Source organism: Sceloporus occidentalis, unplaced genomic scaffold, assembly GCF_023333645.1.
Source record: "Sceloporus occidentalis isolate IW3139 unplaced genomic scaffold, rSceOcc1.0.p SCAF_130, whole genome shotgun sequence".
Classification (NCBI taxonomy): domain Eukaryota; kingdom Metazoa; phylum Chordata; class Lepidosauria; order Squamata; family Phrynosomatidae; genus Sceloporus; species Sceloporus occidentalis.
The window spans coordinates 2195731-2267819 of NW_028317110.1; the positions used below are offsets into that span (position 1 = coordinate 2195731).

Below are 72089 nucleotides of genomic sequence, written 5' to 3' on the forward strand. Positions count from 1 at the left end.
AGTCTCTGGAGCTCGGTTGGGTCTCTGAAGCTCGGTTGGGTCTCTGGAGCTCTCTTGAGTCTCTGGAGCTCGGTTGGGTCTCTGGAACACTCTTGAGTCTCTGGAGCTCGGTTGAGTCTCTGGAGCTCCGTTGGGTCTCTGGAGCTCGGTTGAGTCTCTGGAGCTCCGTTGGGTCTCTGGAGTTCGGTTGGGTCTCTGGAGCTCGGCTGAGTCTCTGGAGTTCGGTTGGGTCTCTGGAGCTCGGCTGAGTCTCTGGAGCTCGGCTGAGTCTCTGGAGCTCGGTTGAGTCTCTGGAGCTTTGTTGAGTCTCTGGAGCTCCGTTGAAATTTACTATAAAGAAGTAATTTAGTGGGATTATTAGTCACCCAGAGGGTTAGTAAGTAAGAAGGTGCAGTAAGAAAAATCAGAAATGTAATGGTGTGTTTCCACACATAGAAAATAATTACAATGATAAATACATACAGGCCGGGACATTGTACCATCTGGCACGCTGGGCAAATGGCCTACAGCATTCTATAGTTATCTATACTCTATAGTGCTGCGGTTTGCAGATATACCCGGCTGTACGCTGTATGAGCAAATGGCCGCCTGTCATCCCCAGTTTGGCCCGGAATAAATAAAAAAGAACATCAAGCGCTAAAATACTATATTTATTTTCTCAGACATGCTGTATTTTGGCATATTTCTGCACCAGGCATTATTGAAAATGTTTTTTCCAAATCAACAAGGACAGAAAAGCCATCTTAAAGTTGGGGAGATGAGATATAAGGGATTACAAATACTTTCATCATATAATTCCATGCAATAAAAATGAAAAAAAAACTTTGCAAAAGTTTGCCGCCACAATAGTAATAATATAATAATAGTCTTCTTTTATTTCTGGAGCCAAACAAAGCAAAGTCTTTCTTCTTCCATAATCAGCGATATTCATGTTTTGAAACATTGTTGATTCGGCTCATACTGCCCAAAATGTGAAACGATAAAGATGTCACCTGGTGGGCACTTTGCTGGCTGGCGGGAAAACTGGATTCCAAGCCGATCATAACAAAGACTAACACGCTGTGTGATGTTCTTTCCAGTTACGTTAATGACTCCATAGTCAGGAGGGGACAGTGAATATTGCCTTGTTCCTCTCATTTTACAGGAATCAGGCACTTTTACCTATTTGTGTTCAAAAAGAAGAAGATGTTACCAAATTGGTTGATGAGACAGAAGGATTTTGTGGATTTTACAGCTAAATATATATTTTTTTAATACAATAGCTTAACATCTTGCACAGGTCTAATAAGTCATTAAATGCAGATGGTATTATTGTCAGCCTCAAAGGGCCCATTAGTGCACGGAGAAGCTTTAAGGGTCCCTAAGACCTTTGCGTGCCCCTCTACCAAATGGGCTGTAGGGACTAACATCATGCCCTGATTTCATTACAAATAGCCACTTCCAACAATCAAAGAATAGACCCGTTAAAGGGACAGTTTACCCTAACAACTGACAGCTCCTCTTAAGATGCTGTGTGAGTCGTTTAATATACTTTCTTCAAACATACCTCCTGAACTCCAAATACCTGGAGTGAAAATACATATGGGGGTATTCTAAAGAAATAGGGAGTATACAGTTATCCTATGCATTAAAGTATCTATCTATCTATCATCTATCTATCTATCTATTTATCTACCTATCTATTTATCTATCTAATCTATCTATCATCTATCTATCTATCTATCTATCATCTATATATCTATCTATCTATCTATCTATCATCTATCTATCTCTCTATCTATCTCTCTATCTATCTATCTATCTATCTATCTATCTATCTATCTATCTATTTATCTATCTATCTATCTATCTATCTATCCAGAGCCGGCCTTAGGCGTTGTGGCGCCCTGTGCGGACTACTCCTCTGGCGCCCCCCTCACTGCCCCTTCAAACTACCCCCCATGCCCCTCAAACTACCCCTCCCCTCTGCCCCTTCAAACTACCCCCCCTGTCCATTCAAACTACACCCCCCCTGTCCCTTCAAACTACACCCCCCCCTGCCCCTTCAAACTACACCCCCCCCTCTGCCCCTTCAAACTACACCCTTCAAACTACACCCCCCCCACTTACCTTGTTGCCGGAGTCCTGCGGTGAGAGCGGGAGGCATCCGTCTTCTCTCTCTGCCGCGGTGCCGGCATTTCATGTTGAGAGCCGGAATAGTCCGGCGCTCAACATGAGATGCCGGCACAGCGACGGAGTCACGGAGAGTAAGGGGCGCCGAGCGGTTGCCGAGAACTTCACGAGCAACCGCTCGGCGCCCCTGACCGGGACTTAGATTTAAGCATCATTTTTTTTTTAAACTTTATTTAACATGAATGATGTTAAATAAAGTTTTAAAAAAAACACAAAAAAAAACAAAACGATGCTTTAATCTAAGTCCCAGTCAGGCGCCCCTGCAACCATGGCGCCCTGTGCGGTCGCACAGGTCGCACACCCCTAAGGCCGGCCCTGTATCTATCTATCTATCTATCTATCTATCTAATCTGTCTATCTTTCTATCTATCTATCTATCTATCTATCTATCTATCTATCTATCTATTTATCTAATAAAATAAAGTATAGAACCGAGGAGCTGATCTGATTTCTGCAGCATGGAATAAAGGTGCCTCAATAAATATCTGTATAAACAAAATGTAAAAAATGTAGCTCTTAGCAGTGACATGGTTCCCTGGCTTTGGGGTTTGTCAAGCCCCGACAGGCCAGTGCAAGAATTTCTTGAAGAATTGTTGTCTTAGGTAAATCATATGTAATTAGAAAAAATATTTCTATGCTGCTCCATTTTTTCTTTATCTAATTAGACAGAAGTTCATAAATGTCAATTCTTTAACCAATCATACTCACCAGTTAACTGTTATATCCCCATTCTGTTTTGTATTTTTATTATATGAGCCCCCTCCTGTCTATCTACTTTATACCAGCATGTATGTGTTCTTCCATGGTGGTTGTGGATTGAATGGACTGTGGTGCTGCACCACCAAAAAATCCTATTGTCAGCACAGATCACGGACCCCTAACACTACGTATATATTATATAGAGAGTAGACACAAGTTCATTGATAACAGCTTCTGTGCCTAAAGTAAAAAAAAGTCTGACATTGTCTGCATTTGACAGGTGGGGAGATGCTTCTCCTGAACACCTTTGGTCTTCTGCTGCTACTCCTGGTCCTCCCGCTATCTGAAAGCAACAAAGGTAAGTGTGATACATTGTGTGTATCATCTGAAAGTGGGCTGAACACGCGAGTATAAGGTGGGATGATTGCCCTGTATATTACACATGCCAATACGTGCTAATTATTTTAGACAGTCATGACAGCAGGACACACGTGACGACAGCTCGCTGTCCCAACTTATGTTACTTTATGTTGAGTATTTCGTGTCCCTCTTTGCACGATGTGCGATGGAGAGGTGAGCTGTGCTTAGGGTCATCCTTTTCGTCCAATCTCAATTATATACTGTTATAATATGGGGCTAAAAAAACTCAGGCGCGGATTTGTTTCACATAAATAACCAAGTGATGTGGGCACAATGATGGTAATAAATAATTAAAATATTATTAACAGCAAAAGTCATTAGTGCTGGCATCAAAGTATCCACGTGTGCAACATGAAATCATTGGGGGTCCCCCTAGCACCTGCACAACATGGGGTTTCGCTGGCCTATGTGACCCCCGAGGATGTGATGGCGAACCGTGTGTTAGATCAGCTTGTCAGCATTCTGCATTTACAGAGGATTGAGGCTTGGAACAGATGCCCTTCCATCAAAGATCCCTCTCCCAGTAAAATGGAATTAAGTCATGGAAAGTCGCTTTAGGATCCTGTTATAGAATCATTTTACATAAGAAGAGTGTTTATCCCTTTAATGACAAAGCCCGTACATGTACAGGCTCAAAATGCATTGTTTTCAATGGGTTTAGGGACCGCCCATTGTCCTCGAGGGGTTAAATGTTTCATTTTTATATTGGATGTCTGCGGTACACCTCTCTTTATACAAGATGATAGTTTTACCCCGGAAAGGACACAAGCTCTACTAATTTTCCTTCTGAGACCAGATTGATTGGCAGTTACCTATGAATAGGGGCATGTCCCCTGGGACACAGCTTGTAACCCTTCTTCTGCTTTAGTTTTGACCATTTGAGAATAGTTTCTCCCATAAAGCTGTCTATAACTAACCTATTCAAGGTATTCCATACCCCATTGCTAATTGCACCAGTAGAAAGATCTTATAATCTATGCCTGCCGGGAACTTTACACGAGCCACTCCTTCACTCTACAATCTACGGTCACAGTGTAAACATTGACTGTAAAGGAAGTCGAGTATCACCGCTTCCAAAAGACTATAAAGAAGTTGCACAAATACTCAACACATTAACTGCACTCTCTAGTAAGCAAACAAACCTTAGGGGATCTGTCGTTTTAATCGCATGCAAAACACAGCAGCTTTTATGAATCCTTTCAGCGTCTGTGAAACTTATGACAAATACATGTTCCCTACAAAAATTCTGAATGAGATTTTACATTGAAGACTTATTTCTGATAATGGTTTTGGCATTCATCTGTTAAATTAAACAGTAAGGTGGAACAGTACCTTTAATCTACAGTTATAAAACAGACATTATATATTATATTAAGCATTATTGCCAGTAATGTAGTCTTGTGAAGTCCCAGAGGTCTAGTCTCCTGGTGATCAGGCTTCCAGGTCATTGCTCAATGGGCCAGTTAGAAGGAGAGATCTCGGACCCCCCTGCCGGATGTCACAGGGTGCAGGGGCATGATGGCATATCCTGGACTCCACAGTGAAGACTAGTCAGGCCTAGGGCAGCGTCCGACGTAAATACACATTGATTATTGCTAGCCAGTGATAAGAAATAGAGAAGGTAGGGTGTCCACAGACAAATCAGGACAATATTGGCTTCAATTAGGCATCCAAGCGTTCAGTATTCACACTCATAATAATACAACTGAGTAGGGCCGTAACTTCCATGGGGCAAGATAGGCAAGGCGATTGGTGCCCTTGAGCAGCCCAGCAGCAATACCCCTGTACCCCATCTGTTTCCAGAGCAAATGTGATGGCAGCAGGAGGTGGGCCCCCAGATTCTTCTTCATCAGCCAAGAGCCATAGCTATCTACTGAGTCTTCATCCAGCCTACACAATTCAAACGTAATCGTCATACATAAGTTCATGTGCCTGCTACTCCCGGTGTAGAATCAGGACACAGATAAGGCATTTTTAGAGAATACTACGAAAAAAGACTTTCCATAATGTCTTCTAGCTCCATATCATGAGCATATTAAGTGGACATGTAACCTAAAATAATCTGAAAATCAGAGATAACATGGTAGACACGTAGAATGTGGTATAGTCCCACATAGAATATGGCATAGACACATAGAATATGGTATAGACACGTATAATATGGTATAGTCGCACATAGAATACGACATAGACACATAGCATATGGTATAGACACGTAGAATATGGTATAGTCACACATAGAATATGGTATAGTCGCACATAGAATATGGTATAGTCGCACATAGAATATGGTATAGACACGTAGAATATGGTATAGTCGCACATAGAATATGGTATAGACACGTAGAATATGGTATAGACACGTAGAATATGGTATAGTCGCACATAGAATATGGTATAGACACGTAGAATATGGTATAGTCGCACATAGAATATGGTATAGACACGTAGAATATGGTATAATCGCACATAGTCATGGCAATACTGTCAAGATTACCGCTGATCCCTATGGGTTAAACTCCCACCAGCCACAAGGAAATATAATATATTGCTTTACGAAACTAAATAAATTAAATTGTAATCCAGGAGGGGGGGTGGGGTAAAGGAAGTCTGACTACACTTATTTGCCATGGGGCGTACAAAGCACTTAGAAAATAAGTTTTGAATGCTTCTTCAATGGAAGGAGAATGGATATAGTCATGCACTTGCAATCTACGCAGTTAGTATACCGGAGGCATAAATAGTATAATTAGTTAGAAGTTGGGGAAACTTTAATTAATTTAACCTCTTTGTTTCCATGGAAGCCTGTCACATGTGCTAGTGCTATCTGTAGTATGTAAACTTTAAAGGAAGACGCAACCCCCCTCTCCAAATGTTCATAGCGAAATAATTAAACATATAAGACTATTTTTATTGTCATGTATGGTATTCTGTAATGTGTTTAAGTAATAACATGCCTTGTAATCTACCGTCTTCCATCGTGTTCACCCCAATCCAATTTTGTGTGCCTGGTAGTTGAGTTTGATTCTACAGCAAAGACTTCATCAAAGAAATGATGCATAGCAGAAATATTAAAATATTAAGCCGTTTACTTACCAGTTGTGTATTACCAGTTATTATGTATATATTTATGTCACATGCAGTAAATTTAATGACGGATCACTGAAACCTCTTTTATTAAGTGGATAAATGTGATGAGACAGGATACAGATGAGAGTCTGCCATTCATTCAAGATCTTTGATAAATAAAATATCCTGAGACAATAATCAATGCACACAACGATTGTGATTTGAACTTTTTTGGTTCCAAGAGCATCCAGGCTTGCCTTTTCTTTGCCAAAGCGTTCTTTGGGACCAGGAAGAAAGATTGATGCACGCAAAAAAGAAAATTCACCTTACTCTTTCCTCCTCCGTATAAATGTCTTCCCTCTTAGAGCTCCTTGGCAACTCCTAAATCCGTTACACTAATTATTATTTATTAGAAAAGATCCCTACCCTCTAGCTCCAAGAAGTCTCTTCTTCAAATGGAGAAGAATCAGCATAATACAATAATGTGTCTGTTCCACAAAACATCTGCCCAGCATCCCTCCACCTCCAACCCATATCTGCCTCTCTTTGCGCATTGTTACCCCACAGGCCCTGACTGGCCAACTTGTCTATTTGGGTATTTGCTTGTTGTGCCACCGGCTGACAGCGCCACATACTCACCCGGTCTGCCGCTTCAGGTGCTGCAGCCATGGCCAGCAAAAAGCCCCAGTTCTGCCCCATCACCGCCGGACCGGCCCTGTTAATTCACGTCTGCCCCCTAATCACGTGACCTTGACAACCACCTGCCACAATATACGACACCCCTAAGAAATATAGGGGGTGCTATTTAAATATATTACTGGAGCTTTGAAAACATTAATGTGTTTCCAGAAAAAATAAATTTGGAAACATAAAGAATCACAAAATATAGTGTATAAGTACCATATTTGTTTAAAAAACATCTACATTTAAGATACATCAGCCCCAGAGAATACAAAATATAATGTTGCTGATATGACCTGTGTACGTATAAATATATGCTTTTACAACTGAACCTCCATTACATTATTTACACTGATTTTCTGCTACAATCTGGTAAATATATTATAATTCATAAGAAATTTCATTTATTTGTAAGATTTCAGGGTTAAAGTTTAGAAATGTGCAAATATCCTAATTATCACGTAATAATAGCGAGTATTTTTGTGTTTTCCAGTTAATAGATGTGTGGCTTCCAGGTCACAGACTTGCACGGCCTGTATCCGAGTGGACAAGGACTGCTCCTATTGCACAGATGAGGTGAGAATGTTTAGGGCAATAGGGCTTCCTGTTTTCATATAGGGATCTCTATGGCATCTCCTGTTTCTTGACATAAATAGTTGGTCCACTAGACAAGACAGCAACATCTATCAATGTGGTTCTGTCACCTATGAAATCATGCTATGAGTCAAAAAATATACAAACTGGCTGCATGTGTTAAAATAAAAAAAGAAACAAACTTTAAAAATTTCCATCAAAACTATGACTGCCCATTCAGGTGAATAGTTAAATATAACTAGAAGAGTTGGGATAGTTAGATGTAGCTGATTTCATTCTCTACTCCTCTTCTAGAACTTCCGTGATGCTCGTTGTGACCTGCGTGAGAATCTCCTAGAATATGGTTGCAGTGAAAAGGGGATTGTGTACATGAAGAGTGAGATTTTGACCAAGCAGGTGAGATTTGGAGCTTTACTATATCATCTTATGTAAGAATACAAGTTCCCCGTCTATACCATTCAACTACATGAACACCCTTATCATCGCCTGTTATGTATCCAAGATCCCAAACATGGTTTAATCTGTTGTATAGTTCTATCTCAATATCATATAACAACCCTGAAAAACAGCGGATAATTCCCAAGTTATTACTATACTCTTCTGTCCACAGAATGTGCTAATTAACACCAGCATGAAGAAGACCCAAGTCTCTCCCCAGTTAATGTCCATGCGCCTTCGTGCAGGGGAGGAAGCCTCATTTGACTTGCATGTGTTTGAGCCACTGGACACACCTGTAGATCTGTATATCTTGATGGATTTCTCATACTCCATGTCTGATGATTTGGACAACCTTAAGCGTATGGGACAAGATCTGGGTGAGTATGGGGTGAACTTCATTTCCTGGTCTTTCACAGTAAGATGGCTAGATGGTGGTAGCCAAGGATAACGGTAACAGTATTCACAAATATTTTATATTAAAACATTACATAATATATGGTAGGTGACAAAGGTAGAAGATAATATAGTTCAGAGGATGTTTATACAAAATGGAAAAAGAAATCTGAATTTGAGGCGCTATTGTCTGATTAAATTAAATATGCAATGCAACCTAACTTATGGGCTGGGGGTACAAAAGATCGATGGCGGCTCCCATATGGGCAGTTGGACATCAGTGGTCTCTCTTGTCCACACCTCACTTTAACTTTCACTGACCTTGTGGACCATTTCTGTAACCTTATCATATGTTCTTTTCACAGCTGATTTGGTTAGCACCCTTTCCAGTAATTATACCATTGGCTTTGGAAAGTTTGTGGACAAAGTGTCAGTTCCACAGACCGATATGAGGCCAGAGAAGTAAGTATTAAGGGGAGAAAGCATTAATGTTACAAAAGATGCAGCGAAGCTGGAGAGGTTGTGCATATTGGGAAGTTGTGTTTTAGAGAAGTTTTTGTACCCACATGTTCACCAGCAGATGCGTAATTATTCTTGCCATAAGGTTTTAGAAAGATTTATTTGGGTTCAGAAAAAAATCTTGTGCTTTATGGTTAATGTTGGGCCACCAATGTGACTGTTGTGTGCTAGAAGAATGAACAAAGAACATTATATGCTGATAGTCTGGACCTGATGAGATGGAGCACCACATCAATGCTATGGGTATTGTCTATTTTGCAAGAAAGAAGGTTGTGTGCTGCATCGGCTTATGGAATTTCGGCTGACATTCAACAAGATAGAAGAAGTGTGCGTGTGTTGCTGTTGCAGTTGAGTTTTGAGAGTGTGATTGGGTTATTTGAGGACAGATGCAATAGAAAGCTGACTAAACACAAACTCAATCTCATTCCTTAGGCTCAAACAACCCTGGCCCGACAGCACTCCTCCTTTCTCTTTCAAAAATGTCATCCCACTGACAAGTAAAATTACTCAGTTCCGTGAGGAGCTGAGAAAGGAGAAAATATCTGGAAATCTTGATGCTCCTGAAGGGGGATTTGATGCCATCCTACAGACTGCTGTATGCACGGTAAGACATTCTGAGTAATAATAAAGAAAAAACATTGGCATTATGCATACATAAAATGTATGGTCAGAAGCATATTTAATAAAGTATTGTTTATGTATGTAATCTATAGATATGATGATGATTTTTATTATTATTATGCACCATTTCGCTTATTCTCAGCATAATTATACAGAATGATTACTACGTTGATGCAATTAACTAAATAAGCTTGGTTTCAGTTGTATTAAGAGGAGAATGTCAACTTAATTCTGAAATGAATTGGTTCTTTCTCTAGAATCACATTGGCTGGAGAAGGGGAAGCACCCATCTCTTGGTATTCTCCACGGAATCCGCATTTCACTACGAGGCAGATGGCATGAACGTCCTGGATGGAATCTTAGCAAGAAATGACGAACAGTGCCATTTAGACATGACTGGCTTGTACACCCACGATACCGTCCAGGATTACCCATCGGTCCCCACCCTTGTCAGATTGCTTGCTAAAAATAATATTATCCCAATTTTTGCTGTGACCAACTATTCCTACAGCTACTATGAGGTGAGTATAAAGGTCCATTTGTAATGCCATTGTCAAGCCTGCCGCATCATTAATATAATCTACGGTTACAAAATCAAGAAGCTGACCACCTGGAAACTCTGTAGAGCAGACGAGGTTCTATTTTACTGATGGTAGTCTACCCCTGAGCCATATCTACTAAAGGGTCAGAGGTACAAACATCATTGATCCCCTAACCCCTGTGGCGTACAACTGTGTTGGATCTGGTAGAACCAAATAGTGTCCCACACTGTCATCAATATGCTGAGTAGCTATAGGCCCATGCCTGTATAATTATCACTCAGGATCCCATAGGAAAGAGAGCCTTTGAATATCAAGGAGATATGGGATTGTAAAGAGGTTAATACATGCTATAATGCATTAAAATAATCCTTCGCCATTTTTAAAAATCCTGCCCATAGTAAAACGTAATAATTTTGGAAACCCCCCGCTCTATAGAATTTTTTCATGTTGTAACAATATTTATATTGGCACCACGTGTAGGCACCTTCCCATGACCCTTTCTTTATTTCGTTTTTACAGAAGCTGAGTAAATATTTTACGCTTGCTGAGATTGGTGAACTGCAAGAAGATTCTTCCAACATTGTAGACCTTCTGCGGGAAGCTTTCAAAGTAAGAAGCAGATAGGTAGAGGGTGACTCTATGATTTACTCGTTATTAAACTGCTGGCCATTTGTCAAGTCAAGAATGATTTATTTATGTATTACGCCTATGTGTTACCACATATCAGTGGACCAGTGACAAGGGAAATATCTAAGATGGGTTTCTTCCGATGCATCCAGTTTAAATCTGACAAAATGACTTATTAAAGCTTTAAAGCGTATGTCACTCAACATCAGTGGTAGCCAACAGGCAACTTTCCAATTGTTTTGCAACTATAACCTCCATGATCTTCTCCCCTGGACACACTGTTTTTTAGTGTGTTGATAAAGTGCTATTTTATATGTAGTTCCACAGCTACCTGTACTATCTGTGTGCATTCTAAGCAGTGCTTTGTGGTTAATACTAGGGTATCGCAAGTGTGGTATTAGGTTAGTGTTTACCAAGCTGAGTCTGTAGTATCAGAGTTGTTTGTCTACTTGCAGTTAACATCACACTTGTGCATAAATAAATGATATCAATAGGCTTATCCTTTGTTGCGTATTTTAAAGCCAATTGGGTCACGTTGCACATACTTTTGGTCTCTTGAAACATTTATTTAAACGTGTCGAGCTGTACTGACAAACTTCACTTCGCCTGTAGCAAATCCGCTCAAGAATGGATATCCGCCATGACAACACCCCACGTTCCATGAATATTACAGTGTCGTCCAATACCGCTAAACTCACCGAGACGGGATCTTTCCAGGTTACTCGGGGGGAAGTGGTAAGTTTCATGAAGATGAGGCAGCATGTGTGAATAATGGTTATAAGCAGGAATGTGGAAATAACTAAGTATCTAAAGTTCGGATAACCCACTCGGCGATGGGTTTTGGACATAAAATGTTAGTGTGCTGGTGATTTGGAAAGGAGGCTGAATGGTCACATTTTCTCCATCCAGGGCACATTTCAGGTGAAGGTGAAAGCAGTAGAACAGGTTGGTGGGCAGCATGTGTGTAACCTTCCACCACAGGACAAGGCAGGCAAAGTCCTCATCAAACCATCCTCCTTTACAGATGGCCTACAGATCGATGCTTCTGTCATGTGTGATGTTTGTCCCTGCGAGCTGGTGAGTATAGGACAAAAATGCAGAGGTCAACATACATGTCAATGTTTATACTTGGAAAACTATACATATTTGTATATACCAGCATATAGCTGTGATGTATGTAACATTGACAGTCGTGTGTACACGATAAACCCTTAAAATCCTATTTCTTTTTATGAACGCATCCTATGCCATAACCTGGTTCTACGCCTTATTATATTAAACTCCAGATTTCACTTTTTATAAAATGTTATCTCCAGTGACAATATCCTCACTGAATGCTTCATTCTTCTGCAGCAAAAGGAGTTAGATTCTCCCAAATGCAGTTACAATGGACACTTTGTGTGTGGACGCTGTGAGTGCAAAGAACGCTGGTAAGATCAAATGTAAAATATGCTCAGTTTGTTTTTTTGTTTTCACCCATCCCAAACACAGGAAAGCATTATATATCCTGAAATGTGTCCCTATGTCCCACTTATACAGGGAAGAGGGGGGTAGTCTACATGTGGTTCTCTGGCTCTTGTTAAGTAACACAGGAGCTGTAGTTCAACAACAACTTTATAGCTCGCTAATGCCATTCCTTGGTGTTCCAGGCACAAGATACTAAAAAGAAATAGGTTATATAATGCAAAGTGTCACAGTTTTAAAGATAGTTTATATGAATATCTGGAGACTCCAGGAGAAGAGCCGGTTCTCCAGGTCGACATCCTATTCAAGGAGCTGAATCTGTGGGACTTCGGCTCCTTGGTAAGCAATATAGCCATGAAAAATTAGATACAACTCTCTCCCAGGAATGCTTTCTACAACATATGTAGTGTTTCTGTGGGAAATTGTGCCCATTCAAACAAAAGAGCATTTGTGGGGTCAGGCACTGATGTTGAACGAAAAGATCTGTCTCGCAATTGGCATTCCAATTCATCCTAACGGTGTTCAGTGGGGTAAAGGTCAGGACTTTGTGCAGATCACTCAAGTTCCTCAACGCCAAACTCGTCAAACCATGTCTTTATGGAACTTGCTTTGTGCACAAGGGCACAGTCATGCTGGAACACAAAAGGGCCTTCCCCAAACTGGTGCCACAAAGTTCATTGCCTACAATTGTCTACAATGTCTTTGTATTCTGTAGCATTAACATCACCCTTCACTGGAACTAAGGGGCAAAACACTGAAGGACAGCCCCAGACCATTATCCCTCCTCCACTAAACTTTACAGTAGGCACCATACATTCCGGTGGGTAACATTCTCCTGGCATCAGCCAAAACCAGGACAGATGCTTTTTATGCCCTATGTGCTCCAGCACTAAGTGGCCCCACTCTGCGAGTGTGTGATCTACTGCTTCCACTTCACAATAATATCACATTCAGTGGACATGGGCAGATCTAGCAGGGTAGAAATGTAATGAATTGACTTGTGGCAAAGGCACTTTTACAGTTACTGATCTCTTCAGTACTACCCATTTTACTGCCAATGTTTATCTATGGAGATAGTATGATGTACCATGGTATAAATGCTTGATTTTATACATAAACTCAATAATAAGAGGGGTGTCCATAAATCTTGGTCATATAGTGTATATATACAGTATACGCACACAGACACAATCTTGGGAGAAGGATACGTCTCCTGAGGGGCTTTTTGTAGATTATTTAGACCACAGTGCAGCTGACTTGACCATTGGTTACCGACTTAGTCCACAAGACACACTAACATTGCAGCATTTAGTAGCTACCATATTCTGTCAAAGATTCTGTCACACTTAATGGAGTGTTATATATTGTATCATACAACGTGTCCATGGGCCCTTGTGTATTATATTTTACAGGCGCGGAGAAACCTGTAACTGCTCAGCTGAGGAAAACAGAGACAGCGGAGCGTGCATTGCCCCGGGGAGTCAGGAGGTCTGCTCTGGACGTGGAGAGTGTATCTGTGGTGTATGCCAGTGTATTTCAGAGTCCCAGCAACACCAGTATGAGGGGGAATTCTGCCAGTACAATAACTTCCAGTGCCCACGGACTGGTGGCTTTATGTGCAATGGTAAATTGACAATTATTTATGGAAAACTCTGAAGAACATTTTATAAAGTGGGTTTGCCATCTTAGTTAAATAATTCCAACAGAAAGTTGGCTTAATAGTATTTTCTAAAAAATAGTTAATAATATATTAAGATATTTTAATAAGAGATGCACATTTACATTATCTGTCTCAAGTGCTTATATATCATATTTCCAGTCTACCTCCCATTCTAATCTATCGATTTTTTTTGGACATTTAAAATATTTGTATTTTATTAAGTGACATAGAAGTGAGCTTGAGAGCGCCGCATTTCGTATGGCTATAATACTAGACTTGTTTTATAGGGTGCAGGGTTTTACACAAACGTGGAGCAGACACTAACAGAAAGCAGAGTGATAGATCAGATTCAGGAGAATTCCTTTTTATTAAGATCACTACAGGAGATGAATTTGATCTAAATTTCCTGAATCTGGTGAATGTTAACAGTGGCTATAGAACAATTAGTGAAATATCCGTCACATGTCCTGTAAGAGGTTTTCCCATGGATAAGCATTCTCCTCTTAGAATAATAGAGTTCCCATTCAAAGAAAATCTCTGTTTTTACCACTTAATAAATCTCCTTTTGCCCTCACATTATTCTATTTTTATTTTTGCAGACAGAGGGCGTTGTTACATGGGAGCATGTGTGTGTGAACCTGGCTGGGAAGGGCCAGGGTGCGAGTGCCCGACCAGCAATCAGACATGCCTGGATAGGAATGGGGTAAGAATGGGGGAAGGGAGACTGGTGTCAAGGACACATTCATTCATGCGCTCACTTTTTGATAGCATGAGGCTAGCCAAGGGTGAAGGGATTAGAACATTTAAATTCTTGCTTCTTTCTCACAGGGTCTTTGTAACAATCGTGGGAAGTGTGTGTGTGGGCGCTGCCAGTGTGATACAGAGTCCCAGTATACAGATGCCACTTGTGAATTTTCCTATTCAATGGTAAGTTACCTTGATCCAAGCTTAATACAAATACTCATAAATCACTGTGGCATGAAAAAAACATGTTAGTATTAATACAATTTAATGCAAGTATCTCAGACAGACAATCAAAAACATGCAAGAATATGTGAAGGAACACCATATATAAATAATGCACATATACGTATTTTTAGGTAGCGCTAATTTCCTCTTCTTATCATGTTTTATACAAACAGCGCCTGCTTGGGGTGTGCGAGGATATCCGGACATGTGTGCAGTGCCAGGCTTGGAGCACTGGCGAGAAGAAGGGCAAAAAATGTGAAGACTGTGACATTAAAATAAAGATGGTGGATGAGCTCAAGAAAGGTAAATGGCGATGGCAATAACCACCTTCTTGTACAAAGTTAGATTGTGAAGATCATGGCAATCATTTCAATGTTCCCAGTTGATTTTTGTTCTACTTTACAAGAATTGAATTGTCCTTTTCGTTAATGGCTTTAATAAAACCAAACCCACACAGGCGCATTTCAAAATGTGAAAATATCCAACCATATTTGTCATGGGAGTATACAGATTTACAGTAATTGCTATGAATAAACAATGTCCCATTTCTGGAGGAGACCAGCAGGGTCACTCCAGGTTGACAACGCAGATTGCTTTAGGGGAACCTGACAAGACATATAGGTGAAGGACATGACTCTCTGCCATGCTAAATCTGCTAGAAATGTATGTGCTCCTCAACATACATAAGGCCTTAGTATGTGTGGGAAATCAATAAGATGATGGGAACCTAAGATCTATCTATCTATCTATCTATCTATCTATCTATCCATCTAGCTTATATAGCTCATAAACAGAGTAAACCCCACACAGGGTGACCTGCTGCAATTTTCTTTTGATTTATTTCTCTTTTGTCTGGCAGTGAATGAAGGCACAGAAAAGTGTACATTCCGAGATGAAGAGGATGATTGCACCTATCATTATTCAGTGGATGCACAAGCAACAACACAGGCAAACTACACTGTACTGGTGCAGAACAAAAAAGGTTAGTGCCATAATTTCACACCCAAAACCATCTCTTAGCTAACAAGCAGAGCCACCATACAATTACCAGTGTATGGGGCCCTCACAAGCAAGTGGGCTTCCCTCTCCAATATGCACAGCCCCCTCATAGCCAACTGCATGTGACAAAGCCCTTGTAGGTTTTGGGGCCTTGTGGCCTATTTTCCTTGATTGGGCGAAGTAGCCTCTTTCCTAACTTTGGGTCCTAGTGGCTCTGTGGCAAGCTTTATGGCCTGGTGACCCCATTGTGAGCATGGGGTAGAGTAGTGGGAAGCACATGGGGCAGGGTGGCAGAAGGAGCATGGGGTTGGACAAGGCAAGGGGACCCTGTCTTTAAGTTTGTACTGGGCCCAAAGATTTATGATGGCGACCTTGCTAGGAAGCCTACCCTCTCCTTATCACTGAATTGTCTTATTTGTTTTAATTCTTTATTGCCATTACCCTAAATTCCCCACCACATAGCCTATGCCCCTTTCTGTTTCATCCACAACCTCAGTATTACCATATAACCAAAGCATCCTCGTTAAAATAAAACATAATTGTAATTATGGGCATACAGGGGTCAATAGTAAATAACTAATTCTTAACATAACTAAATTCATTTAAATTCATTCATTTATAAATTCATTTATATCATCTACCTAAAGACTTTGCTTTTGTTAGTCAATGTAATTGTATTTTTACAGGTTGAATTATATATATTTAAGTTCTTATTAAGTACTTTAATATACATTCTTTCTTGATGAGGCTGCACAAGACACTGGAAGGTCCCTTTAATGGTTAGAAATTATGCAGATCCTGAGAACAGGATGTTAAGATCACTGCTTAACAATTTAGACGTTTTGTTTTTGAACTGAGCCCATAGCAATATTTAAAAAATACCAAATGGTTGGTAATCCTTGGCCAACCATATCAGGTAAAAACACCTCTGATAAAAGTGTTTTGGATTTCGTCCATTCAGTCATCCTGTCATCCTATTCTCCTCATGGACAAGATTCCTCACCTATGTGTTGTTGCCCCTTCAGTTGGCTGTATGCCTTCACTTCTTGAAATTTCAGAATTGTTCTTACCATGGTGTACTTTCTTCACAGAATGCCCACCAGGTGCCTTTATCTGGCTCATCCCACTACTTATATTCCTGATGCTACTGCTTGGATTGCTGCTTCTGCTCTGCTGGAAATACTGTGAATGTTGCAAGGTAAGGGTTAAAGCCATTTACCCTTTGAGAAGCATCCGTGGGGGCAGTGAGAATAACTATAGATGAGAAAGTTAAGAAACTAAGGGCTGTGTTAATGGGACCCCAAAAGAAAAACATGAAAACAAGAATGGAGCAATATCTCATCTGTAGGAGAATAGCTTTAGATCTCTGAGTATTGAGGTCTCTATAACCATACATTTGAGAGGGAAGAAGGGGGAGAAGAGGAGGGAAAAACAGGAGAGAAGAGGGGGTTAAACAGGTGAAAGATCCCAGTCATTTATCTTGAGGGTACTGAATACTATATTTCTCTACAGGCTTGTCTGGCTCTCCTCCCCTGCTGTGGTAGAGGTAAGGTAGCAAACATCACATACAAGATGTATAAATCAGGCATAAACTGCTCAACTATTACTCATAACACCAACGCATAATACATATTAAATAATCTAATAACCAACATATATTATTGTTAACTCTTTTACACCAATCGTTCTCTTGCCCAAAACTTTGTATTTATGACCTTGGATAATAATGAATTCCTCCTTACGGCTTTTAAGGACGGACAGTTGGATTCAAGGAAGACCATTACATGCTGCGACAGAGTCTGATGTCATCTGATTACCTAAACACTCCACTAGTGCGGTCCGGACACCTCAAAGGAGGGGACACTGTGAGATGGAAGATCACCAACAATGTGCACCAACCTCCACCTGCTCCAGGAACCCTCAACCCCAAGGAGCTGGGTATGAGAAGAGGGTTGGAGAGATTAATTGTAGTGAAGATATAAGAATCAATAGTGTTTGATATGACTGGAAAATAGATAAAGAGGACAGGTTATGACATGTGGAAATCACAGGATGAACTCACGCTTGTAAGGTACGGTTAGTCATCAATTTATTTTTCCTCTTCCTTAGTTCCATACGGGGTCTCCTTACGGCTGGCACGGCTCTTTACAGACAACTTGTCCAAACCTCAGACCCGTGAATGTGATCAGTTACGTCGGGAAGTGGAGGAAATGGTGAGAACGAGGCACGGTGTTTTGAGTTGGCGCACCTATAAATACCAAAGAATAACCATGGATTTCAGTTGGGCCCACTTGAATGTTTTGTCTGTGGATGTAGACACCAAGAGTTTATTCACTTAAGCAGGAGTTTGATGTCAACTCACTGATTTTACTATGCAACATGAAGGTCAACCCTGGCAAGATTTACTTGAGAATGGGTACCCTGCGTAATGGATAGTCCAGTCAGTCTACTTATTCTTAAGACATTTCCTCAATTTAATATCACATTATGCAACCCATTTTCAGCCCATTTTGCAGGGTTTGCTTTGAAAATAAAGTCAGTGTTTTGAAAAACATACAAAAAAAATTACAGTGCATTAAAAATGATTGTATTTATTGGCAAACATCAAGACTATTGAGTAATATTGAGAACATGTATGTAACTGAAAGGTTCAAAGAAAGAAAGAGACATAAATACATAAAAAGAGTGAAAACATATCATAACGCATAGACACAAGAGGGAGACCAGTGTTTAGGCATATTATGCTGAAAACATTACTGTTAGCAACAAAACCATTAATAGACATGCTCTTTTATTAGAGTTATTAGGTCACCTTAAAAAATGTGATGACCTTGAAGTTGAAGTGTCGAGTAAGCCATGAAAAATATAATATTTTTTCCCAATCAAACCATTGTATATGCAGTAGATGCTCTCACATTTTGTTGTTGTAGGTTTCATGACAGAGATCATGTTGTGGTTCTCAAATTAAGTCCATAAAGTCTGACCTACCACTTCCCGTTGCAGTTTCATGGTACATCTGAGGTATCAGTTCTTGTTCTTATTGTATCCATTGTTCCCTAGTTGAATGATGTGTATAAGGTGATACCCGGAACACACAAAGTGAAGCAGACAACTTTCCGGTAAGTACCTCAATGAACGTACCAATAAATCCCCAAAATATGCAGTCGTGTGACTCTGTTTCTTGTCTCATAACAGGCTGCAGTCCAATGCTGGTAAGAGGTATGTAACATATTAGGACTTTTATGTCTCTTTTCTTGCTGCACTTTCTTTGTCTTCCTCTGTCCAACTCCTAAAACCGTATCCTACCTGCATGTTTTTCTCACTTTCAACTCGTTCCATTAATCCGCTGCTCACACATTCATGTCCGTATCATCTTCCCTACTAATTCTTAGACAGGATCACACAATTGCAGACACGGTCGTGATGGCACCACGAGAGGCAGAGCCTGAGATCATAAAAGTGACAGAGAAACATGTGGCACAAGAAGCATTTCAAGACTTGAAGGTGTCCCCTGGATACTACACCATAACATCAGACAGAGGTGAGGGCACATACCTTCCTGTGAATCTTTCTGTTTCGTTTTAGCTTCCTAACAATCTCATTGAACCTTTTTCTGTACACCAGATGCTCACGGACTGGTGGAGTTCCAAGAAGGTGTGGAAATGGTAGATGTTCGGGTTCCACTTTTTATTAGGGATGAGGATGATGATGAGAAGCAGCTTCTAGTGGAGGCCCTGGATGTACCCACGGGAACAGCTCGACTAGGCAGGAAAAATGTCAACATCACCATTATAAAAGAGCAAGGTGGGTACATAGGGCATCATATATGCATGCAACAACATATGTGCTCAAGAGCCTCACACTTCTCTGCTATAATACATCAGAGTATGTAGAATACTATCAGAGTGCAATGCCTATCTTTTGCCACCTTTCTCATCACCCTTTTTTCTGTCCTACATAAAGAATTCACAAAATTCCCATATCTATAATAATAATAAGCTCTTACTATCTCTATGTAAATGCTCTGTGCTGGTTCTCAGATTTGTATGCAGTTTGTATGCAGTTTTTATTTATGTTACGCTTTGTCACAGCAAAAAGTATTGTGAGTTTTGTGAAGCCAGCCTACACTTACAGCCGTCTGGACCAACTAGCCCGTGTTCCTGTTGCACGTGAGATCCTCCAAAGTGGCAAGACCCAGGTCACGTACCGCACACAGGACCTAACTGCCCGTGAAGGCAAGGTAAGGAAAAGTGACAGTAATTATGACTTATATCTTCATCATCGTATGCTTCTACCAGGTATATATGTACAAACTTATGTTGTAACGTAAAAGTATGTAGTCACTTGATGTCCCTTTGTGTCCCATTCTAAGTAAGTTATCTCCATGACACAAACATATATGGTATAAAATACATTCCTTTTCTTAAATAGTTGTATATACATTACTATCATGTGGATTTTGTAATAAATAATAATAATTCTCTAAAGTGTTTTGTATTATAACTGTAATACTATCTTCCAGGACTACACGTTCTCTGAGGGTGACATCACCTTCCAGCCTGATGACAATCAGGCGGAGATTCTAGTTCCACTCCTTGGACGGTCAGAAGTAGACACCCTGCTTGGAAACCGTCAGGTCAAGCAGTTCCTATTAGAACTAAGCAACCCAAAATACGGGGCAAAGATTGGCAAATACCCACAATGCACCATCACCATCGATGACACACCTGGTGAGCAGCACATTATTGCAGAATATAATCTCCGAGGCGAGCCATATTACATATGCACAATATGAACCATTTATCTTTTTCTTATACCTACCTCAGATGTGCAGAAAGTAGCACAGATTTCATCTGTCCAGTCCCCACGTGGAAAGATTGGAGCACCCATCAACCTGAATGCCCAGGCTATCAGTGCTCGGAAAATCCGTCTCAACTGGATGCCTCCAGCAGGCAAAATATCAGGATACAAGGTAGGAATGCTCCTCTGCATGATATAAAACCAACCATGGTTATCCTTTTTCCGTTCTGTGTAATTATTAACCTTTGTGTAAGAAACATTTAACCATTGTGTAAACATTTCTTATTCTATAATGGCATAACAATTTTCCTCTATCAAGATAATATTTGAATACAACAATAAGCTTTTTGAAGAAACAATAAACCAATCTTCCATACTGAACTAAGTATTATGAGATGTGTCTGTTGCCTGTATAGGTGAGGTATTGGATTCAAGGTGACTCTGAGTCGGACGCCACAGTCCTGGACACAAAGGTGCCTTCTGCTGAGCTGGAAAACCTTTATCCTTACTGTGACTATGAGATGCGGGTGTGTGGCTACAATGCCCTGGAAGAAGGTCCCTATACAGACATTGTAACCTGTCAGACTCTGGAGGAGCGTGAGTTCCACCTTTAGCTTTGGGGCTAATTAACATTCTGTTTGGATAAACAATCTTGTCTTTCTTCAGAGATGATAACATCAGTAGACAGATTTTGCTTTGCTGGCTAAAAATAGGATTATATTCTCTACTAAATTAGAATTCTGTTGTTGAGGACCCTCAACTCCATCTTCATCATTTTGCATCTTTATAGTTTGTCTTAAAGTGCATATATCCCTTGTAAGCCTTTGTAAACGAACTTCAAAAATAAGTTAATAGAACAGTTTATTCTTTATATCCAGTATTTTTTATTTTATACTTTTCATTCACTCTATTTTTTATTTTTCTTTATTTGTGTTTTCTTAACCAACGTGATATCATTTTTGTATTTTTTTCTTTGGTCTTGTTTGAAAACTAACTCTGAACTTCTATGCAGCTCCCAGTGAACCAGGCCGCTTGGCGTTTAATGTCATCTCAAGCACGGTGACACAACTGAGTTGGGCAGAGCCGGCCGAGACCAATGGAGATATTACAGCTTACGAAGTAACCTATGGCCTGGTCAACGAGGACAATAGTAAGAAGCATTTGCAAATCAGTTTATAGTTTTTCTGTTTGCATTTAAATTAAACGCAAGATAAACTACCAATGATTACCGTTTGTAAATTAAACTTCTTCCTCATAAATAGATTATTTGGTCCACAGTTTCTACAGTCTAGTGTCTCTAACATTATTTCACTTTATTACTCTATAAATGTGATTTTCTGCCTTTACATAATTTAATGTCCTCTATAATCAGTGCTCTGTTTATACTGTTTATACTACTTTTCCAGACCATGAAGTATTGTTAAAAATACGCTTTAATGTGTTCTTTTGCAGAACCCATTGGACCAACTAAAAGGGTGCAGATTAACGACCCAAAGAAGCGCATGGTCCTAATTGAGAATTTACGTGAATTCCAGCCATATCGATACACCGTGAGGGCCTGCAACAAGGCTGGATGGGGCCCAGAGAGAGAGGCCACAATGAACCTGGCCACTCAGCCCGCACGCCCAATGTCTAGTAAGTGACTTCTGTAAGAGGAACATTATATTAAGTCTAGGAAGACAATAAACATTGTTTGCTTAGAGACCCTGATGCAATTCTGTGTATCACAGAGCATAATACTATTGTATTGCTAGTGGTATAGTTACTTAATTCACAAATCTGCTTCCGTGAACCCACCTTTACTGCTGTTGTAACAACTATTTCTACTGTCTGATCTCTGCAGTTCCCATTATTCCCGATGTCCCTATCATCGATGCAGAGGGCGGAGAAGAGTATGATAGTTACTTGATGTACAGTACTGATGTCCTACGCTCTCCAGTGGGCAGTAAGCGACCCAGTGTGTCTGATGAGTCAGGTGAGGATCACCCTACTGTGGACGTGAACAACTCTGTAGCTTGCTCTGATGCTTAATGGGTACACTTTATCTGGAGATATAAAGATGTTTATTGTTTGCAAAGCAGAGCGACAGGCTCAGACTGCTGGCTGTTAGCACCACACTGCCATCCAGACTTGGGTTAGCGGAGCTAGCTCTCCCGAACCCACCTTTTCTTCCCATCTCTGTCTCTCTCCTTAAATCTGGTCCCCATCATATCTAAGCTACCCCTGTCCTCTGAAGGCCAGCGCTGGAAGTTCGTCCCGCTTGTGGGCTCAGAGTTGGACCTGCGACGAATCACCTGGAAAGTTCCTGCAGAGATCATACCGCGTCTGTCCGTTAGCAGTGTTCTGTCCACGGATACCGAAAGCACTCTGGACCAGCCTGTTAATGCCAACAGTTCTTTGACACAGAAAGGGACCATCCGTGCCACACCAGAAGGTGACAGCAGGATGGTGGGGGGGTCCACTCTTATACCACCATATAAGTGTAAAGTGCTAACAGCCTGTAGCTTGCATGGACATTGCATGTTTGCTGGCCAGGTGGTGTGATTGTTAAGTTACTGTTACCCATAATTCCTCTATTGCCATTTAAAAACAGGTGGGTTGCCCTTGATTAAACATGGATACTCTGAAACAATGTCTCGATGGATGACACATAAAGACTTTAAAGCAGGGACCTTTGTTAATGTTTCATAAACTGTGAATTTGTTCCTTTTTTTCTTAAATATTTATAGATTAACTATTATTATAATATTTAAAATAACCCAACCTTATTGGCATGTTGAACAATATGTTGTTGTGCTTGTATTTGTTATGAAAAGATATAAGATATCCAGGGTACAGGGATAAGAAGCTACCATGCAACCAAAATACCAAAATTTCTAGGATTTGCATGGAAACATATTGGTCTGCCAATATGAGGTTCCTATAATGAAAACCACATTCTTGAATCCAGAATTGATTTTATAGTTATAATAAAAGAATAGCGACATATACAAATTCTTTTTTTTAATTTTTAACACATACATTAACAGGCATCAACATTAACACCTTCATAAAACATTATCTATATATATTGGCTTGTTGTGGACATATTATATCAAATGCACAACCTGATCGAAAGAAACGAGGCACAACTTAAAGATGTTTTTATTTTAGATACTCAGAAAATATATAATATTGTTCACTTGCGCAATCTAAAGTCGGTGTCCTGGTTTGGTGTGGGGTCTTGCTCCCATTAGTGAGATGGTAGTGGGTTCTATGTCCTAACATTTACATGTGAATGAGAAATCTTTTTCTACCTTTGTGTTTTCATTTGTCATGTTGTGGTCTCCAGCTAGTTTCAACAACAGCCGTAATGGGAACAATTAGCCTCATTTCACTGAATTCAAGCAGGGAATGTGATGAATCAGTAGGAAAATCATCAATAAATAGATTGCTGTGATCACACTAGTCCAGTTTTTATATGCAGGCTTTCCAACTCATTCTTCAACACCTATTATCCTTCTTAAATTATTTTTCCCCATTATCACTATATAATGGTAATAGTATAATATTGTAATGTATATGTTACTTGTTAAGGTCTGTGTTGAAAACATGTGTCCTGAGAACTAAACCTGAACATCTGGGTCAGGAGATATAACTGAGGCCTGATTCATCTTGAGACCAGCGCATGGCCCAGCCTGCCCCCATACCGTATAGATTTACTTGTTTAACGGCAAACGTAATCATAAGTACATTTTCTTTAGAGCAACTTTTAACTGGACGTATGGACTTCACATTCCCTGGCTCTGGAGGCAGTCTGACTCGCACAATGGCATCCGGCTATCAGCAGCTCAGCCCCCATGTATCGCAGGAGACATACAGATTCGGCAGCACCAGCTCCCAGCACACAACCATCTCTTCAATACACGGTAAGATACCGTAATACAAGGAAGGTATTCAGGGATTAGCTTCCCCCTTTACAGAAAGAAAATCCCAGCAACAATATATTATTATTATTATTATTAATAATGTACATTTAATGGACATTCATACCTCCCTACCAGTTAAATACTAGCTCAGACTCATGGTGTTATTGTTGTGTTTGCCATATATTACTGTTCCTTTTCCTCCCTTTCACTTTTTTATTACCTTTTGTTCTTTGCTTCCTCTGCTAGTACCCAACTATTTGTCTCAGAAGGCAGCCTACCTTCAACTTGACTTCTATGTTGTATTTTCTTTGGTAATTTTCTACTTTTGTAGGCCTTGTTTGTTTAAATAAACTTCCTGCAGCCATTCCTTCTGTTCCTATGTACCATGTTTCACTTATCCTTCATGCCCCCCAAAGACATTCTCTTATCCTTAAGATTTTTACATCATGTATCCTTTTCTTTGTAGCCCTCTGTTACTTTTACTGTTTGTCTGCTCTATTTCATGTAATATCCACCCCTTCCTCACAATCTCCTGCTGTCTCTTTTGCCTGCCCTTCCCGCAGAGCGGGTTGACGGGTACCTCCCGCCTGTGCAGGAGTACCCTGGGAGAAGTCTTGCGGGCCTACTGGTGAAGGGATACCATGGCAACTGCACAGCCCGGGACTCAATAGTAATGGCTGACAGTCCCAGAATGACGCACTCGGTGATAGGTACCATGGAAGCATGTCATGTTCATGCTGATTCATCATTCATTCCATGGATGCTTAATCCCTTCTGCGCTGAACCTGCGATCAGTGAAAAGCAATTGCTTGCAAGGGTTTGTGCTGCATTCTACATTGATCATGAGTATACCCAGGCTAGCTATATGTTATAGTGAAAAATAACAATTATGCATAAAGTGAGAACCATAATCGTTGTTGATCAAGGTTTTTTGTATATGGGGCAGGTATTGGAGCTACCTGATTATAGGGAAGCACCATCACTACTACTCTGTCTTCACATCACAATAATGGACAAAGAACACTTTAAGCAAGTCTGTGAGGAAGCATTACAATTATCACACAGGGAAACCGATGCTGAGGGGTCTAAAAACGTATACTCAGTATTCATGTTAATGCAGCACGATAATATTCATTAGTGTCTGGCGCATGGATCGCTGCTTTTACACCCTTAACATCAGAAGAGTCTGCAGGACATGAAAATGGACTTCTTTACCAAGGGTCAGCCAACAGGGAGCCTTCCAAATGTTGTGGGAGTGCAACTCCCATAATGTCATGTGCTGACTAAGCATCATGAGAGTTATTGTTCCGCAACTCCTGAAGTGACACATGTTGGCTTCCCACACGTAGACTGTAGCTAAAACATGAGGTTCTACTCTTTGAAAGAACTTTTTGAAATTCTCAAAGGGAAAACTTTTTGAACGTCATTGGAATTCAAATTACCAGAAATGTAAAAATATAATGTGCTATTTTGCAGCTGGTGGGGGGATATTTTAATTTTTAATGGGGGGATATTTTAATAATTCAGAAGGACATTTCCACAGCAGTTTCAAATATCTAAAGGCATCACGGATTTACATGTCCAGTGGTATATTATTGCACTGGTGTATCAGACGATATACAAAAACTCCTAAAAACTGTATAGAATTGTATGTAAAATTGTTACATAATTATATTTTGGCTACAGTCTCGTGTATGGTGTTTATATGTTTTGCAGGCCCATCTGATAGTAAAAGTGCTAATTTCTGTTCAAGCCTCATAAAAACCTTTTCACCCCACAATTGTTTGCTCAGCTAGTGCCCCCTCTCCCCATAGCCAGAGAGACCGCTGGATTCACTGCCGGTGTCTCTGGACAGGGAGGGCCTAACCTTGAAGCGCTGTTACAACCCGATCCACAAACACTGGACCTGGTCATGCATGTTGGTCCTGAGCTTGCATCCTGCTGCGGCACACAGATGCTCCTATAAGCTTTGCTGGTAATTGTAATGAGCTCGGTCACTGCGGGGATCCTCGTAATTAAAAGAAAGAATTCTAGCAGCTGCTGCGAAATGTTTGTGAAGCAACTCTGTTAATCAGTGATCTGTTTCATGAAGATGGGGCTCAACTTCAAAAAATAGTAATAGGGGATTGGCCTTCCTGCTTGACAAGACGTTAGACACATTGGAGGTGTTCACATTGTAAAAGTCACCTCCTATTTTCATCTGCCCTTTTTAATCTATACCTATACCAATGACGTATGCTTGCAATGCAAAGAGCCCCAGCTAGGCCTGCTTGTACCGATCACCATAGCCCTGTAGCATTACCTTTGCTCTTGTCACACTGCACAGGTGCATCAGGACAGAGTAGACTCGGGCTGCCTCCACTCGCGGTCGGAGGTGGAAGAGGGCGCACTCACTCTGAGGACGTAAGGGATGCACTTAGCAGCCTAGATGTGGCCTTACAAGGTAAGTAACCGCAGATCGACCTAAAAAATGAAGAAAATGTGAGTGGTACGTTTTTAATGCATCGCAACAGCTGTACCCACCTAAATATACTTTCTCTCTGACCAGATGCACGCCTCTCTCCTGGGATCCCCGATACCCCAACTCGTTTAGTGTTCTCCGCGTTGGGACCCACTTCTCTAAAAGTGAGCTGGCAGGAACCTCAGTGTGAAAGAGAGGTTTTGGGGTACAAGGTGCATTACCAGATGCTGAACGGAGGTAAGTGACCCTAAGAAAGTAAAACATTATAGTGATTCTTCATAATGTTTAGAAATGCACAAGAAATAGCTCAGAAGTGCTTTGTACATGCAAGTTCTATCATGCTAACCCATTTAATTCCCTCTCCAGGCGAATCCCGAACCATCGACATCCCTAATCCTCAGGAAAACTCAGTGGTAGTGGAAGATTTGCTACCAAATCACTCATACATGTTCAAAGTCAGGGCCGGAAGTGAGGAGGGATGGGGACCAGAACGTGAAGGTGTCATCACAATTGAGTCACAGGTGGATCCTCAGAGTCCACTCAGCCCTGTCCCAGGTACCTTACACACAAAGCACATGATGAAAAATTGTTATTCAGCTATATACCCTTTCTTTAAAATGATGCCACTCATGTATCAATAATGGGTGTCTATTCCATGGATCTGTTACATTAGTTGAAAGTTGCACCACCTCATCTTTTGAGGATTAATGATCTTCAAGATGACATTAGGGATTTAAAGTGTGTTTTCTTTATCTTGTATTATCAACCTGATAATAGTGAGGGTTTTTCCTTTTAATTCAAAATAATGTGGCATAATGGCAATAAAAAAGGCTGCTGCTCTGCAAATCCCCACTTTGATTGTCTCCCTTTTGACAGGTTCTCCCTTCACCCTGAGTACACCTAGTGCCCCAGGACCCCTCGTTTTTACTGCCCTCACCCCAGACTCCCTGCAGCTTAGTTGGGTACGGCCCAGAAAACCCAATGGAACAATCCTGGGATACATGGTAACCTATGAAATGCTGCATGGAGGTGGTAAGTGTGCACATAGAGTTAAAGCACAACCAATTAATAATGTATGATTTAAAAATATAATAAAAGCAAGGGGCGCTTTAATGAATCTGTGTGCATCTATCTCAGGGGAACCCCGGAACATTTATGTTGAAGGTGATAAACCAGAGACGACCCTAACCGTTCCCTCACTAAATGAAAACCTCCCTTACAAGTTTAAGGTGCAGGCGAAAACTACACAAGGATTTGGGCCCGAGAGAGAAGGCATCATCACTATTGAATCCCAGGATGGGGGTGAGTGGCAGATATATTACAAGTTATTACAACGCTCTCCCTCCACTTCCAGGAACAAATGGAACTAAATCCGTGCAGCATATTATAACAAAAATAAATATTTATTTCCATCCAAGAAGACACTCCAAAGGCACAAAAGCATCACCTAGCGTGTTTCACACTCCCTTTCAAATGTTTTTTTGAGGGACACCTATACACATTTTGCTGACTAGAATGTGGAAAGTGTGACCCTGCCATATGTGGGATATTTAATAGAGTTCCCTATTCCCTTCTGTTTGTGAATACACTGCGGGGCAACACAAAAAAAGGCATTAGAAATATCTGTAAGAGTTGCTAATTCCATTAATACATATAATTACTCAAGCATGATATTTGGCGCTGTGTCACCCATGCTCTCACATCACCTCCGCTGGAGTTTGGATGTTCCCGGGTCTGATGATAAGGTGTATTTAGAGAGAGAGAGAGAGAGAGCAGAATTAGTGGTAACAGCGGATAGAAACATTTCACTTCTAAAGTTTTGCTTCCCTGCTGAGCAGATTCTAGTTTTCCAGTAATAAAACCTTCTTTCATGCTCGTTTCCTCCTATTTCCCTACAGGAAGTTTCTCTCAGTTTAGGGGACAGCAGATCACAGGACGAGAAATGTTCACCCTTCCGACAGAGTACAATCAGAGCACGGTGACCCACTCCACGCTCACCGAGCCCTACTTTACAGGTAAGCTCAAGGGTCATCGGCATCATCTAGCCCTAACAATTTAGCAAAGAGGTTAGCAGGGATACAAGTTCCTGTTCTGCATACGTGTGCGTTCTTCACGTCAGTTTTGAAGCCTCATTGAATCAAGCCTGGCGTTACTTTCTGACTTTTCTATGAAAACATTCCCCGCCGCTCTGTGCAGGCAGTAATTCTTTATGGTTCCTGCGTTGTGCTTTGTCTGTCGCCCCCATGTGGCTGAATATAATATTCTGTGTTCTATACCATTATCATAATAACCCCGGGTGTCTTCTACCTCTTCTAGATGGCATGTCTGTCACCACTAGACGTATGGAAAGCTCAGGAGCTTTAACACAGCAGGTCACCAAAGAGTACGTGACACGGACCATGGTATCTGGTGGTTCCCTTACCCGGCAAGTGGATCGCCAGTTTTATGAGGCTTGAGTGTAAGCGCATGGCTGAGCGTCATTCTAGCCAATCTGGACAATGAGTCATGACACTCCTTTTCATCTGTGTGGATTACTCTATCACCGTTGCCTTCTAATCCTTTCGCTGCTGCACAAGTATGCTATGTGCTTTTGCTCATGCGACCCTGCCTTATGAATCCAAGAAAATCTTGGTATTACAATTTTAGAAAAGGGAACATACTGCTAAGATTGTACTGTTAGTGAAATATCAGTCACTCTACAATCATGCGATATCTTTTTTTTGTTACAGTATGATCAATGAATGTCCTTTAAATGCTTCCCAAGGCATGCTATAAACCAAATTTTATTTAACTATTTTATGTAAATAAACACTTGCCATTTTAATCAATGTGGGGTAGATAAAACATGTTTTGGGAATTTTTTAAGACACATATTCCAAAGGGGGATACATTTAGAAAAAGAAAGTTATGTTTAAATATAAAATGATAATTATCCAGTTATTCGGAGGAGTGCTTTAGGGATCGTTGTTTTGTAAATTTTAACCATCGTACTGGCAAGTAAAGAAAAGGGAGGTGTGGGACAAACGATGTACTTATTGTCAGAAGCCGTAATCTATCATAAACATTTCTTTTGGGAGAGCAATTATAAGTTTGTCTTTTATAAAGTGAACGTCACCAAGTTCACCTTGGAGGCAAATCTTCCTGGAATAATTGAAAGAAGGGTTTCCTTCCAATTAATTGCTGGCAGTTAACTTATCCAAGTCAGCAGAAAGACTTAAATAAACAGCATGCAGGTGTAACCAGCAGACATTTTGCGCAATGTACAAAGGTGCTTTAATTCAAACTACAATGCACTAGACTCTGCTGTAAATCAATTTAAAATACACTGGTCCAAACTCATAAAGGCAAATTTTTACTACTCATGGGGTAGTGATTTACTACGGCGACTCTGCCATATTTACCACTTTACAGCAGAGCTGCTATCATTTTTTCCCCAATATAAATACGGCCTTTGAAGTTCTTAAAAAAAAAAAAAAGATAAACACACTATTTAGATAACGTCTCTCTAGACACACAGACTGGTATGATTTGAATTAAGGGCAGTGTTTGGTTCAACCAAGATACATCTGGACAACATGTGGTTCTTCAAGTTTAATTTTAACCCCCCCAATCATCAGCTGATGATTGTGGGAGTTGTAGTTCAAAAACAGCTGAATGGGCTCAGGGTCCTTATCTCTAACACCAAGGTTAAAAAAAATCACTGGAGAAAAGTTCTGGAATAAGATGTGATTACTTGGTAAGACTACATAAATAGTAATATGGACATTGATGAATGTGTGGTAGATGATGCAAAACAAAGACAGACAAAAAGAAATAAAAATGATTTTTTTCTGGCTGTAAAATCAGGCAAAACGATAATTTGTTGATTAAGAGCAGAACATAGAATTTGACAGCAAATAAGAATCTAGTCTGCCCATTTTTCCTGATGTTGGATGGAGAGGGATACATTTTCAGATGTGGGGATTAAAAAAAACCTTCAAATTTGTTACAAAAGTAGTGATAGCGACTAGATCTGTACAGAAATAGTGTGTTTATTTCATATTAGGAATGGTGGGGCTCGACACACTCCATGCCCACTGCTACAAAGATAATGTTCCAGCTCCTGCTGAAGGTTGGGTGATGTAAAAAGTAGGTGAGCCTCTAAATTTCTCCTGAAAAAACCACAAAGAACAAAATTAATGAATTAGTGCAGAACAGGGACAGGGGATCACTTGTTTAATTCTAAAATGGTCATCAAGGTGTCTTTTGCTTTTTGCTTTGTTTACAAACTATTGTCATCTGTAAAGCTGGTTAACTCTTTGTAATAAAATACAATTTCATAGAAATGTACTGTGTCGTTTATTGCATGTTTCTAATGGAGAACAACGCTATCACACAATGTATCATCAAGTTGTAAGTACATTATCCATGTCCCATGATCATAGAGTAAAAAACAATTATCGTAAATTACAAAGAAATAAACAAATACATGACACTAAAACAGCATTCCACACATGCTTTGTTACTTATGATTAACCATAACTTAAGTTTAAAGGGATACCAGCCGTCCTTTGCACTTTAATGCATATGAAACTTGTGTTCACGGTGTCCCCCTTGCAAATGCATTGGGGGATTCTGCAAAATGCCACCAGGTATTCAACTAAGCTTTTAATCTTTGAAGAATTAAAATTGTTTGTTGACTCAATTTTGGAAATCTAGTTAGTAAATTGAGGGTGAAACCGGTGTTACCTGGATTAATTCTTTCGCCCTCTCTGCGGCAGAAGCCTCCAATAAAGTCACTGTGCAGCCGCCAAACCCACCGCCAGTCATTCTGCTGCCATAAACACCAGGAATCTCCAGAACAATGGCCACCAGTTCATCAAGTTCTGGGCAGCTAACCTCAAAATCATCCCTAGAGAGGTAACACAGACTGGGAGTTAGGCACCAGAAATGGGACTGATGTGGCTGCGTACAGGAGAGAGGGAGAGAGATTCATTTCTCTATCCCCGAGATATACACATTTTAAGTATCTGTGGCATCCTGATGAAGTGTGAGTGCATAAAATATCAGGATTAAATAATCAAAAGTTGCAAAAAAAAAATTTATATGCTCTGCTTACCGCACAATATTTTTATTGTTTCTATTTGTGTTTCATTTTTGGGTGTTTGAGGGAAACAGAGATATTCAGTGCTGTGCTGAGTAATTCACTATAAGATAATTAGTTTGCATTTTCACTTTTTTTCACTCATCTCTTTTTATTGTCAAGCCTTTCCTGATTCTCTGGGTAGGTGACCATGTCATACCTGAGAGAGTTATGGCTCTCAACCATTAGCGTACCAAACTCCCTGTAATCTCCTCTCTTCAAAGCTTCTGCTGCTTTACTTGTTCTCTCTATCTCAGCGATGACATGACGCGCCCGTCTGTAACACTCTTCACTTAGACTTCCCTTCTGTGCTGTGAGAAAAGAAAAACAAATCCACAAAAGTCATAGCCATGTTTTTAACGATGGTCCAAAAAATATAAAAAAACAAAAGCACGTGCTCTCCTTAAATCCCATGCGTACATGTGAACGCCTCAACAATACACAGAGCAGAATTTCCAATAAATCTTCATTAAAATGTATAACAAAGGCTGTTACTGTGCCGGCAGATGTTAAAACAATTCTACCGCTCTAGGGGTGAAAGTTCCAAGTGATGTTGGGCTTCTTTACAGTGCTTTTGTATAGTCTTTTGTGAAAGGAAGGTTAAAAAATGTTTTCTGGGTAACAGCCTGGCAAATGCTTACCTTCCAAATCCCCAAGGTTGGCATCTCTCAATGTGTCTTTTCCAAGAATCTTTGCTGCCTCCTCGCACTGCCTCCTCCGTGCTGGATACTCGCTCCCTGTAAGCTCATGACGTACATTAGAATTGGTTATCAGTACTGCTAATCCAGGATCCATCAGCGGCAGGGGCATAACCTCTAGAGACCTGGACCACAGCATAGGCAGTTGAATACCATTAGATTTTAAAAGGCGTCCCTTTGAATGGTGTTTGCTCTCCTAGAATCCTTGACTTACCTGCAGTCAATCAAAAGTGCATGTCCTTCCTTTCCCAAAACAGAGATAAACTGGTCCATGATTCCACATGGTACTCCGGGAAATGTGTGTTCAGCTTTCTGACATGCAAGTGCTTTCTCTATGGGGTCGCTATTATCTGTAGAAGCAAGGCAGCCCATATATATTATTTTTGTTCACTGTATATGTTTGTAAATACAGATTCTGTCATGTATGAAAACAAAGTATTAACTTTAATTTGATATGCTGTATATCATACACTCACTGGCCACTTTATTAGGTACACTTGTTCAATTGCTTGCTAACACAAATAGCAACTCAACTCAAATGGCAGCAACTCAATGCATTAAGACAACTTGCTGAAGTTCAAACCGAGCATCAGGACAGGGAAGAAGGGGGATTTAAGTGACTTTGAACGTGGCATGGTTGTTTATCTGAGAATTTCAGAAACTGCTGGTCTACTGGGATTTTCACTCACAACCATCTCTACAGATGTTGGGTTTACAGAGAATGGTCTGAAAAAGAGAAAATACCCAGTGAGCAGCAGTTGTGTGGATGAAAATGTCTTGTTGATGTCAAAGGATAACAAAGGTATGCAGAATACCATCTCTGAACGCCAGATCCTGAAGCAGATGGGCTACAGCAGCAGAGGACCACACCGAATGCCACTCCTGTCAGCTAAGAACAGGAAACTGAGGCTACAATTCGCACAGGCTCACCAAAATCGGACAATGGAAGACTGGAAGAACGTTGCCTGGTCTGGTGAGTCTCGATTCCAGCTGCGACATTCAAATGGCAGGGTCAGACTTTGGTGTAAACAACATGAAATCAGGGATCCATCCTGACTTGTATCAACGGTTCAGGCTGGTGGTGGTGGTGGTGGTGTAATGGTGGGGTGGACCTTTTCTTGGCACACTTTGGGCCCCTTAGTACCAATTAATTGTTTCCAGCACCTTGTAGAAAGTATGCCACCAAGAATTAAGGCAATTCTGAAGGCAAAACCGGTACTAGCAAGGTGTACCTAATAAAGTGACCAGTGAGTGTGTGTGATTATATATACATATATATATAAAAACAGTTGCACTCACATATTAAACACAATGGTTGTGACATGTACCTGGACATAGCTGCTGCAAGAAAGTATATGTAGCCACTTCTAGAGAAGCAGAACTTGACAGCCCCCCACCCAAGGGTACGTTGGATGCAATCACAGCATTAAAACCAGGAACAGGTCCAGCTGGTGAGATAACAGCACAAAATACACATTGACAATGGTGCACATGGTCACAGTGTTATAGAAATCAATTCAAATGTATACAAAAATAGGGGAGCGCATAACTTAAAAAGCATAAAAGCATAAATATTCAGATTCCTAGTTTGGTACTAGAATAATATTGACCAATAAGTACACAAAACAGAGCAAGAATTTAGAGCATACCCAGCAAATATAATTTAAAAACACCTATCTAAGGCATAAATATTGGGGATTCCATCACGTGATATAGCCATATATTGCTAAGGCCACCACTATATCAGTGAGTACCCCAATCTAAATGTAAGTGCTACAAAGAGTGTAGAATAAAGTAAAAAAAAAAGGGATGGATATAGATAAAAAAAGTATCAAGACGCGAAGTATTGATCAGTTAGGTTTTATCCAAGGAGAACGTCCTCTCTAACCTCTATAGTGCTGTATCACTCCCTTAACATAGTTTGACCACTTTGGGGACCCTGGATTGAGAGATCTGCCTTCTCTTGGAGCTTCAAACTCCACTCTGTGAGGTTCATCAGCTCCATCAGCCATGGTTATGAAGCAAATCTTCTCATCAACTCGAGGACTGCCGACAATTGCAGTGAAGAGAGGAAGGGCCTATGAAGGAACGAGGAATCACAAATATAATGATGTATTACATATATAGTATACTACATAGTACCCCAAACAGATTGACTTGGTAATAACCTTTGACATTATTCGTGTGCTCACTGTTCCTTACCCAAAAAAAAAAAATGTCCAAATCATCCGCCCCAAAACTGGACATAAACACATAAAAAATTCCCTGCAGAAACCTGCCAAAATGCCTAGACTGCTTAAGTACTGTGCGAGCGCATTTAATAATGATCCTTTTTTGGCATCCACCAAAATTACCCTTTTTGAACCCAAACTCTGCCACCCACCATTTTGGCTTGGCCATGGAGACTTTTAAAGTCATGGACTAACACCTTTATAATAATATATATTCTTTTAAGACAACAAACTTTATTTAAAAAAAAAAATAAAACACATTTTCCATTAGTTTAAGGAGCAAAAATTAGTCACAGGATCCCACATTCAAAAAGTTATATCGGTTTATTCACACGGCTTCATTCAAAAATAGACGGTCACCAAGGGTTACAAGATATGCTGCTGTTCCCTAAATACCGCCGCAGCTCGCCTCTCACGTGACAGGGGGTGCTGATCACGTGACACGCCGTTCGCCGTCACATGACGCACGGCTATGGTGGCCTGCACTATTTATACAAGATACCGCTAGGCTCTCGTATTCTCACCATGGGCAGTACGAATCCCCCATTATAGTCAGTGTGCTCTCCGATTAGATTCACCCTTCCGGGAGCGAAAACTCCGATCTTGGGCTCAGTTCCCCCAAAACACTCTCTAAACACCCGCCGAGCTTCTCCAACGTGAGCAGACATCTTGTCAAGCTGACGTGCACACTTCCGGGTTTGGCTCTGATCCGCCCCATCTCACGGGTCGCTGTAGGTAAAGGATGGCGAAACCCACACTTTATGCATCACCAAGTTATAAAAGTTATACTGTATTACGTCATTAAGAGCTAATTGTATGGGTGTAATACTATAGTCACTATAAAGTCACGCAGCAGACGCTTAGGACACTTTATGCTCCTATGCCGGATAGAGACCATTTACATGCGATTCCTACATCCTTTGAGAAAATCGGGACGTACTAAACAGCATATTGGGGATGATGGGATGATGGGATGATTGGCTGCAATGTTCAGCACTATCAATAGGTGTCAGTATACTTTTTACACTCATGGTAAATCAAAGTATGTTCTTTTTGGTAGTTCTTGATACTAAGTTGCAACGAATACATTGCAAAAAGAAGCTGCAAATGTTTAACTGTTTACTTGCTGAAATATATACAGTTTTATAACGGAATCATGGTAAATTCTACAGAAATAATAGAAACATTTTAAGTAATCAACATATTGATATAATATGGTACATGTATGTGCAAACACCATATTTTACCTGTTTTGATTGGCACAATATGGGAATATATATTATTATTATTTATACATGGGGATTATGGGTGGAATATTATAGTTACACATGCTAAGGAACATATTTGACCCATTTTTGATAAGAATATGGGAGTATTATTATTTTTATATGGGGATTATGGGTGGAATATTATAGTTACACATGCTAAGGAACATATTTGACCCATTTCTGATAAGAATATGGGAATATTATTATTTTTACATGGGGATTATGGGTTGAATATCATGGTTACAGATGCCAAGGAACAAATTTGACCTTTTTCTGAAAGGAATATGGGAGTATTATTATTTTTATATGGGGATTATGGGTGGAATATTATAGTTACACATGCTAAGGAACATATTTGACCCATTTCTGATAAGAATATGGGTGTACTCATTTTTTTACATGGGGATAATGGGTGGAATATTATAGTTACACATGCTAAGGAACACATTTGACCTGTTTCTGAAAAGAATGTGGCTATAAATATTTTTTTACATGGGGATTATGGGTGGAATATCATGGTTACAAATGCCAAAGAACACATTTGACCTGCTTCTTATAAGAATATGGGAATTTTTATTATTTTTACATGGGGATTGTGGGTGGAATATTATAGTTACACATCCTAAGGAACACATTTGACCTGTTTCTGATAAGAATATGGCTATAAATAATTTTTATATATGGGGATTATGGATGGAATAGTATGGTTACACATGTTTAGTACCTTTTATTTAACAAGTTTCTGTTAAGAATATGGCTATAATTATTTTCGACATGGGGATTTTGGGCGCAATATCAAGGTTACACATGCCATGGAACATAATTGACCTGTTTCTGATAAGAATATGGGTAAAATCATTTTTCTACATGGGGATTATGGGTGGAATATTATGGTTACAAATGGCTAGTGATGTATTTCACTTGTTTCTGGTAAGAAAATGGGTATGATTAATTTTTTTCATAGATATTATGGATACTATGATATGATTGCATGTGCCATGTAACATATTTTATCTATTTCTGTTAAGAAAATGGTTATAAATGTTTTTCTACATGGGGATTATGGGTGAAATGTCATGGTTACACACCCTTAGTAACATATTCGACCCATTTCTGATAAGAATGTTGGTATATTTTTTCTACATAGGGATTATGGGAGGAATAGAATGATCAAAGGGACACATTTGACCTGTTTCTGATAGGAATATAGTTATAGATATTTTTTACATGGGGCTTATGGGTGGAATATCATGGTTACACGTGCCCAGTAACATATTTGATGTGTTTCTTTTAAGTAAATAATACCCATATTCTTATCAGAAACAGGTCCAATATGTTCCTTAGTATGTGTAGCCATGATATTCCACCCATAATCCCCATGTAAAAAAATATTATACCCATATTCTCATCAGAAATGGGTGAAATGTCTTCCTCAGCATCTGTAACCATGATATTCCACCCATAATCCCCATGTAAAAAATAATTATACCCATATTCTTATCAGAAACAGGTCAAATATGTTACTTAGCATGTGTAACTATAATATTCCACCCATAATCCCCATGTAAAAATAATAAAATGCCCATATTCTTATCAAAAAAAGGTCAAATATGTTCCTTAGCATGTGTAACTATAATATTCCACCCATATTCCCCATGTAAAAAATATTTATAGCCATATTCTTATCAAAAACAGGTCAAATATGTTCCTTAGTATGTGTAACTATAATATTCCACCCATATTCCCCATGTAAAAAAATATTTATAGCCATATTCTTATCAAAAACAGGTCAAATATGTTTCTTAGCATGTGTAACTATAATATTCCACCCATATTCCCCATGTAAAAAATGAGTATACCAATATTCTTATCAGAAATGTGTCAAATATTATCCCTTAGCATGTGTAACTATAATATTCCACCCATAATCCCCATGTAAAAAAATAATTATACCCATATTCTTATCAGAAATGGGTCAAATATGTTCCTTAGCATGTGTAACTATAATATTCCACCCATAATCCCCATGTAAAAAAATAATTATACCCATATTCTTATCAGAAATGGGTCAAATATGTTCCTTAGCATGTGTAACTATAATATTCCACCCATAATCCCCATGTAAAAAAATAATTGTACCCATATTCTTATCAGGAATGGGTCAAATATGTTCCTTAGCACGTATAACTATAATATTCCACCCATATTCCCCATGTAAAAAAATAATTATACCCATATTCTTATCAGAAATGGGTCAAATGTGTTCCTTGGCATGTGTAACTATAATATTCCACCCATATTCCCCATGTAAAAAAATATTTATAGCCATATTCTTATCAGAAATGGGTCAAATATGTTCCTTAGCATGTGTAACTATAATATTCCACCCATAATCCCCATGTAAAAATAATAATAATATATATTCCCATATTGTGCCAATCAAAACAGGTAAAATATGGTGTTTGCACATACATGTACCATATTATATCAATATGTTGATTACTTAAAAAGTTTCTATTATTTCTGTAGAATTTACCATGATTCCGTTATAAAACTGTATATATTTCAGCAAGTAAATAGTTAAACATTTGCAGCTTCTTTTTGCAATGTATTCGTTGCAATTTAGTATCAAGAACTACCAAAAAGAACATACTTTGATTTACCATGAGTGTAAAAAGTATACTGACACCTATTGATAGTGCTGAACATTGCAGCCAATCATCCCATCATCCCATCATCCCCAATATGCTGTTTAGTACGTCCCCAGAAAATCTCCCGATATGCGAAGGAATTGGTATATAATATTGTGTTTATAACGCCTTCACCGAGGAAACCGTTGAAATACGCAAGATACTGAAAAAAAGAGAGCCTGAGACAAATCACACCGCAACACTGCCGAAAATATTCAAACTGACTGCTATCTGTTCTGTCAATAATTAGGTACAAATGGCAGCATACAAAATGCTGATAACGTGGCACTGCCCGCTGCGGGATTATTGTTAGGACTCTATAGTCGTTGGAGATGTGGAGGAGCAGAGGGTTCACTCCTGTCTATATCTGCCCATACTGGCCAGAAATTACTACCGTTATCTGAAACATCGTAGAGTGTCCCATATCCTATCATAATAACTAGTCACAAAAACCCTTCCCCTACCTATACCTTTACTTAATATTCCCTAGGACCTTTCTACGATAGGGTGTCTAAATTTTCCATGATATAATATTTCAGATATACCCATTTCTACCCATTGAATTGTGTTCAGTGGAAAGGCTATCGTATATTTGGAGGTCCTGATTACATGAACCAATGCCTTTTTTCCTTTGTGAGTGCAACAATTATTGGGGAGGGGTGTACTGTATTGCATTATTTTTTTCTTTTATGTTTTTAATTTTTAAGATATTTTTGCGAGAATTGCTGGACTTGGAATACATTGCCATATCAGGTTCTGTTTTTCATTATTAGATTGCGCCGAGCGCACTTTATCAGTGTTTGGATTTGTTTGTACTACTTGGTATATGTGGGAAGGGAAACCACATTGACAAGGTGCAGCTGGCGTTGTGAATAGGCGCTGGGATAGTCTCTTTTGGTGATTTTGTCAATTATATATAATTCATGCCAAAACAATAGTCAGTTATGCCTTTTGAAAAAAAATTAAACATTAATTTATTCCGCTATACAGAAAGTGGTGGTCAACATTTTGGCTAAGCCTTTTTCTAGATGCCGTCCTAATGACGAAAATAGCGGTGGGTATAAGGAGGAGAATCAACCTTCTTTTTTTCATTCTCCCTCCCCCGACACTACCTTGAGCAAATTACTCTGGTCTTTATCACTTTTTAATTCAGTCCTCTCTCTGTTGATTAAACTGGGAAGAGCTTAGTTTCTTGTCATATTAATTTTCTATTCATTAATAGGCTAGTTTGTTATAAATATTGTTTTCTACTACTGAAAATTGAGTGCTGCTGCCTGGGAGTTTTGTAGGACCATTCCCGTAGGAACCCAAGAAGGACATCGACATGACCGCAAGTGACTCAGCATAAGACTGTTGGTTCCCACAACAACAGGCTTCTTTCATGATCTCATGATGTTAGGATGTCACAAAGAAATAAGATTTTTAGCATGGTATTGCATGCTTTGTTTCATGATATTATATGATATTATACTAGTGTCACTATTGGGTGACTACATTTCCCAGGACTGTCCTGCAATGGGCCTTAATGCCCTGGCCAACCTCAATCCGGGACAATGCATTGTCCCAGAATGAGAACTCAGCAGAGTTTGTATCTTGGGGCAGCACTTTAGGTAAAAAAAAATAGAGCAGACGGGCTCGATTCTTTTTCAAATGGACTTAGGGTGGCAGCAGGAGCCATGAAACCAGCAAGGTGACAGTTTGCGTGGAGGAACCGAGCGAGGCCCAGTCTTCTTCAGCCATGCATAAAATAAAAGGTTAACCCTCTCCTTAATGCCCCAGTGTTGTTCCTGCCATATAGGGTCATGTTACAACAGCTACCTTTTTTTTGTTTTCTTAGGACCCTGGGGGGGTCCTGGTCTCCTGTCACTGTATCTCTGGGCAGGCATTGGTGTTACAGGGATGTGGTTCGGGTCCTGGGGGGACCACTCCACCACCTCCCTAGGCTACTCAAAGATCTTGGGGGAGACTTCAATGTGTCCCTGGGTCACCTCTTAGTCCCATAGCCATTGGGCTCCCTGGGATGTCTCCTGTGACGTTAGCAGGGTATTTAAAATTTGTATTTGGTGCCTTGATGCTAGTAAGAGATTCCTGTCTGGGGCTCAGTAGCCTTTGCTGCCTGTTTTGCCTGGAATACCCAATACTGTCCTCTAGCACGTTGGTCTTGTTCATACTGGTTAGTGGCCGGTTGTTGAATTATTTGTACCTGTTAACCCTTCGCCTGTCCCTCAGTGTAGCCTCCAGCCTCAGGAGGCTAATAGATGGATCTTTGTCTTTGATCACAAAAGTAGTCACGACCACCGTGAGTGTGAAGAACAAATTGAACATTTTATTGTTGTAAAACATAGCCTTATATATCCACAGAATTGCAGTAACATAGATAAACAGATGCACGTATACAACCCAACCTTACTTAGCTATTTAATCTCCCCCGGTAGCAATCGTGTTAATGGGATTAGTTTATACCTGCCTGTGCTATCTTTGTTTGGCAGCCAGACTGGAGCCATCTCTGGGTATCTCCTGGTGAATATCTTTTACGCTATACAATAGGGGGTGCAGTGTAGAGGACTGCATTGGGAGGCGGGACCCGCCAAAAAACTTGCGGGCCCAGGCGGTCTTTCTGGTGCTGCGGGCGGGAGCGGGCAGTCAGGCACTGTACCTGCGGGTCCCGGTAATCCCGTGCAGTCCCGCAAGGATGCCTTCTCGCTGCTCCATCACTTCCTGTGACTCCACCTTGTTCCTGGGCGGAGCAAGAGAAGAGACGCTGTGAGGGAACAACTCGAGGGCAGCCTTGCGGGACTGCGCGGGAAATCAGGTAAGGAGGCGGGCGTGATTGGCCACAAATGTGGCGGGAGCGGAACACCCACATTGCGGGAGCGGGATTCAAAACAGCGGGAGCGGGATTCAAAAAGCGGTCCCGCGCAGGGCTCTAGTGCAGTGGTTCAGCTATGGTTGCAGTGGAAAAGACCTGGCCATGTGCTGGAGGGGTTGGCGGTTTGAGCAAACAAAGTCAAATCGTAGAGCAAAAGGAAGGTCAGGAACGCCACGGGTCGGATACACGATGAACAACACTGTAAATAACTTGATACCTAAGTAAGGACCACACTAGGGTTAATAGACTGGAACTTACATATTTTTCATTCCGGTGCTGGGTGAAGCCACACCCCTTCCGCTGACATCACTCGCACACCGATCCCAGCTGGTTCGCACACAAACGTGCCCCCATGCCACTATTTATATGCCGCCAGCAGAGGGTGCGCTCGTGGGAGAGGATCCCTTGCCTGCTGCTTACCCGGGGACACCTACAAGCCTTTCATCCTGAAGTGTTTCAGACTCTAACCAAATGGGAAACTCGACAGGTGGACCTTTTTTCGCCTTGCCTGTAAACAAGAAGGTGGAAGGGTCCTGTTGTCATCGTGATCCAAGCACTTTGAAGTTATCAGTCTGGCTTCTGAAAGGCAAAACCTAGCAGGGAAAGGCCTCTCAACAGCAGTCATCAGCACTCTTCTGGCCAGCAGGAAAAAAGCGACATCCTTGAGATATATAACAAGTGTTTTTCCAGTTGGTTTAATCCTCTCCACATGCTGCAACAACTATCGATGATAATCGATAATGAAAATCGTTGCTAAGTAATTTCATTATCGATTAGTTGTATCGATATTTATCCCTGCAGTTTTTTATAATCAGTTTCATTCAGTGTGACTCACAGCAGTTACTACGTACCAGTACTTCCCTGCAGTCACTCTGATGATTGGCCCCGCCCCTTTCTTTCTCCCAGTCCCTCCATGCAGTCACTGTGATTGGCCCCGCCCCTTTTCTCCTAGTCCCTCTGCAGTCACACTGCCGATTGGCCCCGCCCATTTCCTATAGCGTCCACACTGCTAAGACACCCATCTAACAGTGAGTATAACATTAATATTTGGGGCAGTTATGGATAATGGGGTCAAGACCCGAATCCTGCGGGAGCCCACATGCCCCGCCCATTTTTTCATTGAAATGGGGGTGTTTCCCCCCCCCCGATGTCAGCGGGACCGCCCGCTGATGTCAGTGTGCAGTCCTGGCCGCGTCCCGCAAGGGAAGGCTCCGGGTAGCCGAAGCCAAGAAGTTCTCAGGTATGCATATCTGTGGGTATAAGGCATATCAGGGGGTATAAGGTTATATAAGGCATATGTGGGAGGCAATGTGGCTGGGGGTATGGGACATATCTGGGAGGCAGTGTGGCAAGTCTGGGCTCAGATGTGCATATCTGGGGGGGGCAGGTTGGGAAAAAAAACCAAGAAATGCATTTTTGTCAAAGTTTGTTTTTATTCTGCCGTTTGTTTTTAACATCCAGTTATTTTCCATTTATTTTTTATCCGATTAATCGAAAAAATAATCGGCCAACTAATCTTTAGTTGCAGCCCTAGACAACTATCATAACAATAAAAACAATAATAAAAAAATACATTAAAAGGTGCACTTTTTAATGCTACAATATACATGTAAAACTTTTTTCTCACCCAATTTGGAGAAGCCAACATTTCTCCTATCCCTTCTGTTTTCTTTTGTCAAATGAAGGAAAAGGGATGCTGTCTGTCTTTGCACATAGAATAATGTTATGCTGCATTAAATTGTTCATCACACATGCATTAATGAAGCATACGCCTTCTCTGCACTCATAGTTGGCATATCTTCCAACTGTCCTGGCTTTTTTGTGAGAGTCCTAATGTTGTACTATCAGCACCGTAGGATCACGCACCTACGACCTAAATCACACAGTTGGTGTTAAAAATGTCCAAGAAGGATTGAAGAATTGAGTACAGATTATGCCATGATGTTGTCACAAAGAAATATCAATATAAGATGCTTAACATGTGGTAGGATATATTTATTTCATTTGAGTATATGATGATGTCAGAATGGTGTAATTATGATTTCATGACAACACAAAGATTAAAACAAGATACTTGACATGTGGCAAGGCATCTTTTGTTTGATGCGGTGCTGTGATAATGATGTCACAAATAAAGATCAAAACAAGATGTTTAATACCGTATTCGCTCGATTATAAGACGAGGTTTTTTCCAGAGCAAATGCTCTGAAAAATACCCCTCGTCTTATAATCGAGGTCGTCTTCTAATCAGACCTCATTCTGCTGGGGCCAGGCTGCTTACCGGGCTTTGGTCGTGAGCAGCGTCTCTGCTACTAGCAGCAGGAGAACAGGAAGTTAGCAGAGTCCTCACATAACTCTGCCTCCCCCCTCCTTCCTCTGGGGGCGGGGCCAGAGAAGTTGCTCGCACAGCCGAGCCCCTGCAGAAGTCTGCTAGTGGGAGATCTGCAGTTCAGGTAAAGGGGTGGGGGAGAGTTTTTGAGCAAGTATGTGTGATAAATGGAATGAATGAGTATTTAAATGTTTGTGAATGTGTGTGTGTGATAGCATGGATGTGTAAGGGGGGTGGTGGTGGTAGCATGGCATAGGGAGGCTGTAATCACACTACTATCATCCCCAGGTTCCAGCATGTACTGGCTGCCTTGGCTTGATAGGAGTTTGATTGGTGTTAGCAGTTATATATATATATATATATATACCTCCAGAAATGCATTTTAACCTCCTATATGCCACTCAGCCCTATGATATGCCTTTTAACCCCCTATATGCCAGAGTGGCATATAGGGGTATAAGGCATATCATGGGGCAGAGGGGCATATAGGGGGTTAAAAGGCATATCATGGGGCACAGTGGCATATAGGAGGGTATAAGACATTTCTGGAGGCAGAGTGGCATATAGAGGGTTAAAAGGCATTTCTGGGTGCAGAGTGGCAAGCCTGGGGGCAGATGTGCATAACTGGGGGGGGCAGGTTGGCAAATAAAAGGAAATAAAAAATATATTTTTCTCAATCATAGCTTTTATTAAATATGAAAATTAGTTTACATGAATTAATATTTACTAGTAAAACTTTTTTCCTATAAGGTAGTCTTATATTCAGGCTTTTTGTTTTTTTCCTAAATTAATATTTTGATTTTGGGGGGTCGTCTTATAATCAGGGTCGTCTTATAATCGAGCAAATACGGTATATGGCATATTCTGTTTGTTGGATATCAAGATGATGTCACAAATAAATGTCACAAAGATGATTAACAAGGGGCATGGTGTTTTTCTTTTGTTTTGTGTAACGACATCACAAAAAGATACAAATAAACTATTCAACGTGTGGTTTGTCATGTTTTCTTTTGTTTGGTGATGCCATACTGATATTAAATGTGAATAATGTTCATTTGTTAATATGAATATATTGGCAATTGATGTCATCGTTTGAATAATGTTTATATTTAATAGCTATTTATATTTCAGACTGAGTTCAGCATCTGGGTTAGTCTCGTTTGTTATGTTATGGGTCTTGATTACTGGTCGTGAGAGTGTGTATATTACCAGGGCCGGCCCTACAATGGAGCCGACTGGGGCAATTGCCCCAGGCGGCACTTCAGAATGGGCGGCACTTTGCCGCCCCAAGCGTTTTTTTTTTTAAGCGGAGGAGAGAGAGAGGGGCACCGAGTGGTTTTCGCTTACCCGCTCGGCGCCCCTCTCTCTCTCTCCTCTGCGGCGAGTTTCCCTGTTCGGTCTCTGTGCCGGCTTGTAATGCAGAGCGCCGGAAGTGACGTGAATTTCCGGCGCTCAGCATTACAAGCCAGCACCGTGGCGGCACAGGGAGACTCGCCGCAGGACTGTTTAAGGGTAAGTACCGGTGGGGGTGGGGGTAGATAATGCCGCCCCCCCCCCTCGGCGGGGGGCGGCATTTTAAACTTCGCCCCAGGCGGCGTTAAGTCTTCGGCCGGCCCTGTATATTACCCATCTATTTAAATGTCTTCAACACAGGTTTTTGGCTCCCTGAGGAAGCCTTTTTGGTTTACGTTATACCTCGTTTTCACTGGATGTTTATTTAAGTAACTGGATGTGCTTTTACGCAGCTCCATGTTAGTTTTGGAGCCACATTTGTGAGTTTATTCATTTTAAAATATTCTTAATTTTTTGATAAATAGTTTTTTCATTGCAGACATTATTATTTGCTATAGGTATAGTATCCTATCAATTGAGAATAACAGATTGTGCGCTTTTTTTTTTTTTTTTTTTTTAAGCACCACTGGGTGTTTTCACTGTGTTGTTGTGTCATCTGGTGCAGGGTTATCTGCTTTTGTGTAACTATACGCAGAAGGTTCTGTGCTCTATTGCTGCTAAGATTGCACATTTTCTTTTGGCTGCTCCTTATTATTTGTGATCCAAGTCTGGACATCTGCATTGGGGTTTGTAGGGCTATTGCCATTGGTGGATCCAGGACGGGGGCAATGGGGCAATTGCCCCCAGACCCCCGCTAGACTGTGGCATGGTCCGGTAGTAGGGATAGTCTGTGCTGCACTCACGTTACAGCTCCTTGGGCCAGACACAATATCTTCCCAACTGGCCTGTGATTCCCACTACCCTCAAAAGAAGGACAATGGAGAAGCCACCCAGAACTGTGCCTGACAACCAGGAATATGCCACAAAAACAGGGACTGTTGGGAGGGATGGGTTAGCATGTGGTATTGCGTGTTTCTGCTGTTTGATCATATCATGATTATGTCACAAAGAAACATGATCTGGTGAGACAGGACTCCCTGGAACTCCTATGCTGACCCTTCTTACCCACTACTTTCTCCTCTCTCCTATTCTCATCACCTTCTTATGATTGCATTTTTCAGCTACTCATGAGGCAAAAATTGTTATTGAATTTTTAGCCAGCTGCCGTTCGCCCTCCTGGTTATGCAGACTTTACCAGTGAAGTAATAGTCAGAAAGCCTGCATTGAAACTTCTACATGATTACAAAGGGCGTGTAAAGCCACGCCCCCGGTCACACCTTTATCCACACCCCCTAACAAGTGCCTCACTTTGACCATTTCAGGTGTTGGGAGGAATGTTTATAGGGGGGTCACTTCTATGTAAGCTGCGTCTGAAGTTGGAATAAAGAGAGTACCGGGACAAGGGACTTTTCATTGTAAACTGGGATAGTTTGTAGGTGCGTTCTGGCGATATTCTTTCTTATTGGACCTAATGCAGTTGTACAAAACACGTGTCAAAAGGGCTCCCCCCGCGACACTAAACATACTTCACTTTCTTGTACTAAGTCACGACTTTGGGTCAGACCATATTGTCCCAGAGGGGTCATCGCTGTCTCCTGATCCATATAAGGAAAACCTGGGTCCGTTCGCTTCGTAACCTGCGGTCGCTGCTTCCAAGCCGTGCAGTAACCCGCGGACTCCTTGTCGGGCTACCAGCGCTCTGACACGGCACCGACCAACGCCTTTGCAGGTGAAGAATTCCAGCTGTTTGCGGAAGTGCCAGGGACAGCATGGCAGGGAAGGAGCCTCTGCTGGGGACCATTAAAGGTGAGAAGATGCATGGGAAGGGTCCTTGTAAATGGGCAATGATAGTGCGGGCTGAGAGCGAATCGCAACGTGAGCGCAGAAGCCGTGAGTGTAAGTAAGGCAGGAGAACGGAACTGGCACCCAAATGACTCCCGGAGTGAGGCGGGGTGGCTTCCAAGTGACACTGGCTTAAAGGGACATGAGACGGATGGGATGTGTGTTGGGGACTGTCACAATAATGCACACCAAGGAACCAAAAGGGGGCGCCGGGGAGGGGGAGTCGGTCAGGTGGCGGCACAGTAAGAGAACAGTCATATAGGCGGGATCCGGGCGGCTGGGTACACCGCAGGGTAGCGGTGCCTCCGGCTTACCTAGAGAGGTGGGAGATTGCTTTGGTCTGCCTTCCACACCTTTTCAGTACCGGGGCTCCTCACCTCACCTGGGGACTTTCTAAATGCGACACTTAAAATATTAACCCTCTAATAGCCCGTCATGAAGATTATATGTAGTGACTTTCTGCATGTAATAACTAGATGTCTCTGATACCGGTCCTCATGGAAACCTTAACCTGTCATTATTTAAAGATACACTTAACTGAGTCACCTGCGTTGAAGCAGGGATATCAGACATAACATACTGTAGCAAAAACTACAGTATGTCAATCTTGTATATGATCACAGCGGGGAGAATAGGAAGGTGTCTGTTCCAGACTGTGACCCTGAGAATCTGCCCCTCCACTCTGAGACTGGGGCAGAAACACAGAGATATGGGGTCAGGTATGCGTATCACCAAGCAGCGCCCATAAGGTGGTCCCAATTACCTAAACAGAACACCTTTGTCACAGTTTAACACTTAAAGAGACCTGTTACCCTGACATCTTTTTACTTTAGATTGTTTGTAGCCTGCGGCTTTTGTTTATCAGTGTAATTCACCTCAAAGCCGGCCTCAGCCAATCCATTTCTGCTTATGGAGCTTCTGCCGTTCTCTGCGCCCTTAACCTCCCAAAAGCTCCCTGAACCAATCAGCAATCGGCATTGCTTATGGGATCGTTTTCTTGACTTTTTACACTGTGGTATTTCCTTTAGTGAGTGGAGTGATTTGGTGCAGGAATACCGTTGTGGCTGGCGGGCAAATCAACCAAGTGGTCCAGTAACAAAGGAGCCTAAAAGACATATGGTAGCGTCCGAACGCCCCATGAGTGTGCGCAGAATGTGCTCCCATTTAAATGGGAATCCCTCCTCGCCACTGATTGGCTGCTCCAAGTAGCCAGTTAGTGGCACCCAGCCTTGGCCCACAGAGGTGATGCTCTGGAGCTGCAGCTTCCGCGGAGTAATACTTAAAGGAGTATCATGAAATCACTCAATTGCATGACATTTATACTAACCATAATTCCATAATCAGTTATATCGCTGGCCCACCATCGCATATAGACATCCATAAAATAAAAATAGAGATGATGAGATATAAAGATGCAATTATAGACAGAAGCACGAGAGGGGCTTCACTATAATGTGTTCCCTGGACATGATCCAACTAAATTAGAAGACAAAAGTTTGCAGCACCTGCCAGGAACCAGGATAAGTAGAACCATTGCATAGCATTCCATGAGAGGAGAGAATAAAGTCCTCTGCAGAGCGAATAGATTGAGGCCATCCGCTCCGGTTATGTAGGGGTTTGTGTCTGCTTCCAGAGCTTAGGCGCATTTAATAAGTGAACTGTGAGAGTGTCCGAAACCACCTGCCAGTTTTCTTTTGGGGCAACGCAACCACATATGGAGAAAATCCCCTTTTCTTACAAAGTAGTTTTATATGTGGTTGCTCATTAGGTTGCTTTCTGGGACACCGGAGTCTCTTTAAAAACCTTTGAGATGTTTGTAACATTTTTTTGTATGAGGGGTGCAGAAAAATAGTAGAATCTTTTGAAGCAAGTTAAAAAGCAGCCAGATCAGACCTTTTTATATTTCAAATATATAATTTTATATGGTTAGTCAATTAAGCCGTTAGCCAATCGGCACACCAGTAGCGCGTACAAATTTCGATTAAAACAACATGGGGCCATCTTCATTCTTTTTTTTCGTGTACATGCGCCCCATGTTCCGTCGCTTTATCTGAAATGAGGTTTTCTTGTGCACGTGTTCCTTGTGTATATAAATTACCATTAGAGGCTAATACATTATTTGCTTTCTTGGGGACTGATGTGCTAACTGCTCCTTCCCCAAGAGCTGCTTGATGCCGCCGGGCTTTCCATACTCATCAGTCCACGGTTAGACTTGCTGTTTTCTGCATCTGCAGAGGCCCAGAATGATTGACGTTGGAAATGCTTTTTCCTGGTTGCAGTTCTGGCACCTGCGCGCGCATAATGTTTAATTGGAAAACTTTTTCAAAATATTAACAGCGTAGATGAGATACGGTGAAATTTTATTTGCTTGCAAAAATAATTACCATCTTGTTGTTATGATCTGAGATGATTCTGGCACGTATCACAGTCACACGTTTGCATGAATAGAGGCAATGGCTCACCCGTAGGTCACTCTGCCCCAAATGTGGCATTAAACCAGTAGACTGGATCTACTCTGAAATTAGGTTCTTGTTGAAGGAGGTGCTCTGTTTGAGTCCATGCCTGTCTGTTCAGTGCAAAAAATTAGGTCCAAAATTATGCTAGGGTATTGTAATTTGTATCCCTACATCTTTGTCCTCAGGGGAACAAGGTTTGTGGGAAGAAGCCTCAATCAAGGGGTCCCCATCTTGTCTCTTACCTTACAGGAGTGGTGCCTTTTATTATGGTGGCTTAGACGCGATCTGTGGTCTAGATGGGATCATTGCTTTTCCATCACAAATACCTTTAAGTTGATCACTTGTGTAGATGGACAATGTAGAATATTGGGATATGGTCTTTTCCCATTGGCCGTTCCCATTAGCTCTCCATTGTGGAGCTGCAAGCGGTAGCAAATGAAAGAGGCCTTCCACTGCTCCAGAGTCTAGTAGCGACATGCTTTACACCACTCAATCCAACACTTGGCATTTTACTTGGTGATGTGAGGCTTGCATGCAGCTGCCCGGCCTTGGAACCCCATTCCATGAGGCTCCCACCGCACAGTTTTTGTGCCGATATTAATTCCAGTGGAAGTTTGCAACTCTGATTTATTGCAAAGATGGCAACAGTGCCACTCTTGAATTCAGTGAGCTCTTCAGAACGGCCTATTTTTTTGTTCACAAATGTTTGTAAATGCTGACTGCATGGCTAGCTGCTTGATTTTATACACCTGTGATAATAGGTCTGATTTAAATAATTAAGAGCTATGTCCCAATACTTTTGTCTATATAGTGTGCATCGAATGAGCACAGATCATGATCGTGGTTGCCCTTCTTCCCAACTGAAGGAGCAACCTTTGGCCTAGTCACCTTCCTCAGATCCTGCAGTTTACAGTTCAACACACTAAATAAATATGCATGTTAACACATCACAATAAGCAATATATATATATATATATATATATATATAATTAAAATACACCTAATTTACATTATTTTTTTTTAATTATTTTCTTTTTTTATTTTTTATTATTTTCTTACAATATAAGTGACAGGGGGACATGTGTTTCTGTCAAGAGAAGCTATAAAGCAGGTCCCTTGGTTACCAATATTGTTTACTGCCAAATACTGTTTTGTGCCTGGAGGGCAAATATGTTCATTAGTGCTATAATATAGCTGTTCTCTTCTCCCATAGCTTGTGTCCTGGGACTACGAGCCGCTGGCTCTGACATTATCACTGATGACTATGCCCATGTGACTCCTTTGTGTGAAATATTAGAGATGATTCTTCGCAAAGGACTGAAGAGTGAGTATCTGAGCTTTTAGATTATTTGCCAGTTATGTCCCTTTTTTACGCTGAAAATGATTTAGGTTTTAGATTAGAGGTAATTCCATTTTTTATAATTCTTTTATTTGGTTTGGGAACGTGTATATAATTTAACCCTTGAAACTAGTATATTTTTAAAATATGCCTAAATATACAAAATGTAGACAAGTCTTGCAAATACACAATTCCCTGTCACTTTTTGGTTAGCTTTGCCATAGCACATCTCATCCTCAGTGTATGCTTTAATAACACTGACCCTTCTGATCTACATCTAATTTACAATAATGAACACAATCAGTTTTAACAAATAACACACAAATGATTGTATTGTTCACCATTCAAACATTCACGGTGTGGGTTGGAAAAAGTATGTGAACTCCGAGGCTAATCACTTCAACAAAAACTAACTGGAGTCAGGAGTTATTTTTTTTTCTGTTTTCAAGAAACATCTGCTGATGACAACTGATGGACCCATGTAAGGCCGGTTCTGACCAGTGCATACAATAATCCTAATATACTACCATGAAGGCAACCTTTATTGGTGTAGAAAATATGTTTTTAAGACTCCATTCTTGAAACTAAAGATATATAAGAAGATTCAGAACAGCAGCCACTATGTAGGAGATGGAGAGTGTTTGTTTTTAATTGAAACTAATCTTGGATTACAGTTGCCTTACTGATCCCTGAAAAAAACAAAACACTTCCATTATGTTCAGCGAAGAAAAAGTTGTAATTAGGAAGTGAGTCAAGTGGAAACATATTTTTCTACAAGCAATTCAGTGTTGTATACAGTAGTGTACTTTAGCCCTGAAGACAGGTGGGTTTTATTTATAAAAAATGCTCCTTTATCTGTAGACCTGGAGGCCGCCATTGCTGTCTGTTTATTTGGAACTCTTTCCCTGCTCCAACAGCACTCTAAGCTATTGCTATTGTTTTTATATAGTATATAATATTTTTTAACAACCACCCGGATTCTTGTTGTTAAATGTTTTCTGACGCCTGCATACCAGTCATTAGTATTTCCAGCTCTGTTGTCTTAGCCCACTCTACTAGACAAAACCCAAAGACCTTATACTGCCCCATAGAAAACAATAGAATACCTCAGTCTTCATCACCCAGATGTTGACACTCTTACTAATGAACTATTGTTCTCCTCCATAGAGTTTGGAAAGCCATGACTTTTTCTTAGCATTGCCATAAGCAATCCGCTCAGTGTGGTGCTTGAGCAGGCAATGTCTGCAATGGCAGCATCTAGATCTGCAGGTATAGGAAGCCTATTGGAACAAACTTCAATAACCCCACATTTTCTTTCTATGCTAAACTATATTACTGTATACAACATTACTGTATTTCATGCTCAAAGAAAATAATTTGTTTCTCGGTGGGACCCTTTTAATGTGATGTCCAATGCGACAGGTGGCGTCTTGGGACTGAAAAGAAGAGATTACTGGCATTGGATAGAGGAGCTGCCTCAGCACGACACATGTGGCAGGTGAGAGAACACAATGATGTTAATGGAGCCCTGATACTTTTAAAATTGGTTAGAGACAAAGCTTTGTGGCAACAAGATGAGTTTGATATTACAAGAAAATCATTATTCTCCAGAGAGCACAGCTGGGTTGTCTGAGATGTTTTGTGTGTCTCTCTCTTATGCAGTAGACGCTCACGCATCGCTGTGATGATAGAGAAGACAACCGCCTGTCCCAAGCTGCTAACGGCACAAGGGAGGGGAAGATACTTCCTACGGCTGGCTCTCAATAGGAAATCTTTGGCGACCGCGATCCAGTATCTGCAGCACACACAGAGACTGCTGGAGGTGGGTCGTGGGATACATGAGTGATGCTCAATCCATGTTATGGTATTTCATAATTAAATGACTGTGAAAATAATTGATTTGTTGCGCTTTGTGAATAAACCTAACAAAACAAAAAAAAAAAGCTAAGGGAAATTACCAAAGTGTGAGTTTGCAGATCGGTGTGCATTACGAAAGGCCCCAAACATACATCATACATATATGTTCCTCCTTATTATTTATTTATTTTTTGTTTAATCTGTTATAACGCAGTCTCCTTATTAACTGTGCAATATTCAAGGCCAAATCAGCCTATTTTGAAGTAGCCTATCATAATAGTAATGAAGTCAGTCAATTGAGGTTGACAACTTAGTGACTAAACCTAAATAACTTTTCTTCCAGTGGTATGACCCGCTTCTGTCTGTCCTGGGAAATGAAGAATATTTTGGTAATCTGATCTTAATACTATCTGAAATCCTTCCTGAGCACTTTGACATTACTCTAACTCTATTTTACCCTTTTTCCCCCAAAAAGACACCCTGATTTTATTTTAAATGATTTATATATGCACATTTCATTAATTGTTCTGTATATCTAATTCTAAATTATTATACTGTTATATATATAATTATACATTCACTCGGTCTCTTTCAATTTAGAGCCTTTTTTGTCTTTGTTGCTTGTGATGTCCGAAAGCAGTTTCTCTCTGGATCTGGAGGTATTGCAGAAAATTTAGCTGGGTAATGAAATTGGGTCTCAAACTCTGAGCTTCATGGCAAGTGCTAGAACAGTGGATGTAGTTATTTACAATTTTTTTTGTGTCCTTTTGCAGAATTCCAGTTTCCTGGATGACAGCTGGATCCTGCCGGTATTGTTTCTTTTCTCTTTAATATATGTACATTATATCACTGCTATATTATAATTCTGCGTGCTGCTCTGTAAAGCTGGAGGTATGGGATAATACTCATCAGTGCATCTTTGTAGGTATACTCAATGTATCAAACCGTGCCATGCAGAGAATTGGGAATGGTGCTCAGGTAGGAATCCATAAAGTTCAGATATACTTATTCATAACTTGATTTCTCATTTCCTCTCAAATGTCTCTCGTCAATAGGACAAGTTCTCCAATGTCCATTTCTTCCAATATTTCATCCCATTATTCTGCATTCCTAAAACATTTTGTTTAGAAACGGCCATAAATGATATTGTACAATACATCCTTCTAACTACATGACATAATTAGTCACCTAAGAACTTTTAGGGTCCCCGTGCGAAAATGGTTTATGCTGCCCAATCTGCAATGCTCGTGTAATAAAACAATTATACATAAAGTAAGAAATGCTTGTAATTCAAAGTTTCTTTTAAAAATACACATTGGAGATCTGAAAGATGAGCATTCATTGCTGACATCTTATGGGGGACAACCATTAGACCTGCTTATATAGTAGTACCACTGTCTAAACACAGTTCCTTTGGCCGTTTGAAATTTTGGTAGTTTTGGTTTCTGTGACCACACAAAGCAGGAATTGAGTTATGTCATTATTGTATATAAAGCAGGTCTTGGGTGCAAATGTTCACTAAACACCAGAACTTGGTAGTCACCACTTGGAAAGCTACATTAATTGTAAATGAATCCTTAATTGGAAGCTAGCATTGCTGTATTTATTGAACGCCCAAACTAGGTTCTCGGTGTTAGTGCTGTGAGGCCTGTCCCATTCATTCCGTTTTCATGTAATGCAAAATGCTTGCGCGCTGACGGGAACTCAGGAGACCCAACAGGGTTTTCTTCCACCGGGATGGTAGATGCCACAGACAGCTGCCTAGGTGGTCCTTCGGCACAGAGTCTTCCAAGCTTTTCACGGTGCAACATGGTAGGTTTGTGATCATATTGGGTGGAACTTTCACAGAATTTCTGTTAATATTACATGATCGGCCCTTACTTAACAGGAAGGTTCCCCAGAGCCTTGAAAGTATTTCTTATCTGCAGAATTTGCACTGGGCACTTTACTTTTGTGTGTGGGTTTTTTTTTTTGTTGGTTTTTGTTTTTTTAAAGGGAGTAAGCCCTTTTATAGATTATATAATACAGGTTCCTCTCCCCACCCTCCTCCCTTCGGGATATTTACAGGGCCCTGTGTCTGATTCCTGTGAGGGGAGTGCCAACCTCAGAAACTGGCTCTTCTCGCTCTGCCGGAGTAACATATATATATATATATATATATAGCTCATTAATCTTAACAGCCTTTTACTGCAGCCTTTTACGCTTTTGTTCTCTTTCCATGTAGCACCAAAATGGAATGCAGTGCTTTATTAGCTTAACAATAGAAAATTAGTATAAACTATGTGCACTGGGTGCGTAGGCAGTAGGGGCAACAGAATCTACCCCAGAAAACATTTTGGCAATGTGAGACACTAGTGGCATTTAAAATAAAAGGATTGTCCTTCAGTATAAAATCTGTAACATTGACAGAAACCTGTTTTTCTGCTCAAACACCATACTTGGCTTTATAGTTAGTCAGAGTGTCCGACTAGGTAATTAAAACTGAGCCATCCCGTTGTTTAACCCCAACGCAGTGGCTGCCTAGTAAACTAGTTCTGTTATCTTAGCCCAGAACATGTCCAAATGGCTAATATGCAGCTATTTCTCAAACAGTCATTTTCCTCTTTGCCACTCAAAATTTATTAAAAATGTATAATTGCTTTTAATCCAACTAAATTAATTTATTGAAACTTTATATAGTTTATCGGTGTAATTATTTGAGATGTGTAAAGGTTTCCAAGATAATTCCTCTCCATTAAATCCTCTTACCACCCCTATAGAAGCACTGACAGGGCCAGCAGAAGACCACCCTAAGGACATTTGTACATCCAGCCTTCTCAGGAGACAATCTGAACCCTCCCATGTCTGCTGCTGACAGATTTGGTGTAAAGGTGCTCTGTGTGAGTGCTGGTACCCCATTACCCTTTGATTAAACTCCTTGTTAATGTCCCTCACAAGGAGTGTAGCTGAGGATTTAACATACAGTGCTCTGAAATGGTATTTCCCCCTTCCTGATTTCTATTTCTGCTTATTTGTCACATTTTACATGTTTCAGATTATCCAACTAATTTTATATAAAACTGGGACAACGTGAGTAAACACAAAATTCTGCTTTTAAATGATTTTATTTATTGAAGGCAAAGAGTTAACCTACGTGAAAAAGTAATTTCCACCCTTGGCAGCAACAACTGCAATCAAATGTTTACGATAACCGGCAATGTGTCTTTACATCACCGTGAAAGAATTGTGTCCCGCTCTTCTAAGGTCATGCCACAGCATCTCAATTGGATTCAAATTAGGACTTTGATTAAACCGCTTCAAAACCTTCATGATCCACACTGCGCTTGACCTTTATCTCTGGTAGAGAAGTTCTTGGTTCCATCAATTAAACGGTGTTGCCGTAATGCCCCCCCCCCCCTCGGCTTCGATGTCAATTTGTTTAGGTAGTTAAATGATCTGATCAAAATAATGAAGTCTAAAGAAAGCTCTACTTGTCCTAAAAATAGTTTAAAAAAATATCTTTGTCTAATAAAATTAGTTTGATCTGAAATATTAAAGTGTGACAAATATGCAAAAACGGAAGAAATCAGAAAGAGGCAAAATACTTTTTTCACCGCGCTTTATATTATCCCTTGCATGGCCAATAAGCAAAAATAAGGATGTATGAAACTAGTCTTCAAGGTATACACAGTGGAGGTTTTTCATAATGTGGAGCCCCAGGTGATTAGCGAATTGGATATTGCACACTACGTTAACTATATATTATGAAAATCCATCTCCGCTATTTCTTATGTAAATGCAAGGATATAAAATTTTTATTGTGCTTGCATTCTGTGCAAAACTGTTACAACTAAACAAATTTACTTGTATCTCAAGGTACCATGAGGGACGTGTATTTGTAGTAGAGGTTCTACCTGGAAGCCAGGCTGAAGTGGACGAAGTAGTGCTGGCGGGTGATGTGATTGATGAAATAAATGGAGTGTCTCTGCGAAATGCAAGCAATGGCCAGGTTATTTATTATTATTATTATTATATATTTTTGTATGGCACCAACAATTTACAAAGTGCCTTTTACAATATATATGTACCGGGCTCGCTAAGAGAGCTGTAGTAACTCCCAGAAATCACCCAGATGTATCCTCCTGTTGTCCCCGAAATCATTTCCAGCACCAGTCAGCATGCACATGTACCCAATAAGTAGAAACAACTACCTTGAATTGAGTACAGCAAGAATGAACATTTTATTGTTGTAAAACATAGCCTCATATATCCACGGAGCTGGGGTCACAGAAGGGAGTGGGCGGAGGCCAGCACTTCAGCTCCATTTGTAAAATCCAGGGGCACCACCAACTCTGGGGCTGCCTGACTGGACCCTCCTTGGTTGCTGCGGTCAGGGTTGGGAACAAGGGGAAGGTATGGACAGAGGCCAATGCCTCAATGCCAGCAGTTCACCTGGGGGATCTGGCTGGGACATGCAGGGAGGGTCTTGGTCAGTTTCTGGGCCATATTGCGGGGAATAGGGCAAAGTGTCTGGAGTGAGGGAAGGGAGCAGGCAGAGTCCAGCCTGGCTGTTTGTGCTTCTGGTGGGGGCACAATACTCACAGGATCGACCTCCTCTGGAGCATGTTGCTGAGTTCTCGGTAGGCCTGCTCAAGGATCCATTCTTGGTAAATCAAATAATCCAAATCAGCCCACAGGTCAGGCAGGTAACAGGACACATCTGCGAGAATCCCTTCCCTGAACTCCCAAATTCTCTGTCCTCCTGTAGGATTTCCATTATCAATCCCGGGCAGCCGAATCTAGATGTAGCACATACCGTTCCTTAGAGGATGGGAGACCATTCCCTGGACACCCTGGTCCGCTCTGAGAGCTTTCATTCAGGCATTCAGGTGCGACTCTGCTGCGCACCAACACATCCTGTAGTGCATCTTTAGCTTGCTGCTGGTACTCTGCTGGGACATTTACAAGGAGGATCCCACCGCTGCCACCAATGTAACAGGTTCACTAAGAGAGCTGTAGTAACTCCCAAAGATCACCCAGATGTATCCTCCTGTTGTCCATGAAATCACTTCCAGCACCAGTCAGCTTGCACACCTTGGAACCCTGCTATGTGTACCCAATAAGTAGACACAACTACCTTGAATTGAGTACAGCAAGAACGAACATTTTATTGTTGTAAAACAACCCAACCTTCAATTCCCCTGGCAATCCTATTAATGGGATTAGTTAAACAATGGAGTTGCTACCTGTGCTACCTTTGTTTGACAGCCAGGCTGGAGCCATCTCTGAGTACCTTGGGGCCCTGTATGACTGGTCATTCTGTCACAATATATATTCAAGATATATGAAAAGACTACAATTGACAGACTAAGGCAAACCGATACATTGGGTAGAGAGGGTCCTACTTACAATCTAGAGGGAATGGGGTGAGGAAAACATAAGGTGTGGAGAAAGGGGAGAGGTAGTGTGGGGGTTGTATTGGTGACAGGAATGTCCTAGTAACTAAGATGGTGAGGCTTCTCTGAGGAAACGGGCTTTCTGAAAGCTGAAGGTTTGGTGGAAGTAAGTTCTAGAGGTATGTGACAGCACAACGATTGCCTCCTAAGCTTAAACGGTGTCGCTGAAATGCCTCAATAGCGAGGCATGCAGTGATACCGAAAACCCACCCCAGGACACACTGACCTCTCCAGAGAGTGGTCACAAGCGCTACTGGAACAGATTTTGCCTCTCGCAAGATGGTGGCATCCTTTAACAAGTTTCCAAGAGGGTCTCTCAAAACCTCCTGGAGAACTTTGGGTTCCCCCTGCAGGTTGAATACAGGTACTGCATGCAACATGCAAGTCAATACTTCCACAAAGTTTCACAAAGGCTGGTGGTAGAATTAGTGCATGGAAAAGGTTAAAATACCGTATTTGCTCGATAATAAGATGACCCCACATAATCTGAATATTAATTTAGGAAAAAAAAGAAAATGCCTGAATATTCTTATATTCAGGCATTTTCTTTTTTTTCCTAAATTAATATTCCGACCCTATAGGAAAATTTTTTACTAGTAAACGTTAATTCATGTAAACTATTTTTTTTTAATAAAAGCTATGATTGAGAAAAATATTTTTTTTTATTTTCCAAACTGTCCCCCAGTTATGCACATCTGCCCCCAGGCTTGCCACTCTGCCCCAGAAATGCCTTATACCCCTATATGCCACTCTGGTATTTAGGGGGTTAAAGGCATATCATGGCGTACAGTGGCATATAGGGAGGTATAAGGCATTTCAGGAAGCAGAGTGGCATATAGAGGGTTAAAGGGCATTTCTGGAGGAAGAGTGGCATTAAGGGGGTTAAAAGGCATACAGAAATGCCTTATGCCCCCCTCCCCCAACTTACTGGTGCTCCTGACTCCCCGGTGTGTTGTGCGGGGAACTCTCCTCTCTGACAGTCGGGGAAGGTCTGCGCGATGGACGTAGACAACCCCCGCTGCTAACTGCACCTCCTTCCGGCTGCAGCGGAAGTTGCCTACACGAATCACGTAAATGTCTACCCGCTGCCCGGGGAGTCAGAAGCACCTGTAAGTTTGGGGGGATGGGTTACCAGACAGGAGGCTCCAGGTCCCCAGCAGCCCTGCGGGGGATCTGGATCTTAATCTCATAGTCAGACCTCTATTTGAAGTCTGATTATAAGATGACCCCGATTATAAGACGAGGGGTATTTTTCAGAGCATTTTCTCTGAAAAAAAAACCTTGTCTTATAATCGAGCAAATGCAGTACTAGCATTTAAAATATCCTGGGTTGTCTAGTTTTCAAAAATATATGGGGTAAATTGAACTAACCCACTTTGAAAATGTCCCAAATGGCTCATGGGAGCAGTAAATATTACAATTAAAATAATGGCATTTATAGAAAGCCCTTACGTGTCCTGAAAAAAATATGTAACTTGTGTGGGTTAAGTAAATGATAAAGGAAAATGTTATAGCTAAACACGAACACCGGAGAAATGAAACAGCCAATGGCACGAAGGGTACAGAAAATAGAATTGGGCATTTGCACAAAGGGGTTAATGAAGGGAGCCTTACATGAGCCTTGTGCCATTGAATACATTAACTATGGGGGTTGTTTTTTTTATTTTTACTTTTGGTATCTGATCTTGCATATATATATAGGGGAATATAGGCGTTCCTAGGTAAAGTGTGTACAGTTTAAAACCATGTCACCTAACTATAGAAAAACTACAACTATTGGCCTGGCTTCCCTCTGGGGAAAAATATGACGGGATCCCTGGCATTCAAAGGCTTAAAGTCCGGCCAGCCATGATGCCATAATGGCATTTAAATAGGATACATCTACAGCCAGGAATGAACCAATGAAAATAGGTCTCAGAATGCTAACACCAGTGGCTGATAAATAACATGCGCGTGTCCACTCGCTGGATGGTTTGTTTGCAGGGCCCGGTCTTCATAAAACCATGTTTATTACGAAGCATTTTGCATCCCAAATTATTTCTCCATTTTCTTGTGGCCCTCTGACTCATTATTGGGTTAGCCATTTGTATGTAATGTAGATTTTTGTGTGACTTTTTCAACAAAGCTGCGGTTGATCTTGAAGATGACGCTGAATATTTTTAAGCAGCCCTTTACAGGAAAATAGAAATCATGTTGGCTCCTAGGATTTCCTTAGAACTTTAGCTGCATTTCGTGTGGGTGAACATACTTATAAAACAAGAAAAAGAGCAAAAGGTTTCAAGACCACAGAGTCTCTTCTTCGGATATGTGACCATACACCTTGCATGATTTGTTGGAAATGTTTGTTCATATTTTTGCTGTTCAAGTGTTTGTAATTTGTGTAGATTTATAGAACAATCAGTAGAGACACATTTCTAAAATATCTGCCTTAACCTTTTGTCCAGGCTGGCACGGTATTAAGCAAACTGAAGGGGGAGCCGCTGGTTTTCAGGATGATCCGATGGCGTTGGAAGAATGGGGAATTGTTCCGCCCACTAATTCCATATATAAAAGATATCCAGGAAAGAATTCCTACTTTCCAACTTCAGCAGAAGCCCAGGACTATGGAGTCTGATGAGGAGCGGCCTGAGCAGGATGGCAGGTGGGTAGAATCCCTGAGCCATAGGTGCTGGGATCTATTGCTGCCGTGCACTAAATGAACTGTTGCGTTGCTTTGCAGGTTGATGTATGCTCTACAGTACCTGGGACAGGCTGACATTGGGATGGTAAATATTTGATTGCTGTGGACTTCACGATAGTATAAGAGCATGTTTAAATTTTGAGTGGGTTTTCATGAAACTGCATTATACAAGGGCAGCTCTGTTCTTGCAAGGAAATTTGCTAGGGATTACTTTTTATGATGTGTAGTGAATACAAGGAATTGAAACCAAAAAACTGGCTTTAGTGAATTAGCACTGGCATAACTGAGGCCCCCGATTGAGAAAAATGCATTTTTTGTTTTTACTTCCTTGTATTTGCCAGCCTGCCCCCCCGTTATGCACATCTGACCCCCAGATATGCCTTACACCCCCTATCTGCCACTTTGCCTCCTATATTCCTTTTAACCCCCTATATGGATCCGGGTCCCCTGCAGCACTGCTCTGAGGTCTGATTAGAAGACGACCTTGAATATCAGACAGTGGTTATTTTTCAGAGCATTTGCTCTCAAAAAAACCTTGTTTTATAATCTAGCAAATATGGTAATTTAAACATACATCATATATTTATCCTGAATGTGTAACTTTACACCTGGAAAAATGGGCATCTCACTTTCTTAAGTGTATTTTTTTTAATTTACAGTTTGGAGGTAAAGAGGTGTTGGACGCCGGTATCACTAAAGTGCAAAAACAAAACATTTCCCCGAAGGTAAGACTTACATTTCTTAACTGTTTAAAGGGCCTTAAAGCTTTAATGTATTTTATATAAAATAAACCACAGAGAAGTTAAGTTTGAAGAGGATTATCCCCCTTTTAGTGTTGCACCTACATTGTCATTTCAAGATTAGTTGCCCTAAAATGCTCATCCCTGTGCTCAGCAGGGTGCTCCTTTAGTGAAATAATCTACAGAGCTGCACACCTTTCACATTAACATGCTAGCCAATCTAGGGGGCCAGGATGCCGTTGGCAACTGTGGCTGCCTGCAGGACCCAATGCTGATCCTTGCCACAAGGGAAAGTTGAGATTAAATTGAGGGCCAGTATTGGCCACTAAGGCGGACAAACCTTTTTCTATTAGCTGATTACCCAGGCATTAGAGGTAGATGTGGCAATCCCAGCTGATGATAATGTGTTTATGTTGTAATTCTTTTCCTCATTGACTCCAGGAGGTTTTGCTTGACATTAAGGAGACAGAAATAGTGGTGAAGGAAATGGGGTCATCGGAGGTAAGGTGGAGACAGCGCCAAAACATCCGTCAGCTTACGTAAGGGTTGTTTGTGAATTTAAACGTCCCGTTTACGCTTGCAGGTCCTGTTTCAGTACCCTTACCCAGAGATTTCCAGTGTGGGGCGCAGGCTGGATAACAAACGTGTATTTGCGTTATGTGTAGTGTGAGTATGTAAAACTACAATAATGGTGGTCTATAAAGTGTTTCCGTTACCCCTTCTTTCAGTCTTAGTGGTTTCAAAGGACCAAAATATTTGTGTTTTTTACCATAGCTTTCTGCTGTCTGATCTGAGGCATGAAAGCCGGAAAGCGGTTACATTTCAAACTGCCCGATCACTGCTGACGTAACACGGAAGGGAATGCCAGAGAGTTTAAAATTTAACCGCTTTCATGCTGGAAGCTGTTACATCAGATCAGACAGCAGAAAGACATCACATGACTCAGTTTTGTTCCTGGGCGGAGCAAGATAGGAGACACTGTAAGGGAGCAGCAAGAAGGAAGCCTTGCGGGACTGCGCGGGATTACCGGGACCCGCACGTAGAGTGCCTGACCGCCCGCTCCCATCCGCAGCCCCAGCAAGACCACCGGCAAGTTTTTTGGAGGGTCCCGCCTCCCGATGCAGTCCTCTAGTCCAGGCCGTCAAACGACAGCCTATACTCCCGTGCAGCGGCAGGGATGTGTCCCTGCAAGAAGGGCTGGACGTACCAGTACGTCCATAGGGGATTCTTGGGATGCGTTTTTTGGACGTACCGGTACGTCCATAAGGGATTGAAGGGGGTAGGAGAGCAATGATGTTTACATAATAATCCTTCTGATAACATAAAAGGGACATTTAGTAATCAAAGATGAATATTAGGGCAAAGCGCTAAGCAGTTGAAAAACGATCCAAATTTTCACATTGGGCTTAAACGTCCAAGAAGCCTGTTCTGTGACGTACGTGGCGCATAATGCAGACCAGCACAGCCACCCCAAGTCTTTGATCGCTGCCACAGGAGTGATCCTGCAGGCTCAACCCACAGGCAGCTTCAGGGACAGGGGTTGCGTTGCTTGGGAAAGATTGAAGCTTCTTCCGTCTCCGCATAGGCGGAGACTTGCCACAACGCCCCAGCAGCCCGATCACTCCATTAAGAGCAAAGGTGCAGCGTTATCCCCTTCAATGACATGATAGTGGCATTGTAGGGGTTAATATTTGTGGTTGTGGTGACTAAATATCAGTCAATGCTGTGCTCCTATGGGGCAAAAATAAAAAGTGGGCTCATAAGAGTGATCCGATCATTATGGCAGCCACTGGATGACCCTGTCCTAGAAAGAGAGAAGTCATCTAAGGTAATTAAAATAAATGAAATATAGGACCAAAGAAACTGATCAGTCAAAATGCCATGTGTGAAAACGAATGCGCCCGTTTCAGTTTTGAACCTGCAGTGCTGAACATGCCCTACCCCATGTATACGGGGTATTCCTTAGTGGAATATTTAAAAAAAAATAATTCTATTTAGCAGTTTCTTTTTCTGGGTACCTCGCATACCACATCTGTGGCAACCATATAAATTGTTATACACCACCAGCTCAGTCTATTGTATGATGATGAAGCAGGCTTTGTCAAATCTGACAAATCTGTACAGAAAGCCAGTCAGCCACTCAGTTAAGTTATCTCTATAATTATAACATGTGTGGGACAGGATGGCTTGCTGACCATGTGGAATGCATAAAATATGCTCGTCTATCAAGGTCCGCCAGACGTAGGGATTTATTCTGTTTTAATGCTCCAACACATACTACACAACCATACAAATAAGTGACTACTTTGGTGCCATCTAAATATTAACTCACAGTCCAAGAGATATTTGCATTGGTCATAACTTGTGTTCAGCCACATGCTACACAGATAGCTACCATGTGGCAAAATACTCATTACCTTTCAGAAGCAGATCTATGCCAACATGACACAAGCATTCCATAAAACACCCTAATTAACTCCTCGTGACCCCCCTTAAGGTTGCACACCTGGGGCAAGTTCTCCTTGGTCATACACAGTTGTAAAACAAGACATCCTCTAAGTAGGTCCAGCCTTAGCCCACACCACTGTTTTTTTTTATGGTTTAAATAGTTGCTGAGAAGACCAACACAGGTGAGTTTCTCCAGCAGGGTGGCCTGAGCAGGCCATGCATTATTCCGTGTGAGGCAGTCGTTAAATTTAACTATGCAGGGATTGTCAAGCCTTTGCTGCAGCAACTCAATGGGGGTTGGTCCTAAATGTTTAGCGAAGCCAGGGAGGTAAAATTATTTTGTTTAGACCCATTTGGAGTTCTGTGGCTGAAGTCAACTTTACCAAGTTATTTATCCTCTCAGGCACAGGGATGAGAGTGCCGATATCTCCTTCAACTGCCTGGTGTTTGAAGCACATTTGCCCAGAGAAAGCGAAGAGATCATAAAGCGTATCGGTAAGATATGAGGTTTAAGTGTGTTTTATAGAACCTTCAACTTGTTAACGCTAACCCATCCCTTTTTCTCCCTCAGCAACTGGATTTAAGCATACAGAATGGTTTGTATGAACAAGATCAGCCAGTGAACCAACTATTCATGCTGATCTCAGGAAGAAAGCAGTTCCTGTGACAGGATCCACCGTGCTATGCTGCAGGAGCAGAAGAGCCACACGTGTTCCTTCACACCTCTCAGAGACACATGGGAGCATTGAAATACTTGCGGTAGAGGAGAACTGGTCCCCTCTGTACCATAATAGGAACAATGTTTTAGTGTACCCCAGATTTATATAGCCTGAAGACAAATCTTACAAGATAATGATGTGAATGTAAAACATTTAATTTAAAGTTTGACACTTAATATATAAAATAGCTCTTGTAAATGCACATTGTGTTCTGTAGCTGCCTGGTTAACACATCAATCTGCTGTTAAGCACCTATGAGATACCCACAGATTTGAGCCAGCAAGTTTCAGTAAGGATACAGGATCTGGTCTCCAACATGTGGTCACTCTAAATGTCCTCGTTAACAGGGCACAAAAAGTTGCATTAAAAAAACCCTCTGTAGTTAAGATATGAAACAAATTATTCACAGTGATGTCATACTAACAGTCGCTGTTAACACTGATCAAATTATAGGCACAATTATGGAAAAAGCACCTGAACAGACAACACCTCCCTCACTTTGCCTCTCCAGTCTGGACAGCCACAAATTGTTATACAATAAGTGCTGCCTAGACATCCAACTATACCTTAGCATTATTTAAGCTACGCAACAGTGTTATTTAAGCTACGTAAGTGATAAATGGGTAGTGCACCACTAAGTGTGAGGAAGGGTCAATGACATGCATAAACTAAAGCACCAGATGCCCTCTCCAAGCCTCTAGCAAGGTTTAAGAGCGAGGGGACATTTGAGGATATCAAGCATTCACCCTGAGTGACAGATGGAATGATTTGTAGATACAGGAAACTGATCCATACCAATAATAAAAAAAAATATAGGATTAAAAACCAATTATACACAGTTTAGTAAAACAATCCAATTTGTTACGCCCTCTCGCCCCGTATCCTGCGAGCAAGTTGTATGTCTTTTGGCATAATGGTCACCCTCTTGGCATGAATTGCACACAAGTTGGTATCTTCAAAAAGGCCAACCAGATAGGCCTCACTGGCTTCCTGTGTAAAAAAAAACAAAACAGGACCATTCAGCCATTTGGAGACTTTATATCAGGCATATATATTCCACATACAATACCACGCCACACAAGTTACATGGAGAATGATTAATTGTACAGCTCAGGACAGTAGGGGCATCTTGGGACCCAATACTGGGTTCTAAACCCAATATGGACAACCCCAATTCAGGATGTGCAGCCCAGGATACATAGCAAGCTCATCTGCGAAGGCTACTAGAGTATTAAACCCATACCTGTAGAGCACCAATGGCAGCAGACTGGAAACGAAGGTCAGTCTTGAAGTCCTGTGCGATTTCCCTCACAAGTCGTTGAAATGGCAACTTGCGAATCAGCAGTTCAGTGGATTTTTGGTAACGACGGATCTCACGGAGAGCAACAGTTCCTGGCCTAAAGCATAGGCAAGAAATCGAAATGTAAATCCTTGCATAATCTTTATTTCCTAACCAGAGTATCTTTTGAGACTTACCTGTAACGATGTGGTTTCTTGACACCACCCGTGGAAGGTGCACTTTTCCTCGCAGCCTTGGTGGCAAGCTGTTTACGAGGGGCTTTCCCACCAGTTGACTTGCGGGCAGTCTGCTTGGTACGTGCCATGGTCTTTTATTGTCTACAAATACGTATGCAAGACAGTTAAAATAGAGGCACGCTACAAACACTTATTTTGATTGTACTAAATAAAGCCTTAATACAACAATCACTGTAACAAACCCCAACTATATGCCTACAGAATACATATGAAATTCGTTTACTATGCTGTAAATACGAACGAGTTAGAGTCCAATACGTTTTAAGTGAGAGTTATGTCTCCTGGTGCACCATTAATGTTTACTATACCAGAAGAAGAAGACGACATGCATACTGTCAGGAATAGTCAATCCGGGATCCGTTTTTAATCTAAGCCATGTGTAGACACGAGCATTAGAAGCAGTGCTCTACCAGGCCACACTGCCGCACAGAGGGCCAGTTATAGGCGATAATACGGTGGTAACGAATACACATTGCTACGAATGAGTCACAGGATTCGTTGTGAAACAACGATCGAAACGTTCATGTGCTCGATTACCTATGCGAGCGTATCACATCATTTAAAGGAAGTGAGCCATCAATCTGAGAGAAAGAAAAAAAAAGTCTAGTCTGCCCCGTACAGTGAGAGCGGCCATTTGACCAGCGACCAAACAGCGAGTCTCCGCTAAAATGGCTTCCCGGCAAATAAAGCCGCGACTCACAAACAAAACCCGATACCATCTGCACAGAAATACCAAGCCCGTTCACACACTGACGCGTTTTACCCTATAGCTTGGCGTAGTTTAGTTCCTATCCTGGGAAACACCAGACTACCCCCCGCCAGCTATGACGAGTAGGAAGGAGGGGGATAAGGCTGCCCAGACGACCTGAGAAAAAGCGAGAACTGACGTCACCGCCAGCATCTCCAACTGCCAAACAGATATCACCACATGGCACAAGCCAGCAACTCAATTACGTAAACGCACCACTAAAAGAAATAAACTGCCGCGCTAATTTACGTGGCATTAAGCGACAAACATTAAGATAAACGAAGGACAAACTACTCTGAACGAAACCCGACAACTAATGTTAATTAACGCTACATATAAGGACACACAATCCACGCAAAAAACAAATTAAGCGAGGAAACGGAAAACTTCAATTTTAAAATAACTTTAAACCAAACACTTACTCTCCAATCGCCAGAACGCCACAAATCCAATCTCCCTCTGAGGTCGCCGTACGGTGCTCGTTCCTTATATATGAGACGACGTGATACGTAACACGTAAGACACCGTCAAAACAAACCGACAAGTTGATTGGCTAAACTGAGGCAATATTGAAACGGCAACACCATCCTGCACGCCCCTTACAAGAAACTCTCAAGGTTTCGTTGATTGGTGGAATCTTCTGATTCTGATTGGCTCCTTATATAAGGCTATGATTGGTTGTCGGGAGCCAGGCTAACCCAATCGTAGAAAAAAACGATTTCTTCACGTTGATTGGATGAATTCGAGTACGTTTGCTGCCTGAGATGATTTCGAAGGTTGACTGTGGGAATAAGTGAGAGGCCACAAGAGCTCAGAGGCTCTTACTGTACAGAGGAATTCCGGGCGTGTTGTTATTGCTTTATTTAGACACAATGCAGACAAAACGTATAGCAAAAGGACAAGGCAGCGGAAATAATTTTGTTGTTGTAAAATTTGTTATTAACAAAAATGTCACTTAACTTGTGTTTTACCAACCCCTAATAATAATTTTTAATGTGACTCAATATTGTTTTTGCCAGGTGATGTCATAGAAGGGCTGGACGTACCGGGACATCCATAGGGGTTTCTTAATAGGCGTTTTTTGGACGTCCCGGTACATCTGTAGGGGAATGAAGGGGTTAATGGCTGTGTGTTGAGTTATTTTGAGGGGACAGCAAATTTACACTGTTATACAGGCTGTACACTCACTACTTTACATTGCAGCAGAGTGTCATTTCTTCAGTGTTGTCACATGAAAAGATATAAAATATTTACAAAAAGGTGTACTCACTTTTGTGAGATACTGTGTGTATGTATATATATATATATATATATATATATATATATATATATATATATATATATATATATATATATATATATATATATATATATATATATATATATATATATATACACATACACACTCACTGGCCACCTGTTCAATTGCTTGTTAACGCAAAAGCTAATCAGCCAATCACATGGCAGCAACTCAATGCATTTAGGCATGTAGACGTGGTCAAGACAACTTGCTGAAGTTCAAACCGAGCATCAGAATGGGGAAGAAAGGGGATTTAAGTGACTTTGAATGTGGCATGGTTGTGGACGGGCTTGCCTGAGTATTTCAGAAACTGCTGATCTACTGGGATTGTCACTCACAACCATCTCTAGGGTTTACAGAGAATGGGCCTTGTAGAGGTCAGAGGAGAATAGGCAGACTGGTTCGAGATGAGAACTCTGCGGTAGTGATCGTGGGGTTCTATGGGCCCCCTAGAGTGGCTGGCCCGGTCGCGGTTGCTGCAGCTTTTGCCCTACATTGGCCACCTCAGTGTGCGTCCCTGACTGGGCCTGGGCCTGGGCCTGACGTGCGCTGCAGCAGTGCGATAGAAGAAAGAACTATGAACTATGCCTGTTCATAGCTCTTTCTTGGCATAGGCAGGCTACATCAGGGGACAGGAGGCTTCATGCACATGTGTAACCCAAAGCGTAAAAGGAAAAAGAAATTTGCAAAATTCATCAAAAATCAATTTATTTTTTTTTTAAGAAGTAATTTATTGTATTTTATGATATAAGAGAACAGAAAGAGAGACACATAACAGGTGTTCCATGAAAGCCAGAGCCAAAAGTAAAACATCAACATGGCATAAACACTCAGATCAGGGCACAGAATCAGTGAGTAAACAAGGACATAAACTTTCCTGTAACAATCATATGGCAATAGGATGCCAAACACAGTATCGTGGTGTATGCGAGGCCGAACAAAAACGAAAAGGCCCAGAGTATACCAGGCACAGCTGGAACCAGAGCCAAGCTCGGCAGGAAAACGGAATCTTGGGAACATCCGAAGAAAGAAAGCAAGAAGGCAGAAAAAAGACGAGGGAGAAAGAAGTAGAAGAGGTAGAAGAAGGTAAGGAGGGAAGGGGAGGAAGCACGACAACTCTCACAGCCAGGGCGCCACGGCGGTGGACGGGGCGAATTTCTCCAGCCACGGTTCCCACGTGAGGTAGAAAAGGTGAGAAGTGCCATGCAGATATGCGGTAATCTTTTCCAGCTTAATAATGTCCCAGATTTTAGCGTCAACAGCCGGAACAGTAGGGGCCCCCGACTTCCAAACCTTAGCGATGGACAAGCGAACCGCCGTACAGACACGAAAAATCAAACGTTGGGCCGATGGGGACAGAGTGTCCAGCTGATAACTTCTGCAGAGAAGGGCCGTCCAGGGATCCGGGGCCAAGCAAACTCCAAGGGCTGCACTCAAGCTATCAAAGAAGTGGGACCAGAGAGACATGACCAGTGGGCAGGTCCACCAGGTGTGCATAAAGGTCCCCTCTTCGTCACAACCGCGAAAACAGAAAGACGAGTGTGCTGGGAACATGCAATGAAGTCTAGATGGTGTAAGATGCCAACGTGAGAGGACTTTATAACAGTTCTCCTGAACCAGAGTACACGCCGTCACCTTCCAAACATTAGCATAGATCTCGCCCCACTCTGTAGGATCAAGGGAGTGCCCCAGATCCAGCTCCCAGCGCTGCGTAAACAGGGGAGGTAACGGGAATTTAACGTCCAGCATGTGGCGATACAAACTAGAAATCACGCCTCTAGGTTTGTGAGGGAGGCGGACAAGCTGTTCATAAAACGTCGGGTCACAATCCGGATGACGTCTAAGGAAAGCACGGACAAAATGGGAGAGTTGATGGAACCGGAAAAGTTCTGTAGCCGGGAGTCCATGGCGAGTAAGGAGGCGTTGATAGGAGCATGGGACATTGTGCATAAGCAGATCCCCCACCGTGACGACTCCCTTAGCGATCCACCATCGGAAGGGGTCTCCCGGATATTATCAGGGGCCTCCCGACCAGGGACAAAGCCCACCTGATCCGGGTGAACCAAGCTAGGGAGAAGGGCATTCAACCGAAGGGCAAGGATTTTGGCAAAAATTTTCAAATCGACGTTAATAAGGGAAATTGGCCTATAGCTGGTGCAAAGGGAAGGATCCTTCCCTTCTTTAGGGATCATCACAATCTTGGCCCTCTGCATGTCCGGAGATGGTCGCCCCGTGCCCATGAGGAAGGAGTTAAACAGGGACGTCATGTGAGGAAGGAGGGACGGTGCAAAGGACTTATAATATTTGGCCGTGAAGCCATCAGGGCCCGGAGCTTTTGGATTTTTAAACAGCTTAAGGGCAGCCGAGACTTCATCCATGGTAATGGGCGCATTAATGGAGTCAAGCTTCTCATTGGAGAGTAAGGGGAGTTTACAGGAGGCCAGAAAATTTTGAGTATCGGACGAGAGGGATGGGGAGCAAGACGTCTTCTTACCATCATAGAGGTATCAGTAATATTCGGCAAACCGATCAGCTATTACGGCAGGATCGGAGGACAGGGAGCCTGCCCTAGTTTTAATAGCTCTTACAGTCCTGGAACTGGTAAGGTCCCGAAGTCTACGCGCCATCATGGTATCCGGCTTGTTCGCCTTTTCAAAGAATTTCTGTCTAGTTCGGAGGGTCGCTCGGATGGAGTCAGTAGATAACAACAGATTCAGTTGGCCTTGAGCGGCAACAATATCGCGAAGGAGGCTGTGATCACCGGTACGCTTGTGGGTCGCTTGTAAGGTAGTCAGCGAGGTCGTGAGGGCTGTAATCTGAGAGAGACGCTGTTTCCGCCGGGCGGATGCAATCGCTATAAATTGTCCTCGAAGGACCGCTTTGTGAGCATCCCAAACAGTGCCCAGGGAGACATCAGGGGTCAAATTGTCCTGAAAGTAAGCAGAGAGAGATCGTGTGATGGTCCCCCGCGTCTCAGGATCGAGGAGAAGGGCATCATTCAAACGCCAAAGGGGCCGCAGGTTAGGCGGTTGAAGAGCTGAGAGGGTGATGTCAATCATAGCATGGTCGGACCAGGAGATTTCATGAATGGAGGAGCCCAGAAGCGATGGGAGCAGTTGCTGATTCAGAAAAAAATAATCGAGTCTTGAGTACATTGTATGTGGATGAGAATAAAAAGAGTAGTCTCTGTCGGAAGGGTGTAGTAGGCGCCAAGCATCAAACAGTCCCATCGATTTGGTGAAATGTTGCAGAGGCTTAAAGAGATTTCTCGGACAAGTACGAGCAACTGACAGGGTGCGGTCTAAATAGGGATCCATCACCGAGTTGCAGTCCCCACCAACGATAAGGCTCCCT

At 41.4% G+C, this 72089-nt stretch overlaps 4 protein-coding genes across 4 annotated transcripts; 2 read left to right on the forward strand and 2 right to left on the reverse strand.

Annotated features, from left to right (window-relative positions):
* Nucleotides 1–3159: 3159 nt before the first annotated feature.
* LOC149281588 (integrin beta-4-like) lies at nt 3160–29492 on the forward strand. The gene is made up of 40 exons (XM_089499157.1): nt 3160–3229; nt 7535–7617; nt 7930–8031; nt 8246–8450; nt 8832–8928; nt 9418–9589; nt 9864–10127; nt 10668–10757; nt 11388–11510; nt 11685–11852; nt 12129–12205; nt 13652–13863; nt 14499–14602; nt 14728–14826; nt 15042–15171; nt 15728–15850; nt 16959–17065; nt 17380–17413; nt 17620–17805; nt 17977–18080; nt 18928–18986; nt 19063–19086; nt 19260–19408; nt 19492–19671; nt 19959–20107; nt 20390–20597; nt 20694–20839; nt 21084–21264; nt 21680–21817; nt 22120–22302; nt 22511–22642; nt 24411–24575; nt 25139–25285; nt 26902–27018; nt 27124–27273; nt 27403–27591; nt 27913–28068; nt 28174–28338; nt 28935–29051; nt 29353–29492. The coding sequence occupies exons 1-40, from the start codon at nt 3160–3162 to the stop codon at nt 29490–29492; spliced, it is 5445 nt and encodes a 1814-aa protein (XP_089355283.1).
* Nucleotides 29493–31115: 1623 nt separating this feature from the next.
* LOC149281589 (galactokinase-like) lies at nt 31116–35758 on the reverse strand. Its single transcript, XM_089499182.1, has 8 exons — nt 35612–35758; nt 34745–34934; nt 34185–34304; nt 33071–33206; nt 32800–32981; nt 32319–32469; nt 31765–31927; nt 31116–31187 (listed from the first exon to the last, which is right to left on the reverse strand). Exons 1-8 carry the CDS (start codon nt 35753–35755, stop codon nt 31116–31118), a joined length of 1158 nt encoding a protein of 385 aa, XP_089355308.1. The 5' UTR covers nt 35756–35758.
* An 11646-nt stretch (nt 35759–47404) lies between these two features.
* On the forward strand, nt 47405–65038 carry LOC149281590 (uncharacterized). Its single transcript, XM_089499158.1, has 16 exons — nt 47405–47441; nt 51147–51257; nt 52695–52770; nt 52938–53094; nt 53473–53518; nt 53730–53788; nt 53903–53938; nt 54055–54107; nt 56985–57117; nt 61009–61205; nt 61284–61329; nt 61904–61969; nt 62426–62485; nt 62568–62650; nt 64836–64927; nt 65004–65038. Exons 1-16 carry the CDS (start codon nt 47405–47407, stop codon nt 65036–65038), a joined length of 1287 nt encoding a protein of 428 aa, XP_089355284.1.
* A 974-nt stretch (nt 65039–66012) lies between these two features.
* On the reverse strand, nt 66013–66755 carry LOC149281591 (histone H3.3A). Its single transcript, XM_089499129.1, has 3 exons — nt 66628–66755; nt 66395–66548; nt 66013–66141 (listed from the first exon to the last, which is right to left on the reverse strand). The coding sequence occupies exons 1-3, from the start codon at nt 66753–66755 to the stop codon at nt 66013–66015; spliced, it is 411 nt and encodes a 136-aa protein (XP_089355255.1).
* Nucleotides 66756–72089: the final 5334 nt, after the last annotated feature.

Bases quoted from the DNA above. Each gene is read 5' to 3' on its own strand.
- LOC149281588 (XM_089499157.1), top strand. From the start codon at position 3,160: ATGCTTCTCCTGAACACCTTTGGTCTTCTGCTGCTACTCCTGGTCCTC. The intron at 20,598-20,693 runs GTGAGCAGCACA...TACCTACCTCAG, and splicing joins CACCATCGATGACACACCTG to ATGTGCAGAAAGTAGCACAG. The intron at 29,052-29,352 runs GTAAGCTCAAGG...TACCTCTTCTAG, and splicing joins CACCGAGCCCTACTTTACAG to ATGGCATGTCTGTCACCACT.
- LOC149281589 (XM_089499182.1), bottom strand. From the start codon at position 35,755: ATGTCTGCTCACGTTGGAGAAGCTCGGCGGGTGTTTAGAGAGTGTTTT. The intron at 34,935-35,611 runs GTGAGAATACGA...GTTCCTTCATAG, and splicing joins GGGGATTCGTACTGCCCATG to GCCCTTCCTCTCTTCACTGC. The intron at 31,188-31,764 runs GTAACACCGGTT...TGGTTTTTTCAG, and splicing joins GGGCGAAAGAATTAATCCAG to GAGAAATTTAGAGGCTCACC.
- LOC149281590 (XM_089499158.1), top strand. From the start codon at position 47,405: ATGGCAGGGAAGGAGCCTCTGCTGGGGACCATTAAAG. The intron at 47,442-51,146 runs GTGAGAAGATGC...CTTCTCCCATAG, and splicing joins TCTGCTGGGGACCATTAAAG to CTTGTGTCCTGGGACTACGA. The intron at 53,095-53,472 runs GTGGGTCGTGGG...CTTTTCTTCCAG, and splicing joins ACACACAGAGACTGCTGGAG to TGGTATGACCCGCTTCTGTC.
- LOC149281591 (XM_089499129.1), bottom strand. From the start codon at position 66,755: ATGGCACGTACCAAGCAGACTGCCCGCAAGTCAACTGGTGGGAAAGCC. The intron at 66,549-66,627 runs GTAAGTCTCAAA...CCTATGCTTTAG, and splicing joins AAGAAACCACATCGTTACAG to GCCAGGAACTGTTGCTCTCC. The intron at 66,142-66,394 runs GTATGGGTTTAA...TTTTTTACACAG, and splicing joins CTGCCATTGGTGCTCTACAG to GAAGCCAGTGAGGCCTATCT.